The sequence below is a fragment of the Triticum urartu genome, chromosome 2A (assembly GCF_056163025.1).
Source record: "Triticum urartu cultivar PI428250 chromosome 2A, HENAU_Tu73, whole genome shotgun sequence".
Taxonomy (NCBI): domain Eukaryota; kingdom Viridiplantae; phylum Streptophyta; class Magnoliopsida; order Poales; family Poaceae; genus Triticum; species Triticum urartu.
The window spans coordinates 564,751,622-564,823,153 of NC_141874.1; the positions used below are offsets into that span (position 1 = coordinate 564,751,622).

Below are 71,532 nucleotides of genomic sequence, written 5' to 3' on the forward strand. Positions count from 1 at the left end.
TTCAACCTGATAAGCTCGAACCCAAATCGGAAAAATGTGTCTTCATAGGATACCCAAAGGAGACTGTTGGGTACACCTTCTATCACAGATCCGAAGACAAGACATTCGTTGCTAAGAATGGATCATTTCTAGAGAAGGAGTTTCTCTCGAAAGAAGTGAGTGGGAGGAAAGTAGAACTTGACGAGGTAACTGTACCTGCTCCCTTATTGGAAAATAGTACATCACAGAAAACTGTTTCTGCGACACCTATACCAATTAGTGAGGAAGCTAATGATGATGATCATGAAACTTCAGGACAAGATACTACTGAACCTCGTAGATCAACCAGAGTGAGATCCGCACCAGAGTGGTACGGTAATCCAGTTCTGGAAATCATGCTACTAGATCATGATGAACCTACGAACTATGAAGAAGCGATGGTGAGCCTAGATTCCGCAAAGTGGCTTGAAGCCATGAAATCTGAGATGGGATCCATGTATGAGAACAAAGTATGGACTTTGGTTGACTTGCCCGATGATCGGCAAGCAATTGAGAATAAATGGATCTTCAAGAAGAAGACTGACGCTGACGGTAATGTTACTGTCTATAAAGCTTGACTTGTCGCAAAAGGTTTTCGACAAGTTCAAGGGGTTGACTACGATGAGACCTTCTCACCCGTAGCGATGCTTAAGTCTGTCAGAATCATGTTAGCAATCGCCGCTTTTTATGATTATGAAATTTGGCAGATGGATGTCAAAACTGCATTCCTGAATGGATTTCTGGAAGAAGAGTTGTATATGATGCAACCGGAAGGTTTTGTCGATCCAAAGGGAGCTAACAAAGTGTGCAGGCTCCAGCGATCCATTTATGGACTGGTGCAAGCCTCTCGGAGTTGGAATAAACGCTTTGATAGTGTGATCAAAGCATTTGGTTTTATACAGACTTTTGGTGAAGCCTGTATTTACAAGAAAGTGAGTGGGAGCTCTGTAGCATTTCTGATATTATATGTGGATGAAATATTGCTGATTGGAAATGATATAGAATTTCTGGATAGCATAAAGGGATACTTGAATAAAAGTTTTTCGATGAAAGACCTCGGTGAAGCTGCTTACATATTAGGCATAAAGATCTATAGAGATAGATCAAGACGCTTAATTGGACTTTCACAAAGCACATACCTTGACAAGATTTTGAAGAAGTTCAAAATGGATCAAGCAAAGAAAGGGTTCTTGCCTGTGTTACAAGGTGTGAAGTTGAGTCAGACTCAATGCCCGACCACTGCAGAAGATAGAGAGAAAATGAAAGGTGTTCCCTATGCTTCAGCCATAGGCTCTATCATGTATGCAATGCTGTGTACCAGACCTGATGTGTGCCTTGCTATAAGTTTAGCAGGGAGGTACCAAAGTAATCCAGGAGTGGATCACTGCACAGCGGTCAAGAACATCCTGAAATACCTGAAAAGGACTAAGGATATGTTTCTCGTATATGAAGGTGACAAAGAGCTCACCGTAAGAGGTTACATTGATGCAAGCTTTGACACTGATCCGGACGATTCTAAATCGCAAACCGGATACGTGTTTACTTTAAACGGTGGAGCTGTCAGTTGGTGCAGTTCTAAACAAAGCGTCGTAGCGGGATCTACATGTGAAGCGGAGTACATAGCTGCTTCGGAAGCAGCGAACGAAGGAGTCTGGATGAAGGAGTTCATATCCGATCTAGGTGTCATGCCTAGTGCATCGGGTCCAATGAAAATCTTTTGTGACAATACTGGTGCAATTGCCTTGGCAAAGGAATCCAGATTTCACAAGAGGACCAAACACATCAAGAGACGCTTCAATTCCATCCGGGATCTAGTCCATATGGGAGACATAGAGATATGCAAGATACATACGAATCTGAATGTTGCAGATCCATTGACTAAGCCTCTTCCACGAGCAAAACATGATCAGCACCAAGGCTCCATGGGTGTTAGAATCATTACTGTGTAATCTAGATTATTGACTCTAGTGCAAGTGGGAGACTGAAGGAAATATGCCCTAGAGGCAATAATAAAGTTATTATTTATTTCCTTATATCATGATAAATGTTTATTATTCATGCTAGAATTGTATTAACTGGAAACATAATACATGTGTGAATACATAGACAAACAGAGTGTCACTAGTATGCCTCTACTTGACTAGCTCATTAATCAAAGATGGTTATGTTTCCTAACCATGAACAAAGAGTTGTTATTTGATTAACGAGGTCACATCATTAGTTGAATGATCTGATTAACATGACCCATTCCATTAGCTTAGCACCCGATCGTTTAGTATGTTGCTATTGCTTTCTTCATGACTTATACATGTTCCTATGACTATGAGATTATGCAACTCCCGTTTACCGGAGGAACACTTTGGGTGCTACCAAACGTCACAACGTAACTGGGTGATTATAAAGGAGTACTACAGGTGTCTCCAAAGGTAAATGTTGGGTTGGCGTATTTTGAGATTAGGATTTGTCACTCCGATTGTCGGAGAGGTATCTCTGGGCCCTCTCGGTAATGCACATCACTTAAGCCTTGCAAGCATTGCAACTAATGAGTTAGTTGCGGGATGATGTATTACGGAACGAGTAAAGAGACTTGTCGGTAACGAGATTGAACTAGGTATTGGATACCGACGATCAAATCTCGGGGAAGTAACATACCGATGGCAAAGGGAACAACGTATGTTGTTATGCGGTCTGACCGATAAAGATCTTCGTAGAATATGTAGGAGCCAATATGGGCATCCAGGTCCCGCTATTGGTTATTGACCGGAGATGTGTCTCGGTCATGTCTACATTGTTCTCGAACCGTAGGGTCCGCACGCTTAACGTTACGATGACAGTTATTATGAGTTTATGCATTTTGATGTATCGAAGATTGTTCGGAGTCCCGGATGTGATCACAGACATGACGAGGAGTCTCGAAATGGTCGAGACATAAAGATTGATATATTGGAAGCCTATGTTTGGACATCGGAAATGTTCCGGGTGAAATCGGGATTTTACCAGAGTACCGGGAGGTTACCGGAACCCCCCGGGAGCCATATGGGCCTTATCGGGCTTTAGTGGAAAGGTGAAAGGGGCTGCCCATGGTGGGCTGCGCGCCTCCCCCCCTCCCCTAGTCCTATTAGGACTAGGAGAGGTGGCCGGCCACCTCTCTCTCTCTTTCCCCCTTGGGAATCCTAGTTGGAATAGGATTGGGGGGGAGTCCTACTCCCGGTAGGAGTAGGACTCCTCCTGCGCCTCCATAGGGCTGGCCGCACCCCTCCCCCTTGGCTCCTTTATATACGGAGGCAGGGGGCACCTCTAGACACACAAGTTGATCATTGAGATCGTTCCTTAGCCGTGTGCGGTGCCCCCTGCCACCATATTCCACCTCGATCATATCGTTGTAGTGCTTAGGCGAAGCCCTGCGTCGGTAGTACATCAAGATCGTCACCACGCCGTCGTGCTGACGGAACTCCTCCTCGAAGCTTTGCTGGATCGGAGCCCGGGGATCGTCATCGAGCTGTACGTGTGCTAAGAACTCGGAGGTGCCGGAGTAACGGTGCTTGGATCGGTCGGATCGGGAAGAAGACGTACGACTACTTCCTCTACGTTGTGTCAACGCTTCCGTTGCGATCTACAAGGGTACGTAGATCAGACTCTCCCTCTCGTTGCTATACATCACCATGATCTTGCGTGTGCGTAAGAATTTTTTTGAAATTACTACGTTTCCCAACACGAAAGACCAAGGGGGTCTTGGTATTGAGAATCTTGAAGTTAAGAACAGATGCCTTCTTAGTAAATGGCTGTGGAAGCTCTCATCCGGGACTGATGCCATGTGGGCGCAGATCCTTCGCAGCAAGTACCTCCAGACAAATACATTGTCCCAGGTCACAGTCAGGCCGACTGACTCGCCTTTCTGGAAAGGACTAATGAAAGTCAAACAATCTATGTTTAATAGGACAAAGTTTGTTATTGGAAACGGTGCTAGTACACGTTTCTGGGAAGATACTTGGCTCGGCGACACACCCTTGGCCATTCAATATTCGTCTTTATATCGTATTGTTCAACGACGTGAGGTGTTCGTTACAACAGTATTTCAATCTATTCCCCTTAATATTCAGCTTAGACGGTCGCTAGCGGGCAATCGTTGGAAAGAATGGCTTCGTCTAGTTAGGAGACTGATGGAGGTTCAGCTTTCTCAACAACCCGATAAATTACGCTGGAAGCTGACTAGGTCTGGAGTATTCACAGTTAAATCAATGTATATTGATGTTATTAATTCGAACTCCATTCCAACGTCCAAGAGTGTATGGGATGTCAAAATTCCTTTGAAAATAAAAGTGTTTATGTGATTTGTCCATAAACAAGTTATTTTAACAAAGGACAACTTGATGAAGCGTAATTGGACAGGACCTACTAGGTGTAGTTTCTGTGATCGGGATGAGACGATCAAACACCTCTTTATTGATTGCCCGCTGGCCAAAGTCCTTTGGCAGACGGTCCACATTGCGTTTAATATTAACCCACCGAATACTGTCAATGCGATTTTTGGGACATGGCTTAATGGGATTGAGCCTGACTTAGCGAGACACATTCGGGTTGGAGTTTGTGCTTTGCTGTGGACTATCTGGAAGTGCAGAAATGATTTGGTTTTTAACAGAACATCACGTTTTCATTTTTTGCAGATTATTTTCCGAGCCACGGCAGTGATCCGTTCGTGGTCGCTACTCACTCCGATGAAGGCCAGGGAGCATTTGGTTACTGCATCTATCCGCTGGGAGATAGTAGCTCGGAATATCTTCAACTGGTTTGGATGGCAGTCATGTAATAGGATAGGCAATTAGTTTACCTATCTATATTTAGCCAGCTGGTTGTGGCGTTTTTTTCCTAGCTAGTTTGTGTCTTTAGCCTTTTTGGCTCTGTGTGAGCTGTCTTTTCTTTTTTCAGTTGGAGACTTTGAAATCTTGTTGGCACGTTTGTATTTGGTTAATAAGATGACCGTATGCATCACTCTGATGCAGAGGCCGGGGAGCCCTCCCTTTTTGAAGAAAAAAAGTTTGAATGCATTACATGAAATTTGTGGACGATAATACTTTTCATCACGAGAAGATGAAGGACAAAGAGTGTTGGACTTATCAAAGGAAATGACAATGTGCAATCTGAACAAAATACTGGAACCCTTGGAGAGGAATGATGAATGCATCCAGAGATTTCTATTGTGAATAATGTAGGCTATGAGAGCTAGGTGGCCGAGTTTGAGGCTTGGGGGATCATGGCTTGGCGCAAAGTCACTCAAAATTACCACTGTCAAGGAAACGCCATGTGTATACCTGCGCGCTCACACAACCGATAATATTTTTGTAAATAGATGCCGCTCCAGAGAAACCACCGTGAACAATTTAAAAAAAAGACTACCATAAAAATCGTTTGTTCCAACAATCCATACAAGTGGTAATCGATAGCACATTATGCAAGTCTCTTAACATGAGCATACTCGTGGTAGGTTCTAGTATGGTCTATCGAGGTGTGACGGGCTAGTTCTTAGAATGGGCATGCAATGCATGCAGGCTGTGCGGGCGTTGAAAGTTGACGAAGCTCAAGTAGTGGTCAAAATCTCACGGATGGCCAGCATAATACTTGATTATCCGAAAATTGACATCTGAGCTGCTTTGTGCCACAGCATGCTCTTTGCATGTTGAGATTCTTGTGTCGGAACGAAGCTTGTGTTTACATTTGTTCGGACTAGACGTGGCACTCCTTTTCTTTTTCTTGGCAATAAGGTCATTTTCAGTACAAACCCTCAAATAGCCTGCAAACGTCCGGACCAAACTATTTGGACGTACTTTGTAAACCTAATGAAAATTTGCGGAAATCCGAACATCCATCTACCTAATCAAAAGCCACCATGTATCTCTCTTCTCTCCGTTCGGATAACGGTAGGCCGGTGCTATTAGCTTTGGCGGAAGGTGATTAGCACATGTTTGAAACTTGGCGGAAGGAGGCTAGCATGCCATTGGTTTTGGCGGAAGGAAGCTTCCAGGTTGGGTTACCTAGCAAACGTTCGCCAGGAACATATGACATTTCGAACGTTTACTAGCATCCTTTTTTTCTCGGTAATGTTACCTAGCAAACGTTTGCCAGGAACACATGACATTTCGAACGATTTTGACGATATTTTCAGTTGTATGTGGGTGACCGTTTCTTCAGAGCGATATGACATTTTCTGGGATGATAGCCATGAAAAGTGTTCGAAATGCCGCCCATTCCTGGCGAATGTTAGCCAGATACGAGGTTCCAACTAGTTTGGCAGAAGGATACAACTAGCATTCCATTAGGTTGAGACTTTTCCCGGTGAAAGAACATGCGGTGCCCCCATATTTGGTTTTGATAATTGATGACAATCTCTACGGACTAATGGTTGCCTTGAGTTATATTTGAAGGTTTTGTCCATAGGCTTTTCTTGGAGTACATGTGTTGGTTTCAAGGACAGTTTGTGTCGACCAAGGTGCTATTCAAGGAATTACCTAAAGATTGGTCTTGTGAGAGGTTGATCAAGACTAAGTCAAAGAGTGAATCAAGTTGTTCAACCTACAAAGCGTAGAAGATGTACCGAGAGGGATCAAGTGATCCCATGGTACGATAAGCATTGTCAATTACGCTTTGTGTACTAACCCATGGTCTTCGTGAGGGTTCTTTGTGGGGTTAGGTTGCGGTGTGCAAGTTCAAGTGGAGCATCACGAAGAGATCAAATGCTTGAAGCTTGCCGTCCTTTATGGTGACAATGGACTTGTGAATATGTGCGGAAGAGTGGCTCACCCATAGTGGAGTATGGGGGAGCAATCAACTAGTCTTCATCGAGCCAACACAATCAAGAAAGGTGGTCCAACTTGAGGAAGTCAAGATCGTCATCATCTAGCTCAAGTGAACTATGTGCAAGACAAAGGTTTACCCTTGATAGGTTTTCTATTTTACCGGTCTCATAATGGTGGTTGGGAGACCGGGTTATAGGATCGATTGACGTACTATCAAGGGGGGCTCTCAATGAGTAGCTTGATTGTATCGTTCGTAGGGAGCTCAAACCATTGCATCCTTGCATCATCTTTATTGGTTCTTGTTTGGTTCTTCTTTTTGTGAGTTTTGGAGCTTATGGTCATCTTGTTGACAAGCTCGAGTTCATCAAAAACGGAGTTCACATGCATCTTCTATGATGTTTTCGATGTTGGAGGTTTTGTCGGTTCTTCTCGGTTGGAGATTTCACTCCTCTATTTGTTAGGCATACCTCCCCTGGCTCTTCTTACCATAACCAGTCGTTGTTTTGATGCTACTCGTCGTCTTGTTTCCAACAAGTTTGAGTTTGCTCAATTCGGAGCTCATATGCAGAAGTTATGGCAGTTCTGGTTTTCCGTGGAGTATTCTTGTTTTCGTGGAAGTGGCATAAGGATGGTGCCAGCGGTAGTACCGTTGGGCCGGAGCGGCAGTACCGCTTATCGCCACAAACGGTAGTATCGTTGTCCCACAGCGGTAGCACCGCCCATGGCCATAAGTGGTAGTACGGCTCCGGTTCCGCGCTGGTACCGCCTCGACTTGAGACGTGGTTTTCTCGTGTCGGGTTCAACGGCAGTAGGAGCGGCAGTAGGAGCGATAGTACCGCTCATGTGTGGTAGTACCGCGGCTACCACCGCCCCTAGTGCCGCTCAATGGCCCTCCTCCCTGTTCCTTCTCCCTGTGCTCGTGGCTGGCGCTGTGCGCTGAGCCAAGCGGTAGTACAGCTGAGCCCAACGGTAGTACCGCTGGCTCCAACGGTAGTGCCGCTCATACGGCTCCGCCTCGCACTCTGTTTCGCTCCGCTCTCCGTGTTCTACGCCTGGGCGGTAGCACCGCTCCCCTGAGCGGTAGTACCGCTCGTGCGCGGACTGAGCACATAACGGTTGGATTTGGGAGCTCCTATAAAAGGGGGTCTTCTTCCCCATTCAACCTTATCCTTTTAGCTCGTGTTCTTTCCTCATTGTTGACCTTCTTCGAGCTTGCTAACTCTCAATCCCTTCATGGATTCTTGCTAGTTTTTGAGGGAAAAGAGAGAGGAGATCTAGATCCACATTTCCATCATTCACTTTCTCCTCTTTGTGAGGGGAACCCCTTGGATTTAGATCTTGGAGTTCTTGGTGTTCTCCTTCTTGTTCTTCCTCTCATTTTCCTCCCTAGCATTAGTTGCTTCGGTGGGATTTGAGAGAGAAGGACTTGGGCACTCCGTGCGCCCTTGCCATTGCATTTGGTGCATCGGTTTGAGTTTTTCACGGTGATACGTGAAAGTTACAAGTTGAGAAGCTTATTACTCTTGGGTGCTTGGTACCCTTGAGCTTGTTCCTCTTGTGTGCTTGGGCGCCCTAAACGGTTGGTGGTGTTCGGAGCTCAATCATTGTGGTGTAAAGCTCCGAGCAAGCGTCGGGGTCTCCAATTAGGTTGTGGAGATCGCCCCGAGCAATTTGACGGGTACCGGTGACCGCCCCCAAGGGTTGCCATTTGTACGGGTTCGGTGACCGCCCTCAAGGGTCCCTTAGTGGAATCACGGCATGTTGCATTGTGCGAGGGTGTGAGGAGATTACGGTGGCCCTAGTGGCTTCTGGGGAGCATTGTGCCTACACACCGCTCCAAACGGAGATTAGCATACGCAAGGGTGTGAACTTCGGGATACATTGTCGTCTCTGCGTGTCTCGGTTATCTTTTACCCGAACCTTTTTACTTATGCACTTTACTTTGTGATAGCCATATTGTTTCTTGTCATATATCTTGCTATCACATAGTTGCTTATCTTGCTTAGCTTAAGTTGTTGGTGCACATAGGTGAGCCTAGTTGTTGTAGGTTTTGTGCTTCACAAATTAACCGCTAGGTTTATTCCGCATTTGTTCAAGCCTAAATCGTAATTATTTTAAAGTGCCTATTCACCCCCCTCCCCCCCCCCCCTCTAGGCGACATCCACGATCTTTCACCCGGCACTCCCCTTCCTTCCCTCACGTTCCCCCGCTCGGGTTGACTAAATGGCAGCCTTGCGCTGCTTCCTGGCCTTTGCACGACGACGGTTTTAGTGTTTGGCGGTGCGGACACGCTCGGGATCGTGCAAACCCTAGCTTGGTGATGGCGGGTGCCGTGTCTGCGTCTACGACATGGGAGGACAAGGAACTTGAGGACCTGATGAATGAACTAGGCATCATTGAGGAAGACATAGATGAGCTGGTGTACTTCATCTGTTCCGTAATGTAGTGCCTATAGATTTTTTTAGAAGAGTCAAACATTGCAAAATTTGACTAATTTTATAGAGAAAACTATTTGTATGTACAATATCAAATATATAACACATGAAACTACATCTTATAATGAATATGTTGATATATGTTTGGCATTTTATATGTAAATGTTTTTCTCCACAAACTTGATCAAAGTTTGTGAGATATGACTTTATAAAAAATCTATATCCACTACATTATGGAATGGAGAGAGTACGAGGACATTATGCCAGAACAAACCATGGAGGCACGTTAGCTTGCGATCGACAAGGTCCACACCAGCCGTGAGTATGGGGATTTCTGGTTTTCCAAGGATGTGAGGAATCGCACGGGATCTTGCACCAGCTGTCAATTTCTGATCACCCAGTAATAACCTTTACACCATGCATGCAATTTTCTTGCCTTGGAGATTAGGATAAAGTCATGGAAGGAGGCCCCTGGACTTTTCGAGGGCAGCCAGTGTTGTTAGCTCCCTATGATGGCCTTTACAAAGCTGTCTATGATTGATCTTAACACATTCAACATATGAATTCAGTTTCATGATCTTCGAATGATTTTGGCCCGTTGGTGAGACATGGATAAATATCACAAATTAAGTCTTAATACAGATAAAACTGTTTGGAAGGGGAAGGGAGGCTGCATTCAGTCGTTCGTCGTGTTACAATTGGTCATGAAGACTGTAGAATTAACACATTCATCTGAGTCCATCTTTACGACCGTACGTGCCCTTTCTTCCACCGCGCGTGTCACACCGCTTTCTTCCTGGCCTCCTTGGCACGGCCCATTTTGCGGATACCGAGGGACATGCCGAGGACGTACCCATCGACGAGGGGCTCGGGCACCACGGAGAAGAGGAACCACAGGAGGGCGTGCGGCCAGTAGGGCGCGCACCGAGGCTCGTACCCAATGTAGCGCACGGCGGCGCGGGCGTACGTCTCCGGCGACGGGGCGAACAGGGACGCCTGCCTGATCGAGGCCATCTTGGTCGCCACGTACATAGGTACCTGCCCAAATAAGAGAGATTCATTCAGTTTGACGAATGAGGTGACACTGATAAGTGCATAACTCCTGATTATTACTGCCTTGGACCAAACAGTAGGATTTGCGGCGAACTGACACTAATTGAGTGCTCCTACTGTTTCTACACGTCATGATTCCGGTTTCTTGTTATTTATTTATTTATTTTAGTTGATTTCGGTTTCTAGTTGAACTAACTCGCGCCCATGCACCAGTACCTGTCTACTGTACGATCCAGTACAGGTCTACAACCATGTGAACTAGCTCGTGCCACAATGAGAAAATCCATGCGTTCGTTGGGAGGGCCAGTAAAGACTTTTAACTGGTGGGGTGGTAGATCATAAAAATACCAAAATACTACTGTATCATTTGTATTTCTCTAAACATACAGGAACATCACTATGCCTGACATGCAAAATAACGGAGATAACTGAAATGCAACAGCCCTCTACAAGAGTGATTAACTAGCTAGTACCTGGCATTGCACATCGATGCCTTTGTTCTTGTACTCCACATATAGGCTTCGGGAGAATTGATCAGCATACCTGAGAAATTGGAAACACATTAGTTTCATTGCCGGTTCTCAGAAATAGTTGAGTTCCTATCACTGTGCCTGGCGAGTGGTATGTAACTTCTTCCGAGCACGCACGCGCACATACTTCTTGTGAGTTTGTATTTAGTTACAATCTATAGTCAACTTTCTTTTTTGTGGAGAGATCTATAGTCAACTTTTTGAAACAAATAAATGCATGTTGTATAATCTAGAGAAACCAGTGATCTGCAAACAAAAAATGTAGAGAAATGAAATATCATCTTTGTACCTATCCTAGTGTGTGCAATTTGTACCTTTACAGTTGCAAATGATGTAATCATTTTGGTATCACTGTGAAGAAATGAAAGACGGTGTGTTACCCATATGGCAAGGGTCTGCAGATTTAAGCAAGATCAAATTGCCATATTTCCTTTAAAATAAATTTGTTGTATAAATCGAGGGTATATATAGTTCACTCATCACTGCCCTCATTGGCATCGAAGTGCCAATGAATACTCAATTTCAGAATTTATCCATCTTTCTTACCCCTGAGGTGTGCTTTTTTTAGAACGAAAACAATAAATATGAGGAAATTCTGTATGTGTTTACATTATGCTTACAGAAAAGTTTGGAGATAAAATTGGTGGGATAGAATTTTTAGTTCTAAGAGAATTTGTGCAATTATTTCCAATATATGTTACGTGGCCTCTGTGTCTAACCGTGGACTTGACATGTCAGGAGGGAGAAAAGTGGTTAATGGAACAAAATATGGAAAAAGATATATTGATATCGGTTAACACTCAGCTTACTTGTATGTGACACACTATCGTAGTACTGAACACATGTCAAGCAAATCAGATGAAACATGAAATATGCTATTGATTCAAATGAAATGTCGGTTCCTACTTACGTGTGATGTGATTTATGTTGATAACAAAAGAAGAAAATAAAACTAGAACGGGTGAACGACATCCTCCTCCTAACGGACTTTGTAATAAAAAAAATTGCGAATCACTTCGTAATGAAGGTTAAAATGCACTATTTTTAAATTTCTGCATTCATATTTAACACCTATAGCAAGAATGAAACTAACTTCAAAAGTGGTTCAAGAGGAGAGGGCCGAGCAGTACTCACGCCTTGGTGGCGGCGTAGACGGTGTAGAGCGGGGTGGACGGCATGATGGAGGCGGCGCCGGACCCGATGTTCACCACGGCGCCGCGCTTGCGCTCCACCATGCCAGGGAGCACGGCGTGCGTCATCCGGGTGACGGCCTCCACGTTGAGGCGTATGAGGTTCCTCCTGAGCTCCTCGTCCACCTCGTGGAAGTAGCGCGCGTACGGGTAGCCGTGACCCGCGTTGTTGACGAGCACGCCGACGTCGAGCCCCCGGATGGACTCCGCCAGCGCGGCCACGCTGGCGGCGAGCCCGTCGGCGGCGAAGTCGATGACGAAGGTGCGCACCTCGGCGCCGGGGAACCTAGCGCTGACCTCCTTGGAGACCGCGGCGAGCTTGTCGGGGCTGCGGCCGACGAGGACGAGGCCGAGCCCGGCGGCGGCGAGCTCGAAGGCCAGCGCGCGGCCGATGCCGTCCGTGGCGCCCGTGACGACGGCCCATGCGCCGTAGCGGCGGCGCAGCGGCTTGGCGGGGCGGAGGAACGCCGCGTAGAGCCACAGCGCAAGGCGCGTCGCGGCGCGCGACGCGACGAGGAGGCCCACCGCCGCGAGCGCCTGCGCCCACGCCGGCTGCGCGCTTGCCCCGGCCATGCGATGGGAAGGAAGTGAGCGCGGCCGCTACACGGCGAGACTGTTGGGCAGTGGGGAGGTGTGTAGCTCAAGCTGGGCGATGGTGCGGTCGACGGCCATGCATATATAGCCCTGGGGAGAGGATGATGGTTGGCTGCTTGCTGTGGAGTTTCGTGGGGTCGAACGCTGTTAACTAATTAATTAACTGATTTTTTTTGTAAGCCGTTAACATAATATTGGAATCCTCGGAAAGGATGACGGAATACATGCAGGGATTTCAAAGGCAAAATCCCATTCCCAGCTGCAGAAGTGATCATCAGCACATTGTCGGATACATGCAGATGCAGGGACATCATGTCATGCTCCCCAGTTTTTTTTTCTTTTTTGCCATAATATTTCTAGGAAAATTTTATACTGTATTATTAAACGTTTGTTCCAACAATCCCTACGAGTGGTAACCAGTAGCACATTATCCATGTATCTAAGCAATCTCACATGCAATGCATGCAGGTTGTGTTGGCGTTGAAAGTTGACGAGGCTGAAGAGTAAATTGGGTAGTCAAAATCTCACGGATGGCAGGCGTAGTAGTTGAAGTTGATCGTGCCACACGAAAGACGCGGCATGCTCTTTGCGTGCTGACGCTCTTGTTGTCGGAACGAAACACATGCGTCTCCCCCCACCAACCAACCAAACCAGTACATAACCACCAAGCTATTACGAAAACATGTGCAGAGAATAATACAATGAAGGATATGCTTAACACAGCATGCATAGCATATATGGTGAATGCACCTTCCTCCGATACATATGAGAAGTAAACAAAAATGTACTAGACACATTACAAAACTCTTCAAGGGTCTCACTCTTCGGATCGCATAAAAAGTCGTGAGATCTACACTATAGGTCCAAACACCGGAAGAATTTGTACTTTAATTTTGGCGAGCTCTGGAGCAAAGCTAAGCCCCGTTTCTAGAACCAAAGCTATCTTCCCGCGCTCTTCTGCTTGCCTTTCTTCGGGTCTTTCTTGGAACTAGTCGACGCACTGGCCTCTTCCTCCGCCTTTTGTTCAGCCTCCAGCACGGCCAGCTGAAAATGCACACAGAATGAGTTGACATATAAATTCATAAAACAAGATTGATCAGATATATTGGAATCCCTTCAGGCAAACTACTCTAGCATGAATAGAAAATACCTCATCAAGTATGGGTTTCAGTTCCTTGAACCGAGTTTCGGCAAGATCAAAACCATCCTTGCGGAGCTCCTGGCATCAGGCACGCAAAGATTAAATACAACATACAGCCTAGAATAGAATACTCGATAAGCAACGAAGGGCAACCTTTCCAGTGTGTTGAGTGTGCTCGTAGGCAGCCATTTGCCAGTACATATTTGTTCTCTTGTAGAAATCTCTCAGTGACTCTCCTGGCTAAAAAAACAAAAAGATGGGAATAAATAAATAATGATTTGGTTTTCAGTCTGCTGCAGGTAACAAGCAGCTGGCCAAAAATTGCTCCATGATAAACATCCGAAGGATGACTTCAGACACCACACCCATAGCCAGGAACAGATCCACAAATAATAGAAGGAATAAATAATGCTAATCAATTGCAACATTACCGTTGGTGTCCTTTGAGAATCAGAAAGACCGAGGATGACCCTGATCTGTTCTATCCGGGCACGTTTCTCTTTTCTGCGCAATTTCTTACGTTCACCCTTCAGTAGAGCCACAGCACCGGACACAGCTACATTCTTCTCAGCTTCTTCATCGGACTACGCAGGAGGAATATAAATTAATAACCAAACAATATGAGTAAAAACACTGATCACAAAGGAAAAGAAAGATAAACATCAGCATAAATCTCAGAAACTGAGAAACACCACCATGGGACTAACCATGCATACCTACTTTTATAACCTCCAAATAGGGAGTAGGGCATTTTGAAGGACGAGCTCCATGGAGCTCTTTTAAAAAAAAGATCTTCAAAAGATCATATTCTTAAGTTCCAAAAAAAATCTGGAAAAAATCATACACGTTCATATGGATGTGTTTTACATGTGTAAAGTCTGACGATGAAATACATCATGGTGAGAACAATACAAAAAAGACAAATTCATGCAATTTTTTAATAGTCAACAGTGCATGTACTGTTCACCATTTTCAAAATCAGAACTGTCTTTTTTGTGTAGCTCTCACAATAACGTGTATCATCTTCAAATTTTACACACATGTAGTATACATCCATATGAACGTGTGATTTTTTTAGAATTTTTCGAAACTTCAAAATTTTCAAAGTAAAGAGCTCCATGGAGCTCGTCCTCCATTTAGCATTTTTGTCAAATAGGTTAATTCATCACAAAAAACAGACTCTGGCGTTATCAGTGACTTACACTTTCTTGTCATTGTTGTACCAACCAAAAGTTACAACAGTAAATAATCACAGAGAACTTGCAGCTCAAGTTGACAGCTCAGGCAAGCATGCCAAACTGCCAGAGGCATTTTGGGTAAGCCTGAGTGCAATAGTCAATACAAAATGAGCATTTTACCAACAGCCCAACTTTACTATAGCGTTCATGAATGACAACATATACCAACAAACTAAGACTGGGGCCTCTGTAGTTCCAAATATTTCTGCCACAAAATACTGTAATGTTGGATTTATGAAAAAATTCTCGCCTATGACGCTCTTAAAACATTGATTACTATCCCTCAAGTGGAAAGTGTTGGTGGAACGGTTTCTCACCGGCTCGTCTATCATGCAGAATTTTAGCCTAACGCATATACTAACGTGTATTCTTGAAACAAAACAGGCTGGACATTAGCAGCTCGTCTGGTTTCTGGCAACAATTGTTGAAAACATCAAACTAAAATATTTTACTTGTTTTAACAAAAAAAAAAGCCTTACAGGAAGTATATAGAACTGGCTAGAATCAGATTAATCAGTCACAGCCCACGTCAAACTTAGCGAGATTTTAAGAAGTACGAGTATGACTGTAAGCAGGGGAAACCAAGTGGGTAATACTGTTCTCCTGAACATGTGCACAATATGAACCTTAAATCCAACTGCATACCTCCTCCTCATCTTCATCTGTCTGCATAGCATCATCTGCACTATCATCTTCATCGTCCTCATCCTCATCCTCCTCATCGTCATCATCGGACATTTCTAACCATTCGGATTCAGATGACTGCACAAAAACAGAAAGCAAAGGTGAGTTCTGATATTTTTTGGGGAATAATTAGGAAACAACTAGCAGATAACTTGTTGGGTACTCCAATAAAAATGAACTATATAAGGGAAAGACAATCTTCGACTGACCGGTATGATACACTTCCACTCATCTAGTTTGCTAAGGTTAAGTGAATACAGATCATCAAGAGTAATTTCTCTATCTTTCACTTCCATCATTCCTCCATATAAGTATAGTGTATCTTTCCCTACAGCCATTGATGCATTGATACGACCAATGGGCTTAATTGCCTGTTATTACCAAAAAATAAGTGAGCAACGGAAGTGTCATTAGGATGTATAAACATCAAAGATGGTCTACGAAAATTGTCCAGCATGGATATAACCTCTGGGGTTGCTTCTTGTTCTGTTGAATCAGACATGACATCAGAGTTTTGGCTTGAGCCAACTTTATTTAAGGTTAGACTCTTGGTCAAGTGATTAGAAACTCCACCAACTTCAGATTGAACATCAGTAGCTTCTTCAGAGCAGTCCATGGTATCATCATCCTCATTACCAATATTACTTTCTGAATCATTTGCTGTTTCCTTTCTTTTGATATCCTTTGTCTGTGCATGGTAAACCACTGTCAGCATAGTGTTATAATAATAACTAAATAAGCATTCAAGACAGCTAAATTTGCCATTTGCTAGGCAGAGATACAAACATCACTACACATTTAAGTTCAAAATTTTACCCCATACCACAAAATTAGCTGTCTATCTCACAATTAATAAAAGACATTTCAGCAGATTAATTGGTACAGTAGCTTTGTGCCTGATTTCTTAAAAAATAAGCTCCTGCTTGTGCAAGGGTCCGGGGAAGGGTCCAACCACTTTGGTACGCAGCCTGATTTCTTACAGATTATCAATTATAAACAGGACATGGATGATCACGTGATCACATTAATTTGAGGAATCACCTTATTTTTAGCAGGCTTGTCTTTCCTGAGCTCTAAAGGATACCTGAGACATCCAAGGAAAGCAATATATTCAACACAGAAACAGAATGCAAAAACTACAAGAAAGAACAAACTTTCACATCTAGGCTATATAATTTCCAGAATAGTTAAGCTATCTAGAATCTAGATAACCACAAGAAGATTAAAGGGAAAGTTCAATCCAAGACATGATAGTTTATTGCTTCAATTCAATGATACTAAAAGTTGGCCAGAGCAAAACATATGGTATGCCTGACTGTGGAATGTTGCTAACACTAACATATTTTGTTGCAGCAGCTACAGTAATTTGCCGGACCAAGCTGACACATCCGTTTTTCTTTTAAATACCCACAGTAGCTCAAATTAATTACTGACAAACAAGCAGGATTATGAATAACTTAATCTGAATTTATTCCACCAAGTGACTGTTGTTGCGGTCATTCTTCTTAAAGAATGCCACCAACCTTAATGACAGACAAATTTAAGCAGGGTCGTGACTAATTCAATTTGAATTTATTACAGAGTAACTGGTGTCACGGTCGTTCTTCTTAAAGAATGTTACCAAGGTGCTAGTGCCTGTCTGGCTGAGTTTTTTGCAGCTAATTTTATTTCCATTAAATATAAATAAAATAAATATTAAATTTGCACAAATGGTGCTAAAATAAAGCATACCAACGGTGATTATCCAACTGGAATCCATACAGCTCGTTCATGAACATGCTCATAAGGACATCAGCTACAAATAGAAATAAGGGAGTGAAATTAGCAGAGGTTTCACAGCAATTGAAATACCCCTTAGAGTTTGAAGACTTGAAGCAGCTCTTTGGTTCGTAAAAAAGAATAATCATCTTAATCACCAAAAAGATGAAACATAGCGCACATGATATTTCAAATATAAAATAGAAGAACCTAAGTAGGAAAGCATAGTAAAAGCAAAGTTTGGTTCAACTTACCTTCAACTTCCATATCTACTACACCGCCAAAAAGGACAGCCCTTTTCTTGTGAACACACATTGAAAACCCAGCTCTGGGGCCAGGTGGCATCCCAGTCTTCTTAACCTATCAAGGGTTCAAGTGGGAAACAAGTAAACATTGCAAGACATTCAGCAGGGATATGCAGGTCTGGAGTAAAAACTTTAAACATTGGCAAGATAAATCCTTGGACTTAAGTACATGGCCCTAGAGCTCAGAAATCCTTGGACTTAAGTACAGAACTCAGTAGATACCAAATTAAAGAGAAATGCAAGATTTGACCTTATTCCACTCCCAAGTACGAGGATCAAGAGACCACATATCTGCATGAACTGTTCCTTTTTCTGATGCATTTTTGTCAGAAGAAACTTCTTTAAAATATCCACCATACATATATATCTACAGAAAAACAACCATTAATAAACTTACATAGCTACATATTAAATAATAAAGGACTCGGCATAACAGGTCACCTATTGTCAGGTATCATTATGCCACACTTATTGAATGGTTATTGACACAAAAAATTAAAGGTTGCCAGAACTGATTAAACAGAGCAAAAAATTGATATTTGTTGATCAAACACGTGCAAAACATCAATCTATCACCATGTCATCATCATGAAGAATTATATTTCTTTCTTATGACGCCTTGTTACGGCAAAAACATCAGTTGCCACATAAAAAAATATCAATCATAACAAGAGCACTCCCAATAGCAAAATATGCGATACATTAATAACTGAAAAATTGTGATGGAGTTACGTTAAACAGCATTTATGAAGTATCAGCATACTAACTATCGAGGTTAAAAAACAGAGGCTTGCCTGATCTTGGTAAACAACAAGCTGAAAGCCACTTCTTGGACTTGGCCACAAGCAACCAGGACGAGGCTTAATTTCCTCCCACTAAAACACCAACATTATCAGTAAGAATATTGAATTACATGGCTTTACCTGTTACTAATATATACTTTATGTTTCCAGCAGTACTGACGGAAAAACAACATGGTGTACTCACCTTGAAATTATCCAGATCAAAAACATGCAGATCATTGTAGTACCTGCAGAAGATATGATTATCAATTGAATCCATATCATATTAAGTCCTTGACAGTTCATAACATACTCTACGCCATGAGTTCTTTTTGTGTAACTAGGACATAACTCCTAATACTTCTATAAAAATATCATACATTATTAAATATTACTAAAATAACTTCACCACAAGCTAAACGTACTAACCTCACTTCCCTAAGAGTGTCATAGAAGCCACCAAATAGCACAATCTTGTGCTTGTAAAGGACCTGTGGAAAGAAACACATACCAGTTTACAAATGACTAAAGGAAGAAAAAAGAAAGGGATCAAATTTATATCATCGGCCAATTATATTAATTTACATATTTATTCAGATCACTCCATAGATAGCCTGATTCAATATCTCTTGTATTTAGGCACTAGGTTGTGCAAATATGGTTATTCAACAGAACTACCTAACATGATTGCATCACAACCACATGTTTCCTACAACTATGCTGCTAGCCTGGTGCTTATAATGCAGAAAAGATTAAGGAAAACAGGACCGTAATAGTTAACAAGTGGTTTCAACATAGAAGACACTAACCATTCTGTGTCCTGAACGTGCACTTGGACATCCCTTGGCAAGAATTTGTTCCCATTGATTTGTTTTGAGATCCAGTGTCCAGAAGTCCTGCAGTAGAAAACAAGCCACAGGATAAGAGATGTACCATATTTATGACGGCTAAACTTAAGATACATATTACAGACAGATAACCCCTGATGTTAAATCAGATAGAAAGAAGCAAATCAGGAACAAAATAAATTGTACTCCCTCTGTAAAGAAATATAAGAGCGTTTAGATAACTAAAATAGTGATCTAAACGCTCTATATTTCTTTACGGAGGGAGTATCATCTATCATGTGTACACATCCAAATAAAAGACAGGCAGACCATGGTAAAGAGCCTTCTATTCCTTGATTTATAAATGGCAACAAACTCCCAGGATTAATCTCTACAAATGACATTTCAACATATACTTTCATAGATATATCCCATATAGGATTAGCATCTCTCTTGGTTCAATTTTTTTTAAAACAAGCCAAATGTAATTTTTGTCTTCGGAGGCCGAAGCTGTCAGGACAGCTTATCATCACGGATATGTGAAATGCTTAATGCCAAGAAAAAATCCCCAGGCAGTTATGAGAAAATTTAGACTAAATACTTAGTCTTCTACCTTGTAATGATGAAAACGTTCTTGGTTTGGTGAAGTGAATTCCCCACCTGAAACATCAATAAAAAGAAAATTAAATCCAGTTGACTGAAATAGCACCTTTACTCATAGAATGTCCTCATGTGTGTAGAAGTTTTATTACCAAACATGTATATGTTATTCTTCCATGCAACTGTCTGGTGAGCACTTCGTGGAGGTGGACTGTTAGGACTAGATACCAACTTCCACTCATTTTTCTCTACATCGTAACGATAAAGATCACCATAAACAAAGGTCTGCAGAAACATATAGACAATATTCAGCACTACTGAAATTATTTGCCTTCAAGAGGGAACTTATTAAAATTATCAAGGAAAAACATTAAGCAACCATTGCATTACTACGAAAGCGCAATGACAGGAGATAAAATTTATAGAATATACAGGAATACCCATAAATGAAAGAGCATGGCGAAATTGATGCAATATATTTATCATATTATTCATGTCACATGGGGCAAAATGTCCAGATTACAGAAGATATGTTCTCCACCTTGCTACCATTGTAGAACTCTCCACCATACAGAATTAGTTCTGTATCTTTCGATGGGTTTATGGTAAGCTGCATATGAGAAAGAATAATGTCAAAATTGGCAATTAAATCTCCATAAAATCTACTTGCTCGGCTGAAAAGTCATATACGTATCTTCTGTGTAGCATTGGTAATAATATAAGTAACACACAGATTAATTATTACTCCCTCCGTCCCATAATATAAGAACGTTTTTTAAGCTATGTTAGCTTGAAAAATGTTCTTATATTATGGGACAGAGGGAGTATATTTTAACAAAAAAAAACATGTCGAAAGCACTCCACAAAATGAAGAACTTTTATTTGGACATAGCTCAATCGTATAATGATAATCATTTGTTAAATAATTTCACTGAAAATTATCATTGCCTCATAGAGATTTTGCAGACCTTTTGCTCATATACAATGAGACTGAGTAATCTAACTTCTAAGCACCTAATTGAACACGACCATCACAAGATTCACAAGCATAGAAATTAATGTTACACGGTTCTTTTCAGCATATGGAATTATGGATAGACAAGATTCTTTCAGTAACTGTCATTATTTTTGAGTCTCTGCAAAGCCTCACCGAGCCATTGGACCGGGGAGATGGCGCAGGGACATTCTCCTCCACATGAACCTCCTTCTTCTTCGCTTCCTCCTTCTGTATGTTCTTCTGCAGTAAAGTAAAGCCCAACAGGGGGAAATAAGCAAAAGGGGATGAAGTACAGCAACGCGTATACTAAAGAAACGTTCCATAATTTCGATTAAAAAAGACTTCATTAGCAGATGCAGAGCAGCAGCTGAACAGAACGCAACAAGCAGCGGCAGCAGCAGAGTGAAGCACTGGAAAGCGAGCTCATCGAAGTAAACGAAGAGGTGAGGTGGAGAGGAAGAGGATACTGACGAGGATGGCGTCGATGTCGTCCTCCTCGCCGACCTTGCCGGCCTCGCGGCGGGCGCGCTTCTCCTCTCCCTTGGCCGTCTTACGCTCCGTCTTCTCCTTCCCCTTCCCCGGCTTCTTCTGCTTCTTCCCCATCTCTCCGGCTACTTCACTTCGCGGCGGAGGCGGGGCTAAGACCTCACTTCTCTGGCGCGGGGGCGGCGGCGGCGGCGGCGAGAGCTAAAACCTCACGGGGAGAAGGGGAGATGGGGGAGTGGAGCCGGCGCTCAAACTGGGCCTTTCTGGGCTAACTGCCTGTTTTTCGAGATTTTGGGCCCAGCAAGTCAGCACCGAAACGGAGGTCTTTGATGGGATTTGTGACCCAGCCACCCTCGAGGCTTCGGCAGTTCGGGAAGTAATGGCACTTGCAGAAGATCTCCATATACATGCACTACACGTTGCCACAGACTGCAAAAGCGTGGTGGAAGATATCAAGCAAAAAAACAGTCCGAACTATGGGGCTATTATCCACGAGATAGTTGATTATTCTAGTAGTTTTCTTTCATGTAATTTTGTGCATGAGTTTAGGAGCTCGAACGTCGAGGCTCACAATCTAGCGAAGCATGTTTTGAGAATAGGGATCGGCCACCATGTTTGGTTGGGCAACCCTGGTGACCTTCAGTTCGTCCCTGTAAACATTGTGACGGTTTGAATAAAAAGCTTCGTGGATTGTCTCAAAAAAAAGTAAAGTAAAGAATCACTACAGGTACCTAATGAATCTCTCAACGAGAGATATCTGAGAATGCCCATAGATGTGGGGCTTTCAAAAAATGGCACTTTTAAATATCTGAAAGACAGAGTTTAGAAGAAGATTAAAGTCTGGTTTGAGAAGCTTTTATCTGCGGGAGGGAAGGAGGTGCTTATCAAATCGGTTGCACAGGCAATACCGGTCTATTCCATGGCATGTTTCACATTACTCCGGGGTCTTTGCGAGCATATAAATTCTTTTTATTCATGGCTTTTGGTGGGGGAGCAAACATGGTAAAAGAAAACCTCACTGGGTATCATGGCAAATCATGACAAGCCCCAAATATATGGGGGGTTTAGATTTCCGAGACCTAGAGCTTTTTAACTTGGCGTTACTGGCCAAACAAGCATGGCGCCTGATCCAGGACCCATCATCATTGAGTGCTCGTTTACTCAAGGCTGCCTATTTTCCAAATAGCACTATCCTTGAAGCAGAACTTGGCGCCAATCCTTCCCAGGTATGGCGTGCACTCCTAGATGGTCGAGATGTGCTTAAGCAAGGCCTGATTCGTCGCATTGGAGACGGACAGACTACTAAGATTTGGGACTGTAATTGGATCCCGAGGGAACCACTGCTGCGGCCACTGTTACCCCTTATTCAAGACCCTCCACAAATGGTGTATGAACTGATAAATCACACTGAAGGTACATGGGACGTCAACTTGGTTCGCCAAGTATTTTTGCCGGTGGATGCTGATGCGATCCTGAGCATTCCTACATGCCCTGCTGGAGTTACTGATTTTTGGGCATGGCATTTCGATCGCCGAGGGTTATTCACCGTCAGGTCTGCATACAGAATGTTGGTATACACCAAAATCAGAAGAGAAAACTGGCTTGAAGGTGTAGCGGGATCATCTTTCAATGAGAAAACAGAACAGGTTTGTACAAAGCTTTGGAAACTTTCCATACCATCAAAACTAAAGGTTTTTGTATAGCGTCTTGCACATCAGTCCATCCCCTCAGCGGACCTTTTACAGCATAGAAACATGGCAATGTCGAGCAGTTGCGCATTGTGTGGCTGCGAGGACTCTTGGCGGCATTCCTTGATCGAATGTATAATGTCTCGGTGTACCTGGGCACTGTCGGATGAGAATATTATAGACCATATGATTGGATACACAGAACCAAATGCGGAGAACTGGCTATTCTTCATGCACGATACAGTACCTCATTTTGAGTTTACCAGGATGATCATCACACTATGGGCAACTTGGTCTGCTCGTCGGAAGGCCATCCATGAGAATATCTTCCAGAGCCCGGAACATATCCACCGTTTTGTCAATTCTTATATAGTTGAGCTGAACATGCTGGATAACGCCAGGAGCCACAAATTGAGGTTGATTCCTAAACCTGATGCAAGCAAGAGATGGTTGGCGCCGCAACCGGGTTACTCAAAGATAAACGTTGACGGAGCTTTCTCCCGTGGGGGCAAAACAACAGCGGCAGTGGCTTTTTGCTGAGATGCATCAGGCAGATACGTTGGAGCTTCAGCCCTCGTTCTGGGGAACATTAATGATCCAACCATCATTGAAGCATTGGCTTGCAGGAAGGGCTTAGCCCTTACTGCTGACCTGAACCTTGCAAGCATTACTATTGCATCAGATTGCCAAACGTTAGTGACTGACATTGATCAAGGTTCGAGTGCTACAAACGGTGTAATTGTGCGGGAGATACAAGGAAGGATGGGCCATTTTACCAGCTGTCTTATTATTCATGAACGGAGAAACTTCAATTTTGAAGCCCACGATTTAGCAAAACACGCTTCTTCTTTAGATTTTGGTCGTCATGTTTGGCTGGATCTCCCTTATGATCCTCTGAATGTACTTGTAAACATTGTTGTTACTGTTTAATAAAGCGCGTGTTTTGCCTAAAAAGGTAAAGTAAAGAAAACTCCGCTAAAAAAAGTAAAGAAAACGGAAACGAAATAGCCTAACCTCGCGACCCCTCAATCTCAATCAAAAAGAGAAAAACCTAACCTCGCGTCGGCGGCGAGGTCTCTACCGATCAACCTCGCCGAGGAAGGAGATGGAGATGGAGATCGATTCCGTGCAGGCCAGCGGGCGGCGATCGGCGGAGGAGCTGGATGAGGCCGACCCCTTCGTCGCGCGGAAGAAGATGAAGCATCCGGAGAAGGGGGTGGGGATTGGTTCCGTTCTGGGACGGCAACCCGCGGAGGAGTTGAGCGCAGTGGCGTAGCTAGGGGGTGGTCGGGGTGGTCCATGGACCACCCTGAAATTTTCCCATAGCTTGTATATAGTGTAGTAAAAAATATTTCTTTGAAAATAAATAAACTTATGTAAATATTTCTATTGATGGACCATCCTGATTTATTGAGCTGGCTACGCCACTGGTTGAGCCAGTTGCTGGAGGCCCTCTCGCTTGCTGCCCGGGCAGACCGTGAGAGCTGGAAGGGGGTTGATTGCGTCCGGTCACTGCGGCCGGTCGACATGGAGGAAGCCCTCGCCGTCGCTGACCGGAAGAAGGTGGGGAAGCCGGAGAAGGGGAAGGAGCTCGCGAGCTGGCAGCCGGCGGGGGAGTTGGAGGAGGCCCTCTCCGTCGCCGTCCAGAGCGGGCTGACGGCCGAGGAGGTGCGCAAGTTCCTCCGCGTCGCCGCCTGGTCAAATCTGACGGACTACGACGTCCGCTGTCTCGCCGTCGAGAGGGGCCTCAGGGACGAGGACGCCGTCTCACTTGCAGAGAGCTTCCTCACCATGTACAAGATCGTATTCTCCACTCTACACGCGCTGCTCCTCTCCTCGTTTGACAGACGGCGGTTTGATCCCGAGCTATGCCAATGGAAGACGTTTGGTCGCTTCGTCGACGAGAGGAAGAAAAGAGGCCCGGATGCGACCACCTTCCTTCTCTTCAAGATCAAGGCATCGGCCAGGAATGCCAAGGTGTCGTGGTGGCGGAAGGAGTACCCCCATTTCCCCCCGGAGCGGGCAGGGTACACCGGCGCTCTGCGCGTGGCCCGTCTCGTCGGCGGCAGAGAAGGGCCTCGTCTGGAGGAGGCGGGTGAGGACGGGCAACCGGGCGCCCTCTCATATGGTAGCGACTACTACAACTGTAGGTGGCTTGATCGCAGAGTGGGTGTCCTCGAGGACGGCTGGCTCAGCCCACTCAACGAGGTCGCCATCATCAGGAGGTTGCCCAAAGGCGAGGGGATCTATATCACGTCGTACGTGAATCGGCTTGGTGTTAAGCTTGATGAATTTCTGTTTGTGTTGCACTTGGCTTGGACAGTCGCCTTGAGCTTTACCGAGCGATGGTTCTATGTCTCTTCCAAGTTCACAGAGGAGAAGTTGTACGCTGTTCCTGGTGTTGATTTTCTGGATATTACCGTCCCTGTGAAGAACCTGATCAAGAAGCTTTACCAGATTTATGAGCAAGAGGAGCAAGCTAGGAAAATGATGCTTGAGCAACAAGATCCTCATGAGAGGCAGGAGGAGATGAGACCACTGCTAGAGGAGCAAGAGAGGAATAATCTGGAAGATATGCGTAGGAAAAGGGAGGAGAGCAAGAAACAGAAACTCCTAGCAAAGAAAAAAGGGAGGCGGCTCATCAGATGAAGATGGCAACAAGAATTGGGAAAGAACAGGGAAAGAATGAAGAATACGAGCAAGATTCTTTTTGCACTCCAATGCTTTTTTGTGTGGAAGAACCTGATTTGATGCAGCCAATGGATGAAGACATATGGCAAAGTGAGCAAAGCCCCAAGGAATAGCTTGAGGAGGGTATGAAGACCATATAAAAGAGAAGTTATCACACGAGTCTTATTTCTCCCATGCACTGTAACTTTTATCACTTGTTTTAGGTTATCAGAATCATGATTTTGAATCGGATCGGAGCTTCGATGGCAGGATCGCAAATTGTAGAATCTTCACTATTAAGATCGTAAAAATGTAGATCCTACGAATCAGGATCGTAAAATCACACAAGTCAGTTTGGATCGTAAAGTCGTAGAACCGTACAAAAGAATCGCGATTTTGACAACCTTATGTCTATCAATTTCTATGAAAGATATCTGAATAAAAGCCACACAATACTAACACTAACTCCGGCTTATATAGCTTAACTGACAGACAACATCCAGACAACACTAGCTCCAGCTTATTCCATTCACATATAATACCTTGTCCAAATCGTCCCCAATCAAAAAAAGAAAATCCCCAAATCCTACCAAGAACCCTAACCCTAGCCTGAGTATCGAGGGTGCTTACATTTGAGTCAAACTCCTCCATGGAGTCCTTGGTGCACTCTTCGTTGTTCCAGGAGACCATGGCGGCAGCGGCGGTTCGGACGCGGTAGTGGAGTAACATAGCGGAATCGCCGGAGAGAGCGAGAGGTGATAGAGGGAGCGAGCGATTGCTTTTCTAAAGAGAAAGTTCTCACCGAGCCGGTCACCATCGGCCGTTCACAGCAGTTTCCCAGCACTAGTAGAAAACGGAGTTTTAGCGCCGGTTCGTAAGGGCCTTTAGTGCCGGTTCCATAACCGGCACTAGGGGGTGGGCACTAAAGCCCCCCCCCTTTAGTACCGGTTCGGCACGAACTGGCGCTAAAGTACCACCACGTGGCGTGAGCTCGCGCCCTGGTATGGGGGACCTTTAGTACCGGTTGGTGTTACCAACCGGTACTAAAGGTTTTTTTTGAATTACTTTTTTGAAAATTTTGAAAAAAAAATTGATTTTTTTTTTATTTTTAATTTTTCTGAATTATTTGATGATTTAGTCTCTAATCACCTCTCTTAACTGCTCAAGTGTGGATCACTCATTCCAAATCGCCTGACTTCCCAGCCGGTCACCCATCCTCTCACTCCCCCAGCCTGAGCACGCTTAACTTCAGAGTTCTATTCCCCCTACATTCCAAGTCTGCACTTATTGTTTTCCTGACAAAAGTAAGCTGTCAATCCTATTAACCCTCAGCAGTTTAGCTTGAGCATTAGGTCACACGTTTCACCGTTTTGAGTTTGAAACTATTATTCTAAAAAAACAGTAATTATTTAGTAACACTAATATTTCTTGAATAAGTTTGACCATAATTTGACCACAGTTTGACCAGATTTGACCAAAATTTAAAAAATTGAAATAATTATTTAGTAACACTAATATTCTTGAATAATTATGTAGTAACATTAATACTTCTTGAATAAGTAGTTTGACCAGATTTAACCAATTTTTTTTAAAAAAACTGAAATTTGACCATATCTTTTTTTTTGTTTTTGAAATTTGAGGATTCTAAAAAATTGTAAACAGGCCATAGGCCATCTCCATCGGATGCGGATTTTCATGCTGAATTTTTTGATATATTATACGTTTTTTTCGACATCGTATGCAAAAGTTATAGCCGTTTTACATTTTCCCTACACTTTTTGCAAAACATGTCTAAATTTAAGTTTTTAAATTTTCCTAACTAGTAGATGTAGTAATATAACTACCTCTTGAAGGATTTTATTTTTTGAAGTTTTTATCATTTTCTTTTGATTTTTTCAGAACTGAAATGGCGACACACGGGGGGAGGGGGGGAGGGTAGAGTTTGAAAATTGCCCTATAGTGCCGGTTTGTGTCACAAACCAGTACTATAGGTCAGACCCCTTTAATACCGGTTCGTGGCACAAACCGGTACTAAAGGTTAGCCCTTTAGTACCGGTTTGTGACACGAACCGGTACTAAAGGTGATCATGGGGCCCCGGCCTGACGCCAGCCTGCCATCACCCCTTTAGTACCGGTTCGTGGCACGAACCGGTACTAAAGGTTCAACACGAACCGGCATTAATGGATAGCCGTTCGAACCGGCACTAATGGTACCATTAGTGCCGGCTCAAATTCAAACCGGCACTAATGTGCTTCACGTTTGACCCTTTTTCTACTAGTGCAGCGTCACGGCCCGAAATCAGCACGTGAGTGATTTGCCACTTGAAAAATATGCTCGAAAAATACTTAATGTTTGTTGCCTTCTCGTGCGGTGATTTTTGCGACGAATTGTAAATTGGTGGTTTCTGCTAAAAGGGACCGCCATTGTGGTGGTATTTTGCATTACACTCTGTATGACAGGATCCATTTGTATCATTGAGTTTTAGTTTATGAAATGTGTATATGGCCACCATGAATGTTAAAGATAATTTTGAATATACTCATTGGAAATGTGTATATAGCAAACAAAGTTGCACTCCATCCACTCATGAAGATTATAAATACACGTATTGTTTCGGCTTTATCACCACTTTCACAGTAGTGAAGGATTGTATACAATGGTGAAAACTGCTACTACCATATATTTGAAAAGAAATATTACAGTTATTTTTCATGTACATGTTTCCCATACCCAAATATTGCAATACAATCATAGTAATCAAAAAAAATTCTTTCAACTTTTTATGGTGCCAGGTGAAGCACTACTATTTAATTTACGTAATTAATCCATTTCTAAAACAAAAAATGTACTCTTTTCATCGAGAAATAACCATGGCTCAAACGGATCTATCTAGCATTGAAATACAAATAGATAATGCTGGAATTTAGTCTATTTTAGGACAGCCCAATAACTATTTCAGAAATTCCTAAATAAATCCTAGAGGCTCACTTAGCCCATTCGTGCAAGGCAGGGGATACTACTAAAGTTTAGTCCCACATTGCTAGTTTAGTGGGAGAGGATCTTTCCCCACTTGTATGAGCATGAGAACAAGAGGGACATCCACGCGCGCTCCTCCTCCGCCGTCCGCCACCCCACGCCTCGTCACGCCGCGCCGCGCGGCGCCGCGGGAATGAACCGAGCCGATGTCTAAATTTTGAGTCTTGTACGGGAGAAGGCTGATAAGGTTTTTGGGGAGCGTTCAACGCGACTACTGACTTCTTCATCACTGACGTCCGGACTCCGATGACTTCTTCCCCAACCTCGACGACATGGCTGGCGAGGACACCGACCCCAAGTCCAGTGACGCCCCGGACTCCGATGACTTCTTCCCCAACGTCGACGACCTCCTCGACGACATGGCCAGTGACGCCCCGGACTCCGACGACTTCTTCCCCAACGTCGACGACCTCCTCGACGACATGGCTGGCGAGGACACCGACCCCAAGTCCAGTGTCGTTGCTGTTGTTGTCCCGTATGTGTTCTTCTCCTTTCTATTCGAGGTTCTGCTACAGTTCCTTGTTCTAGTGTTTGCCCTAGATATGTTAGGTTCTACTTCATATATGAAACTTGCCCTACTGTCTGCTTTACATAAGAAGCTTGGTTACAGTTCATATATGCAGATGTTATTTACCTTTTCTCTGTTAGATCGCATGACTAGTCTTATCCCTATTATATTGGTCATGCTTTATCAAATATTTCTGTTAATAAAATCATTCGGTAAATTGTTCATATTTCCAACAATCCAAAAACCTTATTATAGGCAATTTACACCAAGTGGTTTTGCTGCTTCCATGAAACCTCCTATGTTTGAGGGTATCCACTATAAGAGGTGGCGCGTGACACTAGTAGAAAAAGGGTCAAATGTGAAGCACATTAGTGCCGGTTTGAATTTGAGCCGGCACTAATGTGTCCATTAGTGCCGGTTCCAACGGCTAGGCGGGCGGACATCATTAGTACCGGTTCGTGCCACGAACCGGTACTAAAGTGAGTGGTGGCAGGATGTTGTCACTCCGGGGCCCCTCCAGCACCTTTAGTACCGGGTCGTATCACGAACCGGTACTAAAGGTCGTCCTACATACACCCTTCGTCCACCCGAGCTCGCTCTATTCTTCCCCTTTCCCCTCTCCTCACTGTTCTTTCCCTCTTCCTCTCAAGTTCATCACACATTTTGCCCAAAATTTGTCAAGATTTGAAGGCCCCCATCTATTCAAATGATCACAAAGGTTAGCAACTTTGTCCTTTCATCTCTAATTGCTAGATTAGCTCTTGCAATGCTTCATATAGTGATTGATTTTTGAGTTTAGTAATTTGGGAGGAATTATATATATGTGCTAGTATTTGATTTATATGCAATTTGAGGTCAAAAATAACACTTAGTTTGCATATGTAGGTGTGGTTTACTTAGTGCCTTCTAAGTCTCCGTCATAACCACCGTCGATCGCCCGCAACGTCCCGTCGCCGGCACCACCTTGTGGTGAGCCTCTTGTTCATGAATGTTTTATATAACAAATTGATGTTTGTGTGATTTGGATATATAGTTACTCGTATAATTATCTTACCCATACGTTGTTTGTTATACATAGTGCCATGGTTTTGATATACGTCCCCGTCGGCCCTCGTCCGGGTTATGATTCGGATGTGGTATATTCTCTTTTAAAACTATTTGTTGCATTTCGTGTTTATGAAAAATTATGCCCATCAAGTTGACATAGATATTTGTATGTAGGAGGTAGTTGAACCGGAAATTCCAACCGACCCTAGTGTCGAGAGGTTAAATTTAGTTGAAAGAGAAAACAAGGATTTGAAGGAAAAATTGAAAAGAATTGAGGGGGAGAAGATGGAATTGGAGTTGCATGTTGCCGATGTCGTCGATGATCACAAGATTAAGATGGAGAAAATGCGCTTGAAGATTAGAAAGATTAGAAAATATGTCATTCATAGTGAGGCTTGATATCATTATGTTGTTGGATCAATTGTTACATTAGTTGCGATCTTGATCGCATTTGTTGTTGCATTTAAATTCTTTAGCTAGAGAGTTATTTGTTTGTTGCATTTAAGTGTTGTATGAACTTTATGTATGAACTTGTATTAATTTGGTCTTTTTCGGTGTTGTGTAATGAAGATGAGCCGACAATGGATGTACGATGAGCGATGCTCTCCCGAGTTCATTAATGGCGTGCAAACTTTTCTGCTTGCGGCTGAGGCAAACAAGCGGGCGGATGGTTTTATGCCTTGTCCATGTGCTGGCTGTAAGAATGATCTAAATTACTCTAAGTCAAGAATCATTCACGTCCACCTATTTAAATCCGGTTTCTTGCCCCGCTATAATGTTTGGACCAAGCACGGAGAAAGAGGGGTTATGATGGAAGACAATGAAGAAGAAGAGGATGAAGACAGCTATCCTGGCCATGGGTTCCCTGAATACGATGATACAACAATAAGGGAAGAAGTTGAGCCGGTAATGCGGGAAGAAGCTGAGCCGGCAATACGGGAAGAAGCTGAAGAAGAGGCATCAGATGAGCCCGTTGATGATCTAGGTCGGGCCATTGCCGATGCAAAGAGAAACTGCGCAAGTGATTTGGAGAAGAAGAAGTTGCAGCGCAAGTGATTTCCGTGATGATAATTTTGGTAATGTCATGGAACACTTCTATGACAGCACAGGTATGACTATCTTGATTCTATCATAAAATTGTCATGGATGTACATGCATGACAAAAACGCGACCTAATGTGACAAACACGTATCATCACGGAAGTGTATTTTTTTGTAGTGCGTCATCTTGGAAAAGGTGGCAAGACCGCTAATGTTGTCATTGGATACACTAACATGAAGCATGCTGGGTATGGTATATTTGCCACTATTCTTTCAGTATGTCATTCTCCTGATTGGTTGATTGACACAGGTGCTAATGTGCATGTATGCAGTGATATTTCCATGTTTTCGTCTTATCAGACCACAAGGACTTCAACCGTGCTGATGGGCAACGGTTCAAGTGCTTATGTTCGTGGTGTTGGCACGGTCGATCTGAAGTTTGCTTTGGGGAAGATCGTGCGGCTGAAGAACGTGCATTATGTCCCCTCCGTCAATAAAAATCTTGTTAGCGGATCTCTTCCATGTAGAGATGGCTATAAGCTTATCTGTGAGTCGAATAAATTTGTAATATCCAAGTTTGTAACCTTTGTTGGTAAAGGCTATGAGTCAGGAAGCATGTTTCGTTTATCCTTATCAGACGTTTGCAATAAAGTTGTTAATCATGTTTGCAACAATAGTGAATCAAATGTGTGGCATTCATGTCTTTGTCATGTTAACTTTGGTTGCATAACGCGACTAGAGAAGTTGAACTTAGTCCCTAGTTTCACCACTATCAAGGGATCTAAGTGTCAAGTGTGTGGGCAAGCTAAGCAACCTCGTAAGTCTCATGTGACTGCGGAAACGAGAAATCTTGCACCACTAGAGCTCATACATTCAGATCTATGTGAAATGAATGGTGTTTTGACAAAAGGTGGAAAGAAGTATTTTATGACGTTAATTGATGACTCCACTAGATACTGCCATGTGTATCTTCTAAAATCTAAGGATGAGGCTTTGAACTATTGCAAGTTCTATAAAGCTGAAGCGGAAAACCAACTTGATCGAAAGATCAAGAGGCTTAGGTCTGATCGTGGTGGAGAGTATTTCTCAAATGAATTTGATTCCTTTTGTGCGGAACATGGTATAATCCATGAGAGGATGCCTCCCTATTCACCTCAGTCAACTGGGGTGGCCGAAAGAAAGAACCGTACTCTAACTGATTTGGTTAACGCCATGTTAGACACATCGGGTCTCTCCAAGGCATGGTGGGGGGAGGCAATATTGATTGCATGTCATGTCCTAAACCGAGTTCTGACAAAGAACAAAGTGATAACTCCATTCGAGGAATGTGAGAAGAAAAGATTAAAGCTCTCTTATCTACGAACCTGGGGTTGTTTGGCGAAAGTCAATGTGCCAATTCCAAGGAAGCGCAAACTTGGACCAAAGACCGTGGATTGTGTTTTCCTGGGATATGCTTTTCATAGCATTGGTTATAGATTCTTGGTTATAAAATCTGAGGTACCTGACATGCATGTTGGTACGATCATGGAGTCGAATGATGCGACTTTCTTTGAAGATATCTTTCCCATGAAGGATATGGCTACCTCATCTAATCAGGAGATGTCTAGTTCATCAAATCAGGAACCAGTTACAATTACTGAACCTGTTATTTCGACGGAACACTTTAAAAATCCTGTGAAGGAGAACAATGAAGTTCCTACTAGGAGCAAGAGACAGAGGACTGCAAAGTCCTTTGGTGATGATTTTTTTGTGTATCTCATAGATGACACTCCCAGTTCCATTTCAGAGGCTTATGCATCTGAAGATGTTGATTACTGGAAGGAAGCAGTTCATAGCGAGATGGATTCCATCTTGGCGAATGAAACTTGGGAGATAACTGATCGTCCTTATGGGTGCAAACCTATAGGATGCAAATGGGTATTCAAGAAGAAGCTTAGGCCTGATGGTACTATTGAAAAGTACAAGGCTCGGCTCGCGGCTAAGGGTTATACCCAAAAGGAAGGTGAAGACTTCTTTGATACTTACTCACCTGTGGCTCGACTGACCACTATTCGAGTTCTACTTCCACTAGCTGCCTCACATGGTCTTCTCGTTCATCAAATGGATGTTAAGACTGCTTTCCTAAATGGAGAGTTGGACGAGGAAACTTATATGGAACAACCAGATGGGTTTGTACTAGATGGCCATGAAGGAAAAGTGTGCAAGTTGTTGAAGTCTTTGTATGAACTCAAGCAAGCACCCAAACAGTGGCATGGGAAGTTTGAAAGAACTTTAACAGCTGCAGGCTTTGTTGTAAACGAAGCTGACAAATGTGTGTACTATCGCCATGGTGGGGGCAAGGGAGTTATCCTTTGCTTGTATGTTGATGACATACTGATTTTTGGAAAAAAAACTGAATGTTATTAAGGAGGTCAAGGATTTCCTATCTCGTTGTTTTGAGATGAAGGATTTAGGAGTGGCTGATCATTCTGAACATCAAGTTGTTGAGAGACGATGATGGTGGGATTACATTGCTTCAATCTCACTATGTGGAAAAGATCTGGTGTCACTTTGGCGATAGTGACTACAAGCCCTCTCCAACACCATATGATGCCAGTGTGTTGCTTCAAAAGAATAGAATAATTGCTAGAGATCAATTGAAATATTCTCAGATTATTGGCTCGCTTATATACTTAGCCAGTGCTACAAGACCTGACATCTCTTTTGCTGTTAGCAAACTGAGTTGGTTTGTCTCAAAACCAGGAGATGTGCATTGGAAAGCTCTAGAGAGAGTTTTGCGTTACTTGAAAGGCACTACGAATTATGGAATTCACTACACTGGGCACCCAAAGGTGCTTGAAGGGTATAGTGACTCAAATTGGATCTCAGATGCTGATGAGATAAAGGCCACGAGCGGATATGTATTCACTCATGGAGGTGGCGCTGTTTCTTGGAAGTCTTGCAAGCAGACCATCTTAACGAGGTAAACAATGGAAGCAGAACTCATAGCACTAGATATAGCTATGGTCGAAGCAGATTGGCTTCGTCGGCTCTTGAATGACTTGCCGGATGTTGAGAAACCTGTACCGGGTATCCTTATGAACTGTGACAATCAAACTGTGACCACGAAAGTGAGCAGCTCAAAGGATAACATGAAGTCATCAAGACACGTTCAAAGAAGGTTAAAGTCTATTAGGAAAATGAGAAACTTCGGAGTTATTGCATTGGATTATATCCAAACGTCTAAAAATCTGGAAGATTCTTCTACTAAGGGTCTATCACGTAATGTGATAGATAATGCATCGAGGGAGATGGGTATGAGACCCACAATATGAGTTGTTCATAGTGGTAACCTAGTCTATGTGATCGGAGATCCCGTGAATTAGATGTGGAAGACAAACTGTTGGTCAACTGAGAGGAGAGTATTCTTACTGTTAACAATATCACTCCATGAAGATGCAATACTCTCCTAAATCTGCATGGCAGGTTGATGGATATCTTAATGTGTTCTAAGTGGCTCATTTAAGCAGAGATGTTGTCCCGCAGAACATCTTTTGAAGAACACACTTATATGAGCCTGATTGTCAAATGTCGCAATCTATGAGAGTAGGGTTCTCTCTAGTAAACTCATGAAAGGTGGCGGAGTATGACGCATAAGCTCCACCCGCGGGGAAGACCCACGGTAGCCTAGTATCGGTCAAGGCTTTGTGTGAAGTTAGATTCGCAGAAAACTTGCAGTTCAAGACCCAGTCCACTGTTCAAGTTTCTTACTAGTGTAGCATAGAGTTCTAGGTGGAAGTTCAACTTAACAGTCTCCACTGCAATACCGATATATAAAACAGTGTTTTGGAACCAAAGGCAAATTTCGGTGTGCCTCTGGGATCTGGTGGGGGATTGCAAAAATTTAGTCTACTTTGGGACAACCCAATAACTATTTCAGAAATTCCTAAATAAATCCTAGAGGCCCACTTAGCCCATTCATGCAAGGCAAGGGATACTACTAAAGTTTAATCCCACATTGCTAGTTTAGTGAGAGTTGGACCTTCGTATAAGGGATGATCTTTCCCCACTTGTATGAGCATGAGAACAAGAGGGACATCCACGCACGCTCCTCCTCCACCGTCCGCCTCGTCACGACGCGCCATGCCGCTCCACGGGTTGCGGGAATGAGCCGAGCCGATGTCTAACTTTTTACCACGCACTACGGGCATACGAAAGGTCACTCTGGAGCTGGAAAGTTTTTGTTGTAGTGGAGATTGAATACGAACGTTGCACCCTTCTGCTGCTGTCCGTTCATTTCATCTCCCTCGTTCCCTTCAGCTCCCGGCGCAGCCTCTCACCTCCTTCTCTTGCGCCTATAAAAGGGAGGTCGCTCCTCTCAGAGAGACGCACCAGAACTTCTTCTTCCTCTCGCCACCGGTTCAAATCTCTGAGCTGCTTCTGTCTTCCTCATCCCAGCTTGCGGCGTGCACCGCGAGTCGGGACAGTAGGCCTCCGAAACCGCACCTCTTTTGAGTCCTGTATGAGAGAAGGGTGATAAGGTTTTTGAGGAGCGTTCAACACGACTACTGACTTCTTCGTCACGGACGCCCCGGACTCCGACGACTACTTCCCCGACGATGACTTCTTCCCCAACGTTGACGGCCTCCTCGACGACATGGCTGGCGAGGACACCGACCCCAAGTCTAGTGCTGTTGCTGTTGTTGCTGTCCCGTATGTGTTCTTCTCCTTTCTGTTCGAGATTCTGCTACAGTTCCTTGTTCTGGTGTTTGCCCTAGATATGTTAGGTTCTACTTCATATATGAAACTTGCCCTACTGTCTGCTTTACATAAAAAGCTTGGTTACAGTTCATATATGCAGATGTTATTTACCTTTTCTATGTCAGATCGCATGACTAGTCTTATCCCTGTTATATTGGTCATGCTTTATCAAATCTTTCTGTTAATAAAATCATTCGATAAATTGCTCATATTTCCGACAGATAATACTACCTTTTGCACGGCAGTTGCTGTGTTGGCGTTGAATTCGAGCACAACAAGATAGTACATTAGACCAACTCCACCGCACGACCCCAAATGGACGTCCGCTTTGTCCGGATTTCGTCCGTTTGGGGTGGGATTTGGGGTCATGTCCGGGCGTGTCCTGGGATGCGGTGGCCGTGTGCCCAGCGCGCGGCCGCATCCATTTGCCCCATTCTGTCCGTGTCTATTTAAAAAACCAAAAGAACGTTTCAAATGCCAAGCCCTAGTTCAGGCCAGCGGCCTACACGTCCATCGCCGCCATTAGCCAGCGGCCGGCAACACAGCCAGCCTTCAAAATGAATAGTTGTCCTTGCCGGCAACGCAGCCAGCGGCCGGCAACACAGCCGGCCATAAAAATGAATGTTTTCTCGCCAACACACAGCCAGCGGCCCAGCGGGCGGGCGACACCCATGCCAGCCTCCAAAAAGAACGGCCACGGCCGATCGGACGACCTAGTTCAGGACTTCGGCTTCGAGCACCTCCTTATGCTTGGCCTCGAACCATGCCCTCGTCTTGTCGCTCATCTTTGACAAGTCCACGCTCATGATCGCAAGGGCCACCTCCTTTGCTTTCTTGGCAGCGTTCGTGGCCTCGATGTCGAGCTGCCTCTGCCTGGCCTTGATGTTGCCGGCCTTGATGTCGAGCTGCCTTTGCCGAGCCGCCTCCTTCATGTCGATCTTCCTCCTCTTGGCCGCCTCCTCCATCTCAAGCTTCTTTCTTTGAAGGTCTAGGTATTGCTTCATTTGCTCCTCCTTGCTTTGCCGCTTCTTCTCGTCCCTCACATCCTTTTGGGACATCATGCCATGCAAAGTGTCATGCAATGCCATGGATGAGGCATCACGTATGTCATCAGCTATAACGCCCTCGATGCGGCTATATCTCCCACGTGTCGAAGCACGACTTAGAGGCATCACATATGTCATCAGCTATAACGCCCTCGATGCGGCTATATCTCCCACGTGTCGAAGCATGACTTAGAGGCATAACCGCATTGAAAGCAATGTCGCAAGTGAGGTAATCTTCGCAAACAACCCATGTAATACAATAGGGGAAAAGATACATAGTTGGCTTACAATCGCCACTTCACACAATTACATGAATAAAACATTACATCATCCCAATACAAACAAGGTCCGACTACGGAACCAAAATAAAAGAAGAACCCTAAATGCGACAAAGTCCCTGATTGACCCCAACTGGGCTCCACTACTGATCAACTAGAACAAGGCAACACAAAGGACAAGATCTTCATCGAGCTCCTCCTGAGCTTGGTTGCGTCATCTGCACAGACTCATCGGCACCTGCAAACTGGTTTTGGAAGTATCTGTGAGCCACAGGGACTCAGCAATCTCGCACCCTCGCGATCAAGACTATTTAAGCTTATGGGTAAGGTAAAGGTATGAGGTGGAGCTGCAGCAAGCGACTAGCATATATGGTGGCTAACATACGCAAAAGAGAGCGAGAAGAGAAGGCAAAGCACGGCCGAGAATCTATGATCAAGAAGTGATCCTAGAACAACCTACGTCAAGCATAACTCCAACACCGTGTTCACTTCCCGGACTCCGCCGGAAAGAGACCATCACGGTAACACACGCTGTTGATTCATTTTAATTAAGTTAAGGTTCAAGTTATCTACAACCGGATATTAACAAATTCCCATCTGCCCATAACCGCGGGCACGGTTTTCGAAAGTTCAAATCCCTGCAGGGGTGTCCCAACTTAGCCCATCACAAGCTCTCACGGTCAACGAAGGAATAGACCTCCACCCGAGACATTCCGATCAGACTCGGTATCCCGGTACAACAAGACATTTCGACAGGGTAAAACTAAACCAGCAACACCGCCCGAATGTGCCGACAAATCCCGATAGGAGCTGCACATATCTCTTTCTCAGGGCACACCGGATTGTCTAAACTTCTGGTAGGCCAGCCCAGAGTTGCCCCTGGTGGCCACCGGCGGCTGACAGTTTGTACCAACACTCAGAGGAGCACTGGCCCGGGGGGGGGGGGTAAATAATGATGACCCTTGGGCTGGCCGACCCAAGGGAAAGAAAAGGCTAGGTGGCGAATGATAAAACCAATGTTGGGCATTGCTGGAAGAGCTTTACTTAAGGCGAACTGTCAAGGGGTTCCCATTATAGCCCAACCGTGTAAGGGACGCAAAATCCGGGAACATAACACCGATATGACGAAAACTAGGGCGGCAAGAGTGGAACAAAACACCAGGCATAAGGCCGAGCCTTCCACCCTTTACCAAGTATATAGATGCATTAATTAAATAAGATATAAAGTGATATCCCAACAAGTAACCATGTTCCAACAAGGAACAACATCTCCATGTTCCAACAAGGGACAAACTTCAATCTTCACCTGCAACTAACAACGCTATAAGAGGGGCTGAGCAAAGCGGTAACATAGCCAATCAACGGTTTGCTAGGACAAGGTGGGTTATAGGCTTGGTTCATCAATATAGGAGGCATGATAAGCAAGTGGTAGGCATCGCAACATAGACATAGCAAAAGAGCGAGCATCTAGCAAAGCAAAGATAGTAGTGATTTCGAGGGTATGATCATCTTGCCTGAAATCCCGCAAGGAAGAAGAACGAGTCCATGAAGAAGACAACCGGAACGAAGACGAACAGGTCCTCACAAACACGACGTTATCGGAACCAACCCGAAGAAGCAAACACCGGAAAATAAGCACACAACATAGTAAACAACCAACACATGAACATGATATGATATGCGGGATGCGGTATGCGATGCATATGCATGATTTGACAAGAGATGAAAGAACCTGGCCTCAACTTGGAAAACCAAGTGTGCCACTGGAAAGGTGAGATGAAATCGCTTGAAAACGATATAAAGAACGCCGGAATCGGAGTTACGGTTTGGAAATGGCAAGCGATTCAAATATGGCACCGGTCTGCGATTTTACAGCAAGTAGCCATCTAAATGCAATGAGATGAACATGCTACAGCACCCAAACATGACAACAAATACATGGCAGGGATGCATTCATGATGCTTAATAAAAGTCTAGCACTGAGCTACGGCCAATTCATCCATTAACAGGGTCAAACAAGCATGGCAAAAATGCATATGGCAAACAGATCTCAGACTTAGTGAAATTAACACTTGTCTGGAATTTCAGATCAGGTAGCTCTCTTCGGAGCAACAAAACTACATGCTACAGGACCTGAACATGGCAAAGTAAAGCATGGCATGGAGCTACTCAAAGAGCTTAACAAAAGTCCCTTAGTGACCTTGAGCCAAAAGGGATCAGAAAATACAATTGCAAGCACGCGAAAATGGCAAAAACATAATCAGATCACAGACTTAGTGAAAACTGACACATGCTGAAACATAACTCAAGTAGGCATGTTTACGAGTTCGATGCACTCACTACGGTGCAAGTCATGGCAAGACAAGCATCCATCCATCAAGAAGGCATAAAACGCAAGCTAGACATGGCAAGACCAAAAGCATAGCATGCACGGATCAACTACAACATCATCGGCAAAATTGCAAACAAGTTGACAATCTGCCCAGATTCACAAAGTAGCAAAAGTAGAGCTCGATTGACTCAAGCTAGGGTGCTCCATAATTGCAAACAAAGACATGGATGGATAGAGCACTACAATATTAACAAAACATCCTTACTGATCATCCTCAAAAGAGGCACGGATCACGAGAAAACAACATGAACATATGACATCATGAGATAAACAGCTCCAGGACCTAGTGAAATTGCTAAGTCCCTGAAAACAGAATTAGCAAGTGCACCACTTTGCAAGCTTGCACTAGTCACCACACACATCACAATAATACATGGGTTGCACCTCTGAAAGATGAAAAACCCTTAACAAAACATATGTAGAGCATCAGGGCATATCATGCACACATTAATCATGGCAAAAATGACAAAAAGCTAAATGGAGCAGCAGATCTGACAATTAACTCAAGTAGCCCTCTTCTAACAGCATTTCGGGCATCAAGATGAACTCAAATGAAAATGATGCAATGTAATGAAATGATGTACTCTCTGAGATGAACATTTTGATATGCTATATGCATGAATCGGAGCTACAGATGCAAAGTTACAGGGTCACGAACATGGCAACTTGGATCTGGAATTCTGGGACTTGGACAAATTTATACCTCCGGAAAAGTCAACGGGCGGACGAGGCGGAGCGGGACGGGGTGATCCGGATCTGGGCGAGGGTGTTTGGTTGGGTGAAGGGGTGGATCTGGTCCATCCCGAGTGGATCCAGCCGGGACGGGCTCCGGTGAGGCGAGGCACTCTCCGGCGAGGCGCGGCGGAGCTCCGACGACTTGGCGGCGCGAGATCCTCGCGGGCATGGCGCGGGGGAGGCTCCGGTGAAGGGGGGCGGCGCGCGGCGCGATCGCCGGCGATGGTCGGCGGCGGGGAGCGGCGAGAAGTACGGCGGCCGGGGCGAAGGCGCGGGGCGCCGACGAGGTTGCCCGGCGGTGGCGCGGCGCGGTCCCGCGGCGGGGCAAGGCGAGCTCCGGCAAGAGCTCTCGGGCGGCGCACGGCAGGGCGAGGTGCGCCGGGCGGCGGCGCGGATCTGGGCCCGTGCGGGCCTGACGCGGGCCCCGCGGGCCGGCGGCGGCGGGAGGCGGCGATGCCACTTGGCGCGTCCTGAGAGGAGGAGAGGGGCGGCGGAGCCGACGTGGCGGCCGCCGATTGGCCCGGGTGAGGTGGAGGGCGTGGCCGGACATGTCCGGGCGCGGTGGAAATTTTGTCCGGCGGCGCGAGGAATATGGATCTAGGGTTTTATCCGCGAAAATTTCGGGGGAGGCCACATATTTATAGGTAGAGGGAGCTAGGAGAGTCCAAATGAGGTGCGGTTTACGGCCACACGATCGTGATCGAACGCTCTAGATGATGGAGCAGAGTTAGGTGGGTTTTGGGCCAAATTGGAAGGGTGTTGGGCTGCAACACACACGAGGCCTTTTCGGTCCCTTGGTTAACCGTTGGAGTATCAAACGAAGTCCAAATGGTACGAAACTTGACAGGCGGTCTACCGGTAGAAAACCAAGGCCGCTTGGCAAGTCTCGGTCCAATCCGGAAATGTTTAATCCCCACACATGAAAGAAAGGTAGAAATGACCACCGGAGGAGAACGAAGCGCCGTATTGCAAAACGGAGAACGGGAGAAATGCTCGGATGCATGAGACAAACATGTATGCAAATGAAATGCACATGATGACATGATATGCAATGCATGACACGCAAGCAATGACAAGGCAACAACAGCGAATAACTGCACGACACCTGGCACATCGGTCTCGGGGCGTTACATCAGCCTTAGAGTTGGTCTTGCCCCTCGGCCTCTTCAAGGCCTCTCCATCTCCACCTCCAGCGTACTTGGCCATCTTTAGTCCTCTCTTCCTTTGTAGTTCACGGTATTTGTGACGCCCGGATAATTAGGCTACAGTAATCCCACGTTAACGATGCCACGTCACTCCGATTACTGTTGATAATCTCGCGTTAGTTCAAAATCATTTCAAATTCAAATTAAAAATCAGGCAAACAACATCGGTTTTCAAAAATTAAAACTATAATGTTCAGAGTGAGCCAAATAATACATAAGTAATTATGGCATTGGAACTACACTTTTATAAAATGTTCAAATACTCTAAAAACGATTTAAACAGTAGCAAAAACAATTATTTAAATGCTTTTAAAATGATAAACTATTACAAACTAAAATATTTAGTTGCCAAGTTAATTGTGGCAGTGGTATAATTCCTATTACCAATTTAGGGATCATTTTTGTACTTTACAAAACTAAAATACAATGATGAACGAATTAAAACAGAAAAGGATAATAAATAACAAAAAAGAAAATACAAAACAGAAAAAAAAAACTAACAAAAAAAGAGAAGCAGACACCCCCACTGGGCCAGCCGGCCCAGCTATTAGCCAGGCCAGGCCCAACCGGCCGCCCCCTCACCCCCCTGGCCTATAGGCCACAGCCCCACACCCCAGAAACCCTAACCCCCCACTCCTCTCCCCCCTCCCCACGACCCCACGTCCCTCTTCCCTTCCCCGATCCAGATCGGGATCGGGGGAACGATCCCCCCCGCCCGACGCCGCCACCCGTCGCCTCCACCTCGCCCTCGTCCGCCGCCACGCCGCCCCACGCCGCCTGGATCGCCCCCGCCGCTCGACGACGACGCCGGAGCCGTCCCTTGCTGCAGCCGCTCGTCTCCCCGTCGCGCGGCCGTCCTCGTCCTCCTCCCCGAATGGCCTCCACGAGCCCGCGTCGCCGACTCGCCGGAACGCCACCTCCACATCGTCGTCGTCCCCATCTTCCCCCACGAGCCCCGCTGCCCCGTGCCCTACTCCCCGCCGTGAGCAAGCCCCTCCCTCTCCTCTCTCCCTCCCGCGTCGACCGCGCCACCACGCCCCGCGCGCCCCGCTCCGCTCCACTCCGGCGGCCCGCGCTCACCGTGGCCTCGCGCGCGCCCCGGCCCCTGCTGCTGCTCCGCGCGGCACCCGCCCGTGCAGCGCCCAGCCGTCGCCCTTGCTCCCCGTGGCAAACCCCGTCGCCGCACGGCCCCCTCCGTCTCCGCGCCGTTCCGGCCGCCTGCCGGTGCCGTGGCCGCCGGCGCCCCGTGGCGCTGGGCTGCACCCGTTACGGCTGCGTCCAGGTGACCCGACGCCCACATGCCCGCTAAGGCCCCTTCGGGCCACTGACCAGAGGGGCCCAGCCCACAAAACGTTTTAAAAGAAAATGAAAATGAAAATAAAATAAAATGAATTAATTAATTTAATAATTAATTAAATTAATTAATTAGTGAATTAATTAAGTTAATTAATTCTATTTAATTAACCTAATTAATTAGTTAGTTTAATTAAACAGTAACTGGATTAGCTAAACCCTAACTAACCTAAACAGAGGATGACAGGTGGGCCCCGCTGGACCCACGGGCGAGGTTTGACCTTGGTCAGCTGGGTTTGACCTGCTGACGTCATGGTGATGTCATGCTGACATCACCTTTCACTGTTCTGGATAATGTTCAATTTAAATAATTAAATAAATTTCGAAAATGCCTAAAACTTTGATAAATCATAGAAAATAAACCGTAACTCGGATGAAAAAGTTTTATACATGAAAGTTGCTCAGAACGACGAGACGAATCCGGATACGCAGCCCGTTCGTCCGCCACGCATCCCTAGCATAGCGAACACGCAACTTTCCCCCTCCGGCTCCTCTGCTCGAAAACGCGAAACACCGGGGATACTTTCCCGGATGTTATCCCCCTTCACCGGTATCACCTACTACCACGTTAGGGCACCTCTAACGCCGTTACTTGACATGTCATGCATCACTATGCATATGCTTGCTTAAAAATTTATTGTTTCTCCCCCCTCTTTCTCGGTAGACACCGAGACCGACGCCGCTGCTACCCAGTACGACTACGGAGTTGACGACCCCTCTCTCTTGCCAGAGCAACCAGGCAAGCCCCCCCCCCTTTGATCACCAGATATCGCCTACTCTTCTCTATATTGCTTGCATTAGAGTAGTGTAGCATGTTACTGCTTTCCGCTATTCCTATCCTGATGCATAGCCTGTCCTTTCTACTACTGTTGTTACCATTACCTGCTATCCTACTGCTTAGTATAGGTTGCTAGTGTTCCATCAGTGGCCCTACACTCTTGTCCGTCTGCCATGCTATACTACTGGGCCGTGATCACTTCGGGAGGTGATCACGGGCATATACTATATACTTTACACAGTTACATTACCTGTGGTACTGTTCGGAGTTGGGGGCTGAAGGGGCAGGTGGCTCCATCCCGGTAGAGGTGGGCCTGGGTTCCCGACGGCCCCCGATTGTTACTTTGAGGTGGAGCGACAGGGCAGGTTCAGACCACCTAGGAGAGAGGTGGGCCTGGCCCTGGTCGGCGTTCGCGGATACTTAACACGCTTAACGAGATCTGGGTCTTTGATCTGAGTCTGGCCATTTGGTCTATACGCACTAACCATCTACGTGGGAGTAGTTATGGGTATCCCGGCGTCGTGGTATCAGCCGAAGCCTTCTTGACGTCAGCGACGGAGCGGCGCGCGCTGGATTGGACTGGAACGCCTACTAGGCTAGGTCTGCTTCCGGCCGCCCACGCAACGTGCAGGTGTGCTAAGGGCGATGGGCCCAGACCCCTGGGCGCTTAGGTTTAGACCGGCGTGCTGACCTCTCTGTTGGTCTAGGTGGGGCTGCGACGTGTTGATCTTCCGAGGCCGGGCATGACCCAGAAAAGTGTGTCCGGCCAAATGGGATCGAGCGTGTTGGGTTATGTGGTGCACCCCTGCAGGGAAGTTAATCTATTCGAATAGCCGTGATCTTCGGTAACAGGACGACTTGGAGTTGTACCTTGACCTTATGACAACTAGAACCGGATACTTAATAAAACACACCCTTCCAAGTGCCAGATACAACCGGTGATCGCTCTCTCACAGGGCGACGAGGGGAGGATCATCGGTTAGGATTATGCTATACGATGCTACTTGGAGGTCTTCACTCTACTCTCTTCTACATGCTGCAAGACGGAGGCTGCCAGAAGCGTAGTCTTCGAAAGGACTAGCTATCCCCCCTTATCCCGGCTTTCTGCAGTTCAGTCCACATATAATAGCCTTATTCCAGTTGATACCAATGCATACATATGTAGTGTAGCTCCTTGCTTGCGAGTACTTTGGATGAGTACTCACGGTTGCTTTCTCCCTCTTTTCCTCCTATCCCTTCGACCTGGTTGTCGCAACCAGATGTTGGAGCCCAGGAGCCAGACGCTACCTTCGACGACGACTACTACTACTCGAGAGGTGCCTACTACTACGTGCAACCCGCTGACGGCGACCATGAGTAGTTTAGGAGGACCCCAGGCAGGAGGCATGCGCCTCTTTCGATCTGTATCCCAGTTTGTGCTAGCCTTCTTAAGGCAAACTTGTTTAACTTATGTCTGTACTCAGATATTGTTGCTTCCGCTGACTCGTCTATGATCGAGCTCTTGTATTCGAGCCCTCGAGGCCCCTGGCTTGTAATATGATGCTTGTATGACTTATTTTATTTGTAGAGTTGTGTTGTGATATCTTCCCGTGAGTCCCTGATCTTGATCGTACACGTTTGCGTGTATGATTAGTGTACGATTAAATTGGGGGCGTCACAGTATTGGTCCTTGAACTTAGGGCAATTGTTGATGATCGTCCAACAATGTGTAAGAGTGAATGGCTTGTCATTGTGCCGGGCCTTGAATGCCTCCAAAGATTGAAATGCCTAAATCACATGATCAACAACAAGTGAACATGCAAACATATACACGACCGAAGTGTCATGGCCGTAGCAAGGAAAGGGCTAGGAAGAGGAGAGCATACCATGTCCCCAACGCCAAGACCACTCACAGGCCGTGCTTCAACGCTCTGAAATGCGGCGCAATACTTGTTGCACTCTTGTTGGATGAACAACCATCTCTTTTGAATCGAGCCGATGCCACGGTTGCTTGTAAATTGGTAGGGCTCAAACATCTTCCTTTCATGGAATGTTTTGTGGACTCTCATCCAAAAAACAATGCCCTTTTGTTGCGCGCCGGTCCTCAGATCTTGGCTAATCTCCATCCAAGCTTTGCGAATCAACTTGTCCTCATCTTGTGTGTATGAACCCGTGCAAATGGTCTTCCTCTTCTTTTGTGCTTCCGCTCTTTGGGTGAGCTCGTCGATGAACAATGGCTCGCCACTAAAATCAACGTCGTTGCCTTCTTCTCCATCACCGTCGCCTTCGACATAGATGTCATCGTCTTCATGCCACGAGTCACCATGGTCGTAGTCGGCACGGTCGTCGGCCTCTTCATCGGGCACGTACTGGGCGCGGCCATCCTGACTTTGGGTCTCCTCGGGGTCGTAGGCACGGCCATGCCCACCCTCGAAGATCACGTCCTCCATGTACTGGTTGTAGAAGGGGTCGTCGACCGTTGGCGTTGGTGTTGGCATTCCGTCAAACAAGACGCGGGGGCGGCGGCATGGTGCCCGTGCTTGCTTTCTTTGCATCTCGACGGACGCCCGGCCGCCGCTGTTGGACCCAGGTGTGATGTTGAGGTCGATGACGGCCATGGGACGCGGTGTGGACGGCGCGAACACGCCCACGTCCGGCGACCCCGAGAAACGGGTCTGGCCGTCGTGCCTTGGCGGAAGAAAGCCGGGCGACATGGGCGCGGCGCGCGACGTCGGCGACTGGTAGTGCGCAGGTCGGGCGACCGACGAGCCTATGCTCGCAGGGCAGGCGGCCGCTGCAGGGAACCCCGCCGGACGGCCCATGCCAAGCATGAGGATGGCGTGCGCTTTGTTGACGAGGTCCTCCTTCTCGTCGGCAGCGGCCTTGCGCCGCGCGGCCTCCAACTCCTCGCGCTGGGCGGCGAACTTGGCCGCGGCGGCATTGACCTTGACGACCGCTCTCCGTTCCCTCCTCTTCACCGATTCCGCGTCCAACTTGGTGATCTCCTCCGGCATGCACTCCGACCGCGGCTTCCTTGGCGCCTTCTTCTTCACCTTTGTGGGCGGGTCGACGGCCAGGCCGCCAGAACTCGGCGAGGCGTCGGCCATGGACGAGGGAGAGAGGGGGCGGCGGGAGGGACGTGGGAGGGTTTGGGGGAAATGGCGCCAAATGAGCGTGGGGGGGGTTTGGTTTCTCCCACCGACAGGCGGGCCAGGGGAGAACAAGCGCACGCGTCCCGCTCGTCCGCGCGCTATCCGTTTCATCCCAAAACCGGCACAAACTTGGGCCGGGGATGGGTCGAAAGCGGACATAAAGCGGGCAAAAGTCCGTTTGCGCTAGCGCGCTGGGCCGTCTCTTTGTCCCTTTTATCCTAAACGGACGGAGGCGGACAGGATAGGGTCACGCGTGAAGTTGGCCTTAGGAGTTGAAAACTACGAGCAACTTTTAGATCCTAGCTAGTACTCCCTCCATTCCAAATTACTTGAATGTATCTAGAGTTAAAATATATCTAAATACATCCATACCTGCGACAAGTAATGGAAATGACTAGGTACAAGTCGACTGTTTTTTTTATCTTTGGTCAGTCGACTGACCACACAATTAGTGTGGTGGATTCGAAGCAACCTAACGCATCGGCGCATGCAGCCACACAAGCCCATGCAGCGTCTGCACAGGTGGATGAGCTGCTCCTGTGCAGCCAACCCACAGCCTTTTCTGTACTTGAATATAGACTGCTATAGTATAGTGTTTGCATAGCTTTCCCACTCGAAAAAAATACAACGGCTAGTGGCTATAGGTTCAATCTCACATATGTATATTTTTATACATATATACACACACATACATCTGCATATATAAAAAGTATATTATTATTATGCAAAAATAAGCATATAATAGTTAGATTTCTGAAAAAAAGGTTTTTTAAGTAATGGATTAGTGACAGGGGTATTACACTTAAAAATAAAAGAAGATGAAAGCTAAAAAACAAAATCAAAAAAAATAAAGTTTTCTATGGGAGAATGAATTTGTGGCGTTGATATTACCCTGTCAGAAGAAAAAAAATCAAAATAATGAAGTTTTATAATAAAAAATGAAAACCTTTAAGAAGAAAGAAAATTAAAAAGAAAAGCCTTTCAAAACTTGCACACAGCATTGCACTGAAATTGCACCTTTTGAAATGCGCAAACAATAAGCATATAATAGTGCAATTTTCATATTCTACCATAATTTACACACATATTACTTGGTACTTGCATTTATATTTACACACACAAAAATTAAAATTTACGTTTTCTAAGAAGGAATGAGCTAGTGCATTGCTTTACCCTTTAAGAACAAAGGGGAAAAAAAGCTAAAACAAATAGTGATCAATTTGCACAAAAAATACATAAAATTTACACTTTTTCAAAATATGCAATTATAAATACATAAAGATGCAACTTTTGCAAAAAAATGTATGATGAAATGAATTAGTTTCATTGGTATTGCCCTTAAATGAGAAAAAAATAAAAAAATTGCAAACAAGTTCTGCTTTTTATAATATGCAAGAATAACATATAGTAGTGGATTTTTCGCAAAAAAACATTATAGTAAGGAATCAATTAGTGGCATTACTATCTCCTAAAGGAAGAAACATTATGAAATAAAACCTGAAACAAAATCAGAATAACGAAGTTCTATACAGAAAAATGAAATATAAATCAAATAATGGCAAATTTTGCATACTATACATAAATTGCATTTCTTTAAATATGCAAGAATAAGTATATAATGGTGAAAGTTTTGCAAAAAAGAAGTTTCCTAAGAAGGAATAATATAGTGGAATTGGTCTTATCATTAAAAAGAAAGAAAATATAAAAAGTAAATCAAGTATTGACAAAAACTTACACGCAATTTACACAGAAGGGTTTCACAAAAAACAATTGCACACATTTTACACAGAAATTGTGCTTTTATAATACGAGAGGATAACCATATAATAGAGGAACGATATAGGAATTACCGTTAAAGAATGAAAATGAAATGAAACTAAAGCTAAACTGAAAACAAAATGATGAATTTTTCCAGGGAAGAATAAAACCCTTTAAGAAGAAATAAATTGCACACAAGTATGCCCTGAGACTGCATTTTGTAATATGCAAAAAATAAGCATATACAATGCAATTTTTGCATTCTACTATAATTTACACACATGTTGTATCATATATGCATGTATACTTACTTACACCCACAAAAATAAAAATAAATTTTGCTAAGAAAAAATCAAGTATAGTAGCATTGGTACCACCCTTTATGAAGAAAGAAAGTAAAAATAATAAATATTTTTTTCACACAATTTACACATAAATTGGGCTTCTTTAGTTATGTAAAAATAAACATATAATAATGAATTTTACATAAAAACAAAGTTTTTAAACAAGGAATGAATTATTGGCATTGGTATCGTCCTTAAAAACAGGAAATGAATTAAATACTAAACATAATAAAACAAATAAATTTTTCTAAGAGAGAGTAAATTAGTGACATTGGTATTCCTCTTAAGAATAAAGAAAATAAAAAAAACTTGCACACTACTTTGCAGTGAAATTGCACGTTTTATAATATGCAGTGAATACACATATAATAATGCAACTTTAGCAGTCTAGTATAATTTACACAAATATTGTATAGTACTTTCATGCATTCATACACATAATAATAGAAAAATGTATTTAATTAGCAAAACAAGTAGCATTGTTATCACCCTTAAGAATAAAGAAAATGAAAAAAACAAATTTTTCCACACAATTAGCACAAAAATGCACTTTTTATAATATGTAGAAAAATATATAAGACTGAAGTTTCCGTACTCTAATATAATTTATACATGTATACATTTACACACACTCAGCATCCGGAAAATACACGTAAAGAAGAAACAAAACTCAACTGAAAAATAGAAAAATAAAATCGTACAGGTGCAAAAAGCAAAAGCAAACCCATGGGAAAAAGCGGGGGCCGAACAGCCCAGCCCAGTCCACCAGCGAAAATCCAGCCCAGGAACGAAATTGACTGACCCAAAATAGGAGTCAGTCGAATTCAACCAGCCCAGCCCAGTACACCAACGAAACATGACAAAAAAAAGAAAAAAAAAGAAAGAAATTTGTCTCAAAAAAAATGACAAAAAAAGAAAATCTGCACAGATCTTAAAGCACAATCCAATGGTCAAAAAATCGACTGACCACAAAACTAAAAGTCAGCTGACTGAAATCTAGCTAAAATGACAATTAATTCGGAACGAGGGAGTACTAGCTAGTAGTGGGAAACTAGGAGTACCTTCTCGATGGCGGTCGCTGCGTTGGCGTTGAGATCGAGCACAGCAGCCGCCGCAAACAGCGGGAGAAGTTGCCTCCCTGCGCTCGATTCGTTCTGGATTGCCGGCGAGAGATACGTACGAGACCGGGCAGTGACACTGTCCACCGCGCCCACTGCTGCACCGATCTGCCTGCCTAAATAAAGCAACCCGGTCGCGGACAGCACATCGCAAGCCACTGGCGCAACCATCGACCGCCCGCGCGTCTCGCCGCCGCGAGGGAAACCCTGGGCATGCATCGCGTCGCCGTCGCATGCAAGGGCTCGCCGCCGGCACCGGTCACGTGACCGCGGCCGATCGATCCGACCGATCACATGACTGACAGGCGCAAGATGCCGTCCGGGCCCGGGTGCGCGCCGTGGGGCCGGGGCGGCGGGGTCCAGTCCAGCGTCGAACGCGGCGGCCGGTTCAGCGTCTTCACGGCGGTCCTCCCGTCGCTGGGCGAGCACAGCCACAGCTTCAGGCGGCGCAGTGTCCGGCGCTGCGTCGTGTCCCCTTACGACCCCCGCTACCGGCTGTGGGACAACTACATCGTCTGCCTCGTGCTCTACTCCGCGTGGGTGTCCCCCTTCGAGTTCGGCTTCCTCCAGAACCCCCACGGCGCGCTGGCCATCGCCGACAACACCGTCAACGCCTTCTTCGCCATGGACATCGTGCTCACCTTCTTCGTCGCCTACACCGACAAGAGGACCTACCTGCTCGTCGACGACCCCGCCAAGATCGCCTGGCGCTACGCCAGCACCTGGCTCGTCCTGGACGTGGCCTCCACCGTGCCCACCGAGCTCTCCCGCCGGATCCTCCCTCCCGACCTCCGGACCTACGGCGTCTTCGGCATGCTCCGCCTCTGGCGGCTCCGGCGCGTCGGCGCCCTCCTGTCCCGCATGGAGAAGGACCGCAAGTTCAGCTACTTCTGGGTCCGGTGCTCCAAGCTCGTCGCCGTGACGCTCTTCGCCGTGCATTGCTCCGGGTGCTTCTACTATCTCCTCGCCGACCGGTACCCGAACCCGGCGGAAACCTGGATCAGCATCTCCATGCCGCAGTTCCACAACGAGAGCATTTGGAACCGCTACGTGGCGTCCATGTACTGGTCCATCACCACCCTCACAACCGTGGGCTACGGCGACATGCACGCCGTCAACTCGAGGGAGATGCTCTTCACCACCTTCTACATGCTCTTCAATCTCGGCCTCACCGCCTACCTCATCGGCAACATGACCAACCTCGTCGTCCACGGCACCAGCCGCACCAGGAAATACGTAAGTCTTACAGCTGCAACCTGTCTCTTGTTAAGATGATGGCCAGCCATACTGACGATCGACTGACTTCTGGTCATCTGATCGATCAGAGGGACAAGATCCAGGCGGCGACGAGCTTCGCGCAGCGGCACGACCTGCCGGAGCGGCTGCAGGACCAGATGATCTCTCACCTCAGCCTGAAATTCAGGACGCACTCGGAGGGGCTCCAGCAGCAGGAGACGCTGGACGCGCTGCCCAAAGCCCTTAGGTCCAGCATCTCGCACCACCTCTTCTTCGGGCTCGTCCAGAACGTCTACCTCTTCCAGGGGGTCTCCAATGACCTCATCTTCCAGCTGGTAATACTTCATTACTAACAGAGATCTAACAAAGATGATGATGATGATGCCATACACTGGGGAATTTGCTCAACTGGTTTCTGCTGCGCAACTGCTTGGGAAGGTGTCGGAGATGAGCGCCGAGTACTTTGCGCCGCGGGAAGACGTGATACTGCAGAACGAAGCGCCCTCGGATTTCTACATTATTGTCACTGGTAGTGTGGTAAAAATGATCACACTCTCTTCATGATCCGTCCGATCCTCGGTTATCTTCAACATTTCTCGCTGATCCATGTGAGTGGCGCGTCTGCAGGAGTTGCTGGAAATCCAGAATAATGGTGCAGAGCAGGCAAGTCTGTCCATCTACGCTTTGTTCCTTTTTCATACAGCAGCTCTTGCTGCTGCTGCTGCTGCTGCTGCACAAGCTGAGTGAGCATGTATATGCAGCTGGTCAACACGGCCAAGTCCGGCCAAGTCATCGGCGAGATCGGAGTCCTGTGCTACAGGCCTCAGCTCTTCACGGCCCGGACAAAGTCCCTGTGCCAGCTCCTGCGCCTGGACCGCGCCGACTTCCTCAAGGTTGTCCAGTCCAACGTTGGGGATGCCACCATAATCATGAACAACCTCATCCAGGTCGATTTTCAGTATATATATGCTCCCTCCCAGCATGAACAAAGGGGACGACAACACTGAATTTTTTGGGGGTTTTTGGTCATGCATGCAGTACCTCAAGGAACACAAGTGTGACGGCGTGATCTCTGGCATCGCCAAGGACATCGAGCGCATGCTAGCCACGGGCCAGCTTGATCTGCCAATCACACTCTGCTTCGCGGCGTCCAGAGGAGACGATTTTCTGATGCACCAGCTGCTGAAGCGCGGCCTGGACCCCAATGAAACCGATAACTGCGGCCGTACAGCACTGGTAACCACGAATTAATTTTGCTTCTCAACCAGAAATTAACGGTCCATGATTTGATTATTTATCTGTGAACAGCATATAGCGGCTTCAAACGGGAGTGAGCAGTGCGTTAGGCGCCTGTTGGAGAATGGTGCGGATGCGAATGCCAGAGGTATATGTGCGCCTAAAAGTTTTGAAAATCTAGGCAAATAGTATTATGAAAATTTCATGGCAATTGCTGAATAATTTGAATTCTAAGTAGAATTAGTATCAAATTAGGATGTTGGCTGACGTGCAGATCCAGAAGGAAAGGTGCCGCTGTGGGAGGCCTTGTGCAGGAGGCACCAGACCGTGGTGCAGGTGCTGGTGGAGGCCGGCGCGGACCTGTCGGCGGGGGACGGAGGCATGTACGCTCGCGTCGCCGTCGAGGAGGACGACGCCGTGCTGTTGGGGGAGATCGCCCGGTGCGGCGGGGACGTGGCCGCCGCGTGCTCTAGCGACGGCACCACCCCGCTGCACCGCGCCGTCCTGGACGGGAACGCCAGGATGGTCAGGGTCCTGCTGGAGCACGGCGCTGATCCTGACAGGGAGGACGCCCGCGGGTTGACGCCGACGGCCTTGGCCGACCGGCACGCCCACGCTGACATTCAGCAACTGTTCGCGTCGCACCGCCACCGGGACCAGCAGGGAGCGCCGAAGCCCTCGTCGACGGAGGAGGTCGCTGCCGTCGCGCCAGCTGCTCCGCAGGTCACGAGGTTCAGGAGCGCGCCGTCGGCCAGAGTCCTGCCGCCCAGCGGTACCGTCGGGTCGTCGTCGTCGTCGCCGTCGCCGAACCGGGCGGGCCGCCAGTCAAACTCCTCGTCGGCGCGCAGCACGCCGCAGCGGATGGCCAGCTTCCGGAACTCCCTCTTCGGCGTCATCTCCTCGTCGTTCCACGGGAACCGACACGACGGCGGCGGCGGTACGAGCTTCCACCATCGCCACGAGAGGAATCCGATCAGCTCGCACGTCAGGGTGACCATCTCGTGCCCTGAACAGGGACGGAGCCAGAGGAGGCTGCTCGTGTTCGTGCCGGAGACGATGCTGCAGCTGCTCGAGCTCGGGGGGAACAGATTCGGGTTCACGGCGACGAGGGTAATAACGAGCGACGGCGCCGAGATCGACGACGTGAGACTCGTCAGGGACGGCGACCACCTCCTCCTCGTCTCCGATCAGTGGGCGCCCGACACTACCAGCGCGCATAGGAATCAATAATGAAACCACCGATGCATTGGTTGGGAAAAATTACACTTGGAACCTGGTTGTATATACGCTCTATACGGTGAATTTTTAATAATTAAACAAAAAGTTAAAATAGTTTAGAAGTTTTTTAAATAAATTTGACTTTCTTTCGCACCAGTATATAAATTTTCACAACAAGAAAACCCAACGCTGACTTCAGGGCTAAAAATTTGTCTTTGTTGAAAACAAGTCAAAGGTGGATTTTATTTTTGCGGAATTTTTCTCACAAGTACAATGGAAGGTCAATTTTATTTCAAAACTATTTTCAGATTTTTTGATTTTTTATTGAATTGCTAAATTTCTTTTTCATATAGGGTGTAGATACACCAAGGAACCAAACGTCCGCGTCTAGCATTGGTTGTAATATATTGGATCTTTCAAAAATGATCCGAAGACAATACAATACTTATAGGAAGATAATATGGATTGCATAGCTTTGGCTGGAAATCTGATCCACCTGTCTTGACTTATTTCTACAACTTACAGCATCTACTGGCAGACCTAGCAAATCTAGCTCTTTGAACTTCCACAAAATACCCACACGTTAGTCACCCCTTAAATGTCCGTGTCCACGGTACCTTATTAGCAAATTCTCAAATCCATGCAATGACATACAAAGTTAAAATGACCTACGTAGTTCTACATGTCACCAGGCCAAAAAATTTGGCATGATGTACCAGTTATGAGGAATAATGCTATATCTACAAAAAGTTACTTAATTTTTATACAAACAAGCTGATGTGGAGAATTATGATTGGTAATAAAAAAAGGGGGATGAAGGGGCCACCCGAGTTGAATTGGGGGGGTGGGGTGGTGTTAGTTTGGAAAGTTAAGTAAAATATTTGTAGATTTTTGTAGGTATGAGCTATGGAGAAAGTTCATTGTTCGTCACGGAAGTAGCGGTTGAAGACACAAAATGGATCGAGTCGGTCCGCTCACTGCTGAAGGTATTCGATCTATCATTGGCCTCCTCATCTTCCTCTTTGGGGGTAGTCTGGCGAGGACATGGAACGTCCGGGTTTGCTCTTTTCTGTGGGCATGCGCCGCCCAGGTTTGCTCCTTTCTGGGGATTCACAACATTTTTTTAACTCTTTAGAGCATGGGATTTCATAGAAAACAATTTTTCCTAATCTTGGTATGTGCATATTTTATTTTATTTTATTTTTGTGAAAAAACTTCTAATCTATTCATCTTCAATTATGGTAGTACAATGGACACTAGAAATAGTGCATTTTTGTTATAGGTAACTTGGCATTTTTAGTATTTACATGATGGCATGTTTGTTAAGTTGGCAATGGCAGCTTCTATTTAGGTAGCGTGTCATTTTTATTTTTCAGTTCATGGCATTGTTTATTAGTTAGACTATGGTAATTCTAGTAATTAGACAATGGCATTTTTATTAAGTATACCATGCCATATTCTATTTTAATTAGCCTATGGAAGTTTTAGGCCATGCTTGTTTTATTGTAGGTAGCATGGCATTTTATAAATCAGGCCATGCAATTTTTGGTTATTAGACCATGATATTTTTATAAATTAGGTCATGACATTTTTAGTTATTAGAACGTGACAGTTCTATTATTAACAACATGGCAATTTATTAATTAGACCATGGTAGTTTCGACAATAAACTACCATGGTAGTTTCATTATAAGCAACATGCCATTTTCTTTGCAATGTTCACATGGCAACTAATAAGATTCATTTGGCATTCTTCATAACACGAGACATGTACACACCATGGCAACTTTTTTGGAAATTTGCAAGACATGGAAAAATTTACAATGTTTTGGTATTGGACACATAACAACTTTATGTTTTCTTTCCTTTTTCTTTCTTGATATATTGTAAGACATGACATCTTTAACTTTTTTCCATGCGTGTATTGACGGTCACATGACAACTTTCAAAGTTTTATGTCCTGTTCAATAATTGCAAATTAAAGAAATAATATTAGGATTTTTTTTTGTACCACGGCATGACAATTTCCACAATCCATCAATGTACGACTACATCACAGAAAAACGTAGTTTATAGTAAACTGCGCACTTTTGGTGGCACAATTGGGGCAGTTACGATATGCCCAAGTTTATCGTAAAATTGCAAAACAGGGTGGTGTGCTGGCCGGGAGTCGAACCCACGAGTGCGTACTGATACGCGCTTGCTGAGAGCATATCCAGCCACGCCCCCAACAGGCCCCTCCAGGCAACTTTTTTGGCGCCGGCGCCGAAAAAACGGCCCAGTCGCGTCCCCAGGACGCCGAAAATCGTCGGTTCGAACCTTTTTTCCGCCCGGCGGTCACAGGCCGAACCCGGCGCGCTGGGGAGCAGTTGGGGGCTCCGGCGCTAGGGAAAAGCACGCCTGGCCCACACTGACAGGGGAAAAGTCAAGGTTTTCTTCCCCCGACTCACCTCGCACCCCCGCGCCCTCGGCCACCACTAGCTATATCCCGGCGACGGCCGCCGCCCTACTCCGCTAGATAGCCATTCCCCGCCGGAAAATAGCAGCGCTTCGCCGCGGCAGCCCCTCCCACAGCAACTGGGCGTTTCCGGCCGCGGAGGCACGGTTTAGCGGCGGGTACACGCCCACCGAGCGCAAGGTGTTCGTCGTTTTGCCTGTCTCGGCGATGGACTCGGATGACGAGGAAGAGCTCGCCGCGCTGCTGGAGGAGGAAGCCGCGGCCGACGTCCAGGAAGAAGAGCATCTCATGGTGCTCGCCGCCCTCGCCCAGCTGCTGGCGAGCAATGAAAAGCCGTGGCGAGGTGGCTCGGCGCCGGGGCGGGTGAAAGCAAAGAACCGGCATCGTCTCAAAGGCTACTACATGCTCTACTCCGACTACTTCGCCGATGCTCCATTTCATGGCGAGAAAACATTTCGGCGCCGTTATCAGATGAGCCGAAAGCTCTTCCTCAGGATTGTGAATTCCATCCGGGAGTTCGACAACTACTTCAAGTGCAAGATAGATTGCACTGGCGCTCTTGGATTCACCTCCATCCAGAAGTGCACGACAGCGATGAGGATGCTTGCATATGGAGCTCCCAGTGATTCACTCGACGACTATGGGCGCATGGCCGAGTCCACCAACATAGAGTGTTTCTACAAGTTTTGTCGGGCAGTGGTGGCAGTGTTTGGGCCACAATACTTGAGAACACCCAATGCGGAAGACACTGCTCGGATCCTAGCCCAGAATGCAGCAAGAGGATTTCCTGGGATGCTTGGAAGCATCGACTGCATGCATTGGAAATGGAAGAATTGCCCATTTGGTTGGCAGGGGATGTACAAAGGCGCCAAAGGCGGTTGCAGTGTGGTGCTTGAGGCGGTAGCCACACAGGACCTCTGGATTTGGCACTCCTTCTTTGGTATGCCAGGAACTCACAATGACATCAACGTGCTGCAGTGCTCTCCTATTTTTGCCAAGCTCGTTGAGGGCCATTTTCCTCCGGTGAACTTCGAGATCAATGGGCACCAATACAACAAGGGGTACTACCTAGCAGATGACATCTATCCGAGATGGTCGACATTTGTGAAGACGATCTCAAACCCTACGGCAGGAGGCAAGAACGCCTGGTTTGCGAAAGTTCAGGAGGCTTGCAGGAAGGATGTCGAGCGGGCATTTGGTGTGCTCCAATCTCGATTCGCTGTTGTTCGGTACCCCGCTCAGACCTGGTCCAAAGATCAAATGTGGGAGATTATGACTTGCTGTGTCATCTTGCACAATATGATCATCGAGAGCGAGCAAGAAGACCCAGTGTTTGACACTGAACCATACTACAGGCAAGGTCCTCTAGCCGAAGTTGATCACCATCTACCAGCAACTTGGACTGCCTATCTCAGTATGCGTCAGGAGATCCGAGACCCACAGGTGCATCATCAACTGCAGAAAGATCTGATTGAGCACCTATGGAGGCTCAAGGGGGACGCCGTATGATGAAATACGAGTTTTTATTTGTTGAACTATATAATTTGTATTGAACTATTTGTTGTTGTACTATTTTGTTGAAGTATTTGATTTTTCTGTGATGAAATATGTGATAAGAAATAATTGTGTTGATAATTGAACGCCGAGACACGGCGAAACCACGCCGAATATGGGCCTATTCTCGCCCATATGGGCCCTTTATTCGCCGAAATTGGGATACAAAGTGGGCCAATTTCGGTGGCTGAGGGCGACGACTGGGCGCAAAACCGCCCCCAGCGCCGATTGTATCGCCGGCTCGCCCCCAGGGGGCGATTTTTATGCGTCCTGGGGGGGCCAACGGCTGGAGATGCCCTGATAGACACTACGACCGAAGAGCGCCGGCAACAGATATGCAACACAACACTTAAAGAACTAAATACAGTATCACACTTAACGCTTCAAATAAAAATTCACGAACAATTTTCTAAAAGTTGAGCAATTCTTTGAACTTACGAACAATTTTTAAATTGTTTTGAAATCATGAACAAATTATGAAATTCCCAAACTATTTTCCAAAATCATGAACATTCTTTGAATTTGTGAACAAAACGGGAACAAATTTTTGACAGAAACATTTTTTGAAAGCACAAACTATTTCATATTTTGGTAACAAATGTTGAAATTCCCAACAAATTCGGAAATGTGGACATTTTTTTAATACGTGAACAAACTTTTGAAAACCGGAAGATTTTTTTTTTTGAAAACTTCAAACAATTCTTTCAAAATGTGAAGAATTTTTTTCCGAAAAAGAAACAAATTTTAAATAGTTTGTAAAATTTTGAAAAAAGAAGAAAATAAAAAGGAATAGAGAAAACAAAAAAAAGAAACAAAGGAACTAAAAAAGAAAAGTAGAAGTGAAAAATGGAAAACAAAACCAGAAAACCGGGCCAGGAACCATCCAGAAGGTTCCCGAAACTGGAAAATGCTCGCATGAAAAAAAAAGATTTTTTTGTGGGGTGAAAAAAAAGCTGACTAAACCGACCCATGTAGCATCGAAGGTGTGCGATAGGTCGATAATGCAGAATGCGGCAAATAGTGTTTTCTCAGACAGGGATATGGTTCGCTGGTGTGTTTTCCGAGGGAACGCAGGAACGATCTGTTCACTAGCAGCATCCAAAAAAAAATTCCTATATAAACAGATGTGTTTGGATGGCTAAACTACTTCTGCTAGGATACGTTAACAAACGCATCGTGTTGTTCTGTAAAAAAAAAAAAGAACGCATCGTGTTCTAGCCGGGGTCGCGCTTGTCCTGAACGCTGCTCGGAGTCGTACGTACGCGGCCTGATAAGCTGGAGGGCCACACGTTCTTTTTGCCCAGGTTCCGGTGCTGCTCGTATTTATCGCTGCGTTTCGCTGAACGCTGAACGGCCTAGCTTGTAAGCTAAGAGCATCCATGGCGGCGGCCAGTAACACACGGTGCATCCAGATCCAGGTACGTCTCTCAACTTTTTTCAGTCTGCATAGAATCGCGAACGGAGATTCTTCAGGTTAAACGTAGTCAACTGTAACATGAATGGTTTCCTTCCTCAGAAGGTGACTCTAAGAGGAGATTAGGGTTTCCGCCCCCCTCGCCGACGTCGTCGCTGGTCTGCCTCCCTCCATTGGCCCTTGGGCCTTGGAGGTGCAGCGGCCGCAGCCCCTTGGCCCCTCGCCGACTGGTGAGATTCTCAACATAATTGGTTTGATGTCAAAAGTTGTCATGTCAATATTTGACAAATGCCAAATGTTGGTTTGTGATTGGTTGGCTATCAACTATTTGCCCATCTCACAAAAAGTTGCCAACTTTATTAATTTTGATTTTGTCAAATGTTGACATCAAACCAATTAGGCATGGTTGTAAGGATTTCAATAATTTAAAGCCGAGCGCCAACCTCTTCTCTAAGAAAAAACTAATTAGGTTATCGGTCTTTGCTTTAGGTTATTTTAGTATCATGGTTGGGAATGCGAGGCGGTGGCGGTGTTCCCGATTTTAGAATAATGTCTTCTTCGTTTATTCCCGTTCTGACGTGCAGAGTTGTGTTTTGGATGGATCTTCCTGAATCTGGTTGACACTGGACTTCTCGGATCTGTGTGAATCCGATCAGTGTTTGTCTCTGGCGGAACCATTTGGATTCTGCTAGTCCTTGTTTTCGTTGGTGTGTTTACATATAAATAACGGCTCTTTCGATCTATGCTTCACATAGTCGGTGATCGTGGCTATTCTGATGCGCTGGCTTTTGGGGTCTTAGCACAACGACTTCGGATCGCTCAAGTGCTTATGGTCGTTGTGTTCGCGGACTTGGTTGTAGTTTTTGATACTTTTGATGTCATTTGTACTACTATTGCATATTATTAATAGATTGGAGGATTTTTCTCAAAAATGAAGTAACGAATGTTCCTTTCCCTACATCAATGAATTCATCCATGCAGGAAGTGGAGCGGCAGCAGGAAGACATGCTTAGTAAGCTGCTGGATGACATTCTTCAGTCTGTTCTAGACCGTCTGGACGTACGAGGTGTTGAAATATGAGATGGGCCTAGAGCCCATATGATAATTTCAGATTTAATCTTTAAGAGCCCATGCAGGTGGCATGACAAGGTGGTGGGAAGTTTAGTCTCATACCGTTAATGGAAGAAGAGTTGGAGTGGTTTATAAGGGATTCTCTCTCTCATGCTATTGGGGATTGAGAAGAAAAGAAGCCCTCGTGCACGCCGCGGGATTGAGCCGAGCCGAGCTCACTCCTATGCGCTTCTTTTTGCCAGTCAGGAACGGAGAGTCTTTGACAGGTAGGGCCACGATCTGAGACGTCGGATCATGGGCTACCGACTTGGACGTGGGTTCAGCCCATGTCTCTCCACGCGCGGCCGCACATATATATGTATGGCGCTGCCAACCCTAGCCGCCCTGAAACAGAACGCATCTCCATCCCCTCCACGCCTACCTCGTTCCTTTGCTGTTGCTGCCGCTGGCGACTCCATCCCGTTCACCGCGTACACGGTTGACGGGAGAGCGGGCCTCCGAAACCCCGCCTCTCCGGTTCCTGTACGGGAGAGGGGCGATTAGGTTTTTGGGTAGTGACTACGCGACTACTCGCTTCTGTTCATCTACGTCTGCATCGCCTTCGTCATCACCATATCGACCGACGCCGACCGTGCCGCCGCTGAGAAGGCCGAGGTCGATAAGAAGGCCGCCGAGGATGCCGCGGCTACTGCCACCGCCACCGCCGCGTGGCCAATTGGAGGGTATACATCGCTTATCCCTCTCGTGTTTCTTTCTGTTGTAGCAGTACTAGCGATATGCGCAGATGTTTCTACTATGTGCATAGTACATGCTCTGTTAGATCGTAATCATTGTGTTATCAATGTTGTCCATGTCATGATCATGATTTATTCATGGATTAATTTAATCGAAAAACTGCCTATTTACTTATCAATCCAAAAACCTAATTTGTGTAGGAGTTTTTCGAATTCTTGTTTCGCTGCTGCACTGAAACCGTCCCCGTTTACGGGGACGTACTTTAAGCGCTGGCAGACTAAAACCACTTTATGACTCACGACCATGAACGTGTTCTGGGTCGCCGGTGTGACTCCCACAGGAACGATCGCTCCTGAACAGGAGAAGGCATTCAAGGATGCCACTGTCGTGTTCCTCGGGGCAGTTCTGAGCGTGATTGGAGATAAGCTGGTGGACGCATATTTACATGTGCGGTCTGCCAAAGACTTGTGGGAGGCGCTCGAATCTAAGTTCGGGGCGGCCGATGCAGGGAGTGAGATGTATATTATAGAGCAGTTCCACGATTACAATATGGTTGAAAACCGTCCTGTATTGGAGCAGGCTCATGAGATAATATGCATTGTTAAGGAGCTTGAGCTTCTTAAGTGCGAGTTACCGGGCAAGTTTGTCGCGGGCTGCATAATTGCTAAGCTCCCCAATTCCTGGAGGAACTTTGCCATCACTCTGAAACATCGGAGGCGTGAATTCTCTGTGGAGGATGTCATTGGCCATCTGAGTGTTGCAGAATTCAAGGGCAAATGACTCTCACGGAAAAGGGGTCGAAGGAACTTCTGTGGCCAATATGGTGCATCAGAAGAACTTCAATTCCCATGGCAACATAATCTCCGGATCGGTCCATCTCCTCCGTCGACATTGGCATAGTTTTGGACTCACATGGCTTTACTTTTGCCAACTTGTCGTTTTTAATATATACTTGGCCAGACTCTTCGTTAAGGCCATGTGCATCTTAGCTATATATGCAGAGGTCGGGTGTCATTTATTATGCTTTGTATCCACTTGATGCTACATTATGAGTTAATAAAAGCGCCCTTTATCGAAAATGCACGCTGGTAGTGTCGGTTGATGAAGCTATGTACCTAGGGTAGGGTCATGGACCTGTCCAAACTAACCTACCCAAGGACATCTCCAGAAGAAATCATCTTTCAATCGACTTGAAGGTGTCTCACTCGACAGACTTGAAGATACTCGACCAAGAAGCAATCACTCGACCAAGACCAAGCCACTCGACGGTCAGGTGACCTAAAGGCGCTCCGCATGCTAACGGTCGGTTATTAAGTAGCTTTTATGGTCATCATAGCACTTTATTACTAGCGTTACCAGTAACGCCCTGCCTTAATGTACATTGAACCCTTTGTATCGTGGGCTGGCTGGGGTCTGGGCGCACTCTATATAAGCCGCCCCCTCCTCTGAGACAAGGGTTCACACCCCTGTAATTCATACATGCATAATCCAGTCGACCGCCTCCGGGCTCCGAGACGTAGGGCTATTACTTCCTCCGAGAAGGGCCTGAACTCGTAAACCTTGCGTGCTTACAACTTCTCCATAGCTAAGATCTTGCCTCTCCATACTTACCCCCCTACACTACTGTCAGACTTAGAACCACGACAGTTGGCGCCCACTGTGGGGCAGGTGTTTTAGCGTTTTGTTGGAGGAGTTGCGATCTTTTCCAACCCGAATCATCATGGTTTTCGGCGGAGTTTTGGTGGAGGGCCGCGAGATCCGTCTCGGTGCGCTCACGTTCATCGCCGACGACTCCGCGTGGCTTCAGGAGGCTCCGCTCGACGTGGACGCACTCCCTGTCCATGGGGCAACGCACTTTAGCGCGTGCGTCCGCGGCGTTCTCCTGCGGCAACCGTCGACCCCCTACCGGTCGGCTCCTGTGTTGTCCTTCCTCCCAGTTTCCCGCCGGAGCAAGCGCTCTGGTCGGTCGAGACTCCAGCGGTGGGTGAGACACGCGGTGGCACGCCAGCCGGCCACCCCTCAAGTCGCGGCGATCGAGCCCGACGAATCCCTCTACGGCCTGTTCGACCTGTCCACTGGCTCCGCAGAGACCGCATCCGAGTGCGATAGCAGCGATCCGGGGGCGGAGGTTCTGATGGTCGATGGACCTCCCAGTCCTCCCGGTTTTCCCCGCACCGACGGAGCCGCGGGTGGAGGCGACCCGTCGCGTCCTCATGAGGAATATCTTCCCGAGCCTCTCACGTCGCTGCAGAGAGAAGAACTTCGCCGCCGGAACATGGATGCATTGCACACTCCTATCATTGGAGAAATCCCCGAGGCTCGTGCCTTGGAGGACGCGCGCCTGGCAAACTTGGCCGAGCGCACTCGACTGGAGAACCTCCAGCGAGCACTCGACGAGTGTGCGCGACAACGGGTTTCCGAATCCAGTCGACGTCAGCTCTTCCCGCCCCCGCAGGTATATCGAACTCCGATTCAGAATTTAGCAGTTGCAGCCCGCATAGCAGAGTCGATTCAGCCTTCCCAGTCGGAGGCTAGCAGAGGCTTGCTGCAGATCAGAGCGTTGCTCCGGGCAGCAGGAGACCAGAATTCCGCTGTTTCTCAGTCGCTGAACAGGATTCACAGTAGATCTGTTGCCGCAGACACAGTCCAGTCGGCTCATAGCCCAAGATCGCCCCCGAGGCGTGAGGGACGTGGGGACCGGCGTAATCAGCATGGTAACCGTGAGGAATATGATCACCGATTCGATCGTGATGATCGACGTCGAGTGCCCACCCCTCCCCCGAGGAGCGGGTCGTATGCGCCTCGACAACAGGATGATATGCGCCCTCGTAGTGTTGGGCGAAGGATTCCAGTCGACTCCAGGGAGCCAGGCTTCGATGCGAGATCCATTCTCGTTCAAGGTTTGGTTGACAGGAACAGAGCTCACCGGGAACGACACGACAGAGATGCTCCTACCAGCAGCAGAGCACATGTTTCGGGGCCAGAGTGCTTTAGTAGAGCCATCAGAGCCGCTGTGATTCCTCCCAACTTCAGGTTGACGACTGGAGTCAGCAAGTTCACCGGCGAGTCCAAGCCCGATACTTGGCTTGAAGACTACCGAGTGGCCGTCCAGATTGGCGGCGGCAATGATGAGGTGGCCATGAAGCACCTGCCTCTCATGTTGGAGGGCTCGGCCAGAGCGTGGCTGAACCAGTTAGCACCCAGCAGCATTTACACTTGGGAAGATCTCGCCCGAGTGTTTGTCACCACATTCGAAGGAACATGCAAACGACCGGCAGGGTTGACGGAACTGCGGTCCTGCGTGCAGAAGCCGAATGAAACCTTGAGGGATTACATCCAGAGATGGATCACGTTGCACCACACGGTAGAGAATGTGCCTGACCACCAAGCAGTCTGTGCCTTCAAAGAAGGCGTCAAGTACAGAGAACTGAATCTGAAATTCGGTCGAACCGGAGATATGTCTCTGAACCGAATGATGGAGATTGCCACCAAGTACGCTAATGGAGAAGATGAGGATCGACTCCGGAGTGGCAAGCTGAAGTCAGTCGCCCAAGAAACCGGAGGAAATTCCAATCGGAAACAGAAGCGGAAAGCCGAGCCAGCTGCTCCTAGGGAAGCCTTGGCTGTGACTCAAGGAAAGTTTAAGGGGAAACCCAAAGGACCTTGGAACCCCAAGAAAGTTAAAGAGCAAGATGGAAATGATGTGTTGGATTTGCCGTGCCTCGTCCACACTAAGAAAGATGAAGAGGGTAATTTTATTTACCCAAAACATACCACTCGATAGTGTCGACTCTTGATCTAGCAGTTCCAGGGCAAGCAGCCCAAAGATAAAGAGAAGGAGTCAGACAAAGTTGAGGACAAGGAAGATAGCGACGATGGATACCCCCAAGTCAATTCCACCCTGATGATTTTTGCTGATGTTGAGAGCAAAAGTCGACTGAAAGTCATCAACGGAGAGGTGAATATGGTTGCTCCGGCGACACCAAGTTATTTGAAATGGTCTCAGACTGCCATCATGTTCGACCAGTTCGATCACCCAACGCATATTGCCACCCCTGGGAGGCAAGCTCTGGTGGTCGACCCAGTGGTTGAAGGCACTCGACTGACCAAAGTCTTGATGGATGGTGGCAGTGGTTTGAACATATTGTATGCTGAGACGTTGAAAGGGATGGGCATTCCGATGTCCAGACTCAGTGCCAGCAACATGAGTTTCCATGGAGTCATTCCTGGGAAGAAGGCTGAATCACTCGGCCAGATTGCTCTTGATGTGGTTTTTGGTGATTCCAAGAATTACCACAAAGAAAAGTTGACATTTGAAGTTGTAGACTTCCAGAGTGCCTACCACGCTATTTTGGGCAGGCCGGCTTATGCACGCTTCATGGCCCAACCATGTTATGTGTATCTCAAATTGAAGATGCCTGGCCCCAAAGGTGTGATCACTATTACGGGCAATCGGAAGAAAGCGGAAGAATGTTTTTAGAAAGGTTCAAAGATCGTCGATGCTCAGATGGCAGTGGTGGAGTTGTAGGAATACCAGAAGACTGCATACCCGAGTGATTTGTTGCGAGCCAAGAAGCCCGCTACAGAATCAGCTTTTCAGTCGACTGGCGATACGAAGACAGCTCACATCCACCCGACCGACCCCAGCGCTGCTCCAACTCATATTTCGACAACACTCGACTCCAAATAGGAAGAAGCGCTCATCCAGTTCCTCCGTGAGAACTGGGACATTTTTGCATGGAAGCCTTCTGACATGCCGGGTGTTCCCAAGGAGCTGGCTGAGCACCGCCTAAGAGTCGACTCAAAAGTAAAACCTGTCAAGGAACATCTCCGACGGTCCGCTGTCCAGAAGAGAAAGGCCATTGGCGAGGAGGTGGCTCGGCTCTTAGCAGCGAAGTTCATCCGAGAAATCTACCACTCCAAGTGGCTCGCCAACGTTGTTATGGTCCCCAAGAAGGACAAGTCACTTCGCATGTGCATTGACTTTAAACATATCAATCGGGCCTGCCCAAAAGATCATTTTCCTCTCCCCCGCATCGATCAGATAGTCGACTCGACCGCGGGATGTGAGCGACTATCTTTTTTAGACGCCTATTCCGGGTACCATCAGATCCGTCTGTATGGACCTGACGAGATCAAAACAGCCTTCATCACTCCATTCGGGTGCTTTTGTTATGTTACCATGCCGTTCGGCCTCAAGAATGCCGGAGCCACATTCATGAGGATGATTCAGAAGTGTTTGCTCACCCAAATCAGTCGGAATGTGGAGGCGTACATGGATGATATTATGGTCAAGTCATGGAAGGGTTCCGATCTGCTGACTGACCTTGCTGAAACCTTTGCCAACCTCAGGAGGTATGATATCAAGCTTAATCCATCAAAGTGCACATTCGGAGTTCCTGGCGGAAAATTACTCGGTTTTCTCATTTCCGAACGGGGAATCGACGCCAATCCAAAAAAAGTCGGCACTATACTCCGAATGAAAAGTCCTGTGCGAGTGCACGACGTCCAGAAGCTTACTGGTTGCTTGGCCGCTTTAAGTCGATTCATATCTCGTCTCGGTGAAAAGGCATTGCCCCTTTACCGATTGATGAAGAAGTCCGACAAGTTCGAGTGGACTCCTGAAGCTGATGCAGCGTTTGCAGAGCTCAAAGCTCTGCTCTCCACCCAGCCGGTGCTTGCTGCCCCAATCAGTAAGGAGCCTTTGCTGCTTTACATTGCAGCCACGGGACAAGTCATTAGTACAGTACTTATGGTCAAGCGGGAAGAAGAAGGAACGACCTTCAAAATTCAGCGCCCAGTATATTATATTTCTGAAGTTTTAACCCCGTCGAAGCAAAGATATTCTCATTATCAGAAGCTTGTATACGGGATTTATATGACCACAAAGAAAGTTGCTCATTACTTCTCTGATCATTCCATTACAGTCGTCAGCGACGCTCCATTATCAGAGATCCTGCATAACAGGGATGCAATCGGTCGAGTGGCAAAATGGGCGATTGAACTCCTTCCTCTAGATATCAAGTTTGAGGCAAAGAAAGCTATTAAGTCCTAGGCAATCGCAGATTTCGTCGCCGAGTGGATTGAACAGCAGCTGCCAACTCAGGTTCACTCGGAGCATTGGACCATGTTCTTCGACGGTTCCAAGATGCTGAATGGTTCCGGTGCCGGAGTAGTGTTGGTCTCCCCCAGAGGAGATAAACTCAGTTATGTTCTTCAAATCCACTTTGATTCCTCCAACAACGAGGCAGAATACGAAGCACTTTTGTATGGGTTGCGCATGGCCATTTCACTCGGTGTCCGTCGCCTCATGGTCTATGGCGACTCAGATTTGGTGGTTAATCAGGTGATGAAGGAATGGGACGTCAGAAGTCCATCCATGACTGGTTATTGCAATGCAGTGAGAAAGCTGGAGAAGAAATTTGAGGGGTTAGAGCTTCATCACATACCCGACTAAAAAATCAAGCAGCTGATGATCTGGCAAAAATAGGTTCCAAAAGAGAAGCCATCCCCAGCAATGTGTTTTTGGAACACATTCACATACCATCAGTTCAGGAGGATCCCTTCAGTGCAGAGGCCCCGCAGCCAAAAAGCGCCACGGATTCGACTGAAGTTGAAATTCCAGCTGTAGTCGACCTGATCATGAAGTCTTGGTCAGCACTCCCGACTGGACAGTACCGTACATTGCATACATCCTAAGGAAAGAGCTCCCAGAAGACGAAGAAGAGGCTCGACAGATCGTCCGACGATCCAAGGCTTTACAGTCATAAAAGGACGGTTATATAAAGAAAGCGCGATTGGAGTCAGCCAGAGGTGTATTACACCAGAAGAAGGTCGGATGATCCTTGATGATGTCCACTCGGGGACCTGTGGTCACCATGCGTCCTCTCGGACCATTGTGGCTAAAGCATACCGAGCGGGATTCTACTGGCCAAGAGCCAATGAAATGGCAAAAGAGATAGTCGACAAGTGTGAAGGATGTCAGTATTACTCCAATATGTCGCACAAGCCCGCGTCAGCTCTGAAAACCATTCCACTTGTCTGGCCCTTTGCTGTTTGGGGGCTAGACATGGTTGGACCACTGAGAACAGGCAAGAGTGGCTTCACTCATGTGCTAGTAGCAGTCGACAAGTTCACCAAATGGATTGAAGCCAAGCCTATCAAGAACCTTGACGCTTGCACTGCTATCAGTTTTGTCAGAGGGTTGATATTCAGATATGGAGTTCCGCACAGCATCATCACTGACAATGGGTCAAACTTCGATTCTGACAAATTCAGGGCCTTTTGCGCCTCTCAGGGTACCTGAGTCGACTATGCTTCGGTCGCTCACCCCCAGTCGAATGGGCAAGCAGAAAGGGCAAACGACCTAATTCTCAAAGGACTGAAACCACGGTTGATGCGCGATCTCAAGCACGCAGCAGGTGCATGGGTCGACGAGCTTCCATCAGTCCTTTGGGGATTGAGGACAACCCCGAACCGATCGACCAGAAGAACCCCATTCTTTCTGGTCTACGGAGCCGAGGCAGTCTTGCCGAGTGACCTACTTCACAACGCTCCCCGAGTCGAGCTCTACTCTGAAGATGAAGCAGAACAAGCCCGGCAGGACGCAGCCGACCTCCTGGAAGAAGAAAGAGAAATGGACATGATCCGATCGACCGTCTACCAACAAGACTTGCGCCGATTCCATGCCGGAAATGTGAAGGGTCGATCCTTCCAAGAGGGAGACTTAGTCCTCCGAGTGGATCAGCAGAAACCACACAAACTCGCCCCTACTTGGGAAGGCCCCTTCATAGTCACCGGAGTCCTTCGCAATGGAGCATACCACCTCTACAATGTCGATCGCCAGATTGATGAGCCGCGAGCCTGGAATGCGGAGCTACTCCGCCCCTTTTATACTTGAATTCTCACTCGGATGAGATGTAATAAGAAAAAACTCCTGTAGTTTATTTTTCAAAGACAAGAGCATTATAATTTTCTCAGTGATTGCTATCATTTTTTGTTTGCGAATGAAATCCCCCAGTGGGTGGCTTAGCTGCGAATCTGTTTCGCCTAAGTTTGAAAAAATCCTACCGAGTGGAGAGTAGTCCTCCCACTCGGGGGCTTAGCTGCAGTCCAGTACTCGCCTAAGTTCTCTCACTTGAGGACTTAGCTGCAGTCAGGCACTCGCCTAAGTTTGAAAAAATCCTACCGAGTGGAGAGCAGTCCTCCCACTCGGGGGCTTAGCTGCAGTCCAGTACTCGCCTAAGTTCTCTCACTTGAGGACTTAGCTGCAGTCAGGCACTCGCCTAAGTTTGAAAAAATCCTACCGAGTGGAGAGCAGTCCTCCCACTCGGGGGCTTAGCTGCAGTCCAGTACTCGCCTAAGTTCTCTCACTTGAGGACTTAGCTGCAGTCAGGCACTCGCCTAAGTTTGAAAAAATTCTACCGAGTGGAGAGCAGTCCTCCCACTCGGGGGCTTAGCTGCAGTCCAGTACTCGCCTAAGTTCTCTCACTTGAGGACTTAGCTGCAGTCAGGCACTCGCCTAAGTTTGAAAAAATCCTACCGAGTGGAGAGCAGTCCTCCCACTCGGGGGCTTAGCTGCAGTCCAGTACTCGCCTAAGTTCTCTCTCTTGAGGACTTAGCTGCAGTCAAGCACTCGCCTAAGTTTGAAAAAATCCTACCGAGTGGAGAGTAGCCCTCCCACTCGGGGACTTAGCTGCAGTCCAGCACTCGCCTAAGTTTGAAACACATCCTGCTTTGCAGCAACAAGGGGCAGGTCGACTACCGCCTCCTCCTTGGAGAGCTTCGCCACAAATACAACGCGCACTTCATCCTGCTCTGCAGTAACAAGGGGCAGGTCGACTGCCGCCTCCTCCTTGGGGGCTTCGCCATAAATACAACACACACTTCATCCTGCTCTGCATTAACAAGGGGCAGGTCAACTGCCGCCTCCTCCTTGGGGAGCTTCGCCACAAATACAACGTACGATCCATCGCTGACCCGCAAAGACGACAAGGTGCAGGTCGACTGCTACCGTCTCCTTCGGAGCTGCGCCGCAAATACAAAAGTTGTCTCGAATAAAGAACGATTTCCACTCGACGGGGAACGCATAAAGATATTCGACGATAAACCAAGTTCGGATAAATCCTAAAGGTTTCCGGACCACAGATCAAAGTACTCGGGCATTCAGCCCAAAAGAGTTTAACAGTTACAAAAACCACTCGGCATTCCGAGGCAAATTTAAGGTGAGGCATAAAAGTTTGTTCACTCCACAGGAGGAGGGCTGGCAGGCTCGACGAACTCATCCAGGTCAACGCCGTCGGCTATCCGAGTGGCTGCAGCGATGAAAGTCTCCATAAAAGTTCGGAAGTCATGTTTCTGGGTGTTGGCGACCTTGATTGCTGCCAGTTTGTCTTGTCGCACCTCCTTGCAGTGGACACGAACCAAAGACAGAGCCACATCAGCGCCACACCGAGCAGAAGACTTCTTCCACTCCTGCACTCGGTCTGGGATTTCATTTAGTCGAGTCATCAGGGACTCAAGATCATTTTGGAGCACAACCTCTGGCCAAAGTGCCGGGTCAATCCACGACATGGCGACCTGCAGTCGAGCCAAGTAGTCCACGACACCGTCAATGCGGGATTCTAGTCGGAGCAGATTCATGGCAGTTTCATCTTTCACAGGAGAATTGATTGGATCCAAACCAGGTTCGATCCGCCCAGTCTCCTCCTCGAAGTTCTGGCAAAACTCTGCATCACAATCCTAGGATAAGTCAATTTACATACGCCGAGTCGACACAAAAAAAATCAGTCGGAACAAAATGTGCACCTTCAAGCTTGACGAACAACTTCTTGGCAAGACTCCTCAGGTAGCTCTCTAGATCGTCCCTCCTGCGAGCAATGCTTTCCATCTTCTCGCCCAGGATGAGATTCTCCTTCTTCCAGCGCGAGCACTCCTTGTTGGTGTCATTCAGAGTAGACTTCAGCCTGGTATTCTCTTCTTCCAACTAGCCGACCGAAGCCAGTTTCTGTGTAGCTAGAGCGGTTTTGTCGTCAGCCTCCTTTCGAGCAGCATCCATGTCAGGACCCTGATTCCAAATCACATCGATCTAGCCGGTAACACCTCATATCACTTTGCGGCCTCACGCACGGTATTCCCACGGGTGTCGCCTTACCATGGCCCGGGACCGTTTGCGCCTTTTGGCTCACGTATATGATATTGTCACTAGCATCCATATGACGGAGAACCCGGGCCGACATGGCTAGTCGTGAACCCAAAGCGGCACTAACCTATGGGGACAGGCATACATGAATCACATCGAGCATGTCGGTCAG

The 71,532-nt window shown here is 46.5% G+C and overlaps 3 protein-coding genes and 1 pseudogene across 3 annotated transcripts; 2 read left to right on the forward strand and 2 right to left on the reverse strand.

The window, feature by feature from the left end:
• Window positions 1–9,544: 9,544 nt before the first annotated feature.
• On the reverse strand, window positions 9,545–12,606 carry LOC125533658 (very-long-chain 3-oxoacyl-CoA reductase 1). The gene is made up of 3 exons (XM_048697034.2): window positions 11,962–12,606; window positions 10,771–10,840; window positions 9,545–10,282 (listed from the first exon to the last, which is right to left on the reverse strand). The coding sequence occupies exons 1-3, from the start codon at window positions 12,588–12,590 to the stop codon at window positions 10,025–10,027; spliced, it is 957 nt and encodes a 318-aa protein (XP_048552991.1). The 5' UTR covers window positions 12,591–12,606; the 3' UTR covers window positions 9,545–10,024.
• Window positions 12,607–13,265: 659 nt separating this feature from the next.
• LOC125538762 (Galactose oxidase/kelch repeat superfamily protein) lies at window positions 13,266–21,693 on the reverse strand. The gene is made up of 20 exons (XM_048702055.2): window positions 21,415–21,693; window positions 21,097–21,183; window positions 20,488–20,556; window positions 20,099–20,231; window positions 19,960–20,006; window positions 19,329–19,415; window positions 18,949–19,010; window positions 18,725–18,767; window positions 18,532–18,612; window positions 17,988–18,104; window positions 17,687–17,792; window positions 17,406–17,469; window positions 16,716–16,758; window positions 16,141–16,362; window positions 15,884–16,045; window positions 15,636–15,752; window positions 14,184–14,336; window positions 13,906–13,992; window positions 13,762–13,830; window positions 13,266–13,655 (listed from the first exon to the last, which is right to left on the reverse strand). The coding sequence occupies exons 1-20, from the start codon at window positions 21,544–21,546 to the stop codon at window positions 13,551–13,553; spliced, it is 1,986 nt and encodes a 661-aa protein (XP_048558012.2). The 5' UTR covers window positions 21,547–21,693; the 3' UTR covers window positions 13,266–13,550.
• A 2,532-nt stretch (window positions 21,694–24,225) lies between these two features.
• Window positions 24,226–25,921, forward strand: LOC147985932 (uncharacterized; annotated as a pseudogene).
• Window positions 25,922–50,417: 24,496 nt separating this feature from the next.
• Window positions 50,418–54,101, forward strand: LOC125537288 (potassium channel AKT3-like). The gene is made up of 8 exons (XM_048700584.2): window positions 50,418–51,533; window positions 51,623–51,868; window positions 51,972–52,070; window positions 52,161–52,196; window positions 52,295–52,480; window positions 52,572–52,769; window positions 52,842–52,917; window positions 53,044–54,101. Exons 1-8 carry the CDS (start codon window positions 50,592–50,594, stop codon window positions 53,997–53,999), a joined length of 2,739 nt encoding a protein of 912 aa, XP_048556541.2. The 5' UTR covers window positions 50,418–50,591; the 3' UTR covers window positions 54,000–54,101.
• The last annotated feature ends 17,431 nt before the right edge of the window (window positions 54,102–71,532 follow it).

Excerpts from the sequence above, each read along its gene's own strand:
- LOC125537288 (XM_048700584.2), top strand. The coding sequence starts at position 50,592 with ATGACTGACAGGCGCAAGATGCCGTCCGGGCCCGGGTGCGCGCCGTGG. Across the intron at positions 51,869-51,971 it reads ATGACCTCATCTTCCAGCTG|GTGTCGGAGATGAGCGCCGA; the intron begins GTAATACTTCAT and ends CTGCTTGGGAAG. Across the intron at positions 52,481-52,571 it reads TCATGAACAACCTCATCCAG|TACCTCAAGGAACACAAGTG; the intron begins GTCGATTTTCAG and ends TCATGCATGCAG.
- LOC125533658 (XM_048697034.2), bottom strand. The coding sequence starts at position 12,590 with ATGGCCGGGGCAAGCGCGCAGCCGGCGTGGGCGCAGGCGCTCGCGGCG. Across the intron at positions 10,841-11,961 it reads GTCTACGCCGCCACCAAGGC|GTATGCTGATCAATTCTCCC; the intron begins GTGAGTACTGCT and ends CCAATTTCTCAG. Across the intron at positions 10,283-10,770 it reads GCATCGATGTGCAATGCCAG|GTACCTATGTACGTGGCGAC; the intron begins GTACTAGCTAGT and ends TTATTTGGGCAG.
- LOC125538762 (XM_048702055.2), bottom strand. The coding sequence starts at position 21,546 with ATGGGGAAGAAGCAGAAGAAGCCGGGGAAGGGGAAGGAGAAGACGGAG. Across the intron at positions 18,768-18,948 it reads GACACTCTTAGGGAAGTGAG|GTACTACAATGATCTGCATG; the intron begins GTTAGTACGTTT and ends TATCTTCTGCAG. Across the intron at positions 16,363-16,715 it reads ACAAGCCTGCTAAAAATAAG|ACAAAGGATATCAAAAGAAA; the intron begins GTGATTCCTCAA and ends TACCATGCACAG.